General features: G+C 40.4%; 3 protein-coding genes across 3 annotated transcripts; 1 reads left to right on the plus strand and 2 right to left on the minus strand.

Moving 5' to 3' along the window:
• The first annotated feature begins 19683 nt into the window (after nucleotides 1–19683).
• LOC113070833 (uncharacterized) lies at nucleotides 19684–20971 on the plus strand. Its single transcript, XM_026244253.1, has 4 exons — nucleotides 19684–19772; nucleotides 19935–20045; nucleotides 20257–20524; nucleotides 20597–20971. The coding sequence occupies exons 1-4, from the start codon at nucleotides 19684–19686 to the stop codon at nucleotides 20810–20812; spliced, it is 684 nt and encodes a 227-aa protein (XP_026100038.1). The 3' UTR covers nucleotides 20813–20971.
• An 813-nt stretch (nucleotides 20972–21784) lies between these two features.
• LOC113070840 (uncharacterized) lies at nucleotides 21785–25632 on the minus strand. The gene is made up of 7 exons (XM_026244258.1): nucleotides 25426–25632; nucleotides 25218–25304; nucleotides 24313–24566; nucleotides 23554–23703; nucleotides 23209–23349; nucleotides 22879–22999; nucleotides 21785–22020 (listed from the first exon to the last, which is right to left on the minus strand). Exons 2-7 carry the CDS (start codon nucleotides 25297–25299, stop codon nucleotides 21803–21805), a joined length of 966 nt encoding a protein of 321 aa, XP_026100043.1. The 5' UTR covers nucleotides 25300–25304; nucleotides 25426–25632; the 3' UTR covers nucleotides 21785–21802.
• A 388-nt stretch (nucleotides 25633–26020) lies between these two features.
• LOC113070834 (uncharacterized) lies at nucleotides 26021–32242 on the minus strand. The gene is made up of 8 exons (XM_026244254.1): nucleotides 31761–32242; nucleotides 31032–31192; nucleotides 29720–29927; nucleotides 27937–28012; nucleotides 27476–27729; nucleotides 27264–27326; nucleotides 27024–27097; nucleotides 26021–26210 (listed from the first exon to the last, which is right to left on the minus strand). The coding sequence occupies exons 1-8, from the start codon at nucleotides 31785–31787 to the stop codon at nucleotides 26021–26023; spliced, it is 1053 nt and encodes a 350-aa protein (XP_026100039.1). The 5' UTR covers nucleotides 31788–32242.
• Nucleotides 32243–72089: the final 39847 nt, after the last annotated feature.

Consider the following 72089-nt stretch of genomic DNA (forward strand, 5'->3'; position numbering starts at 1 on the left):
CTAAACAATTTATTTTGGCCTTGAACAATCAATAAAAATATGAAACACAGTTTCTGAAATTCCACAAAAAGAGCACTCTTCCTCCTGCAAAGGGTTCAAACGTGCCTTATATCGATTCGTTGCTATTATCCAATGTGAAATTTCCATTGCAAATCTCCATTTTGTTTTTCAACTGGTTTCTTATATAAGAACCTCCAACTACCTTTTGGGGAAGTACCAGACTCAACAAATTCAGTCCACTTCGTTTCTGGAAGTTATTTTAATGCTCTTAAATTGAGATATTTTACACAATCACAATAAAGAGCTTTCTTAGAAGTAATATTAAAAAGACCAAGTTCAGGCGTACTAAAAGAGAGCAGACTTCCTTCAAATTCCTGCCAGTCTCTTACATCCACATTCACACTGATCTTGGGGAATACATTCTTCGACTTTACAGATTTTAGTGGCAGAACAGGAAAAAAGACTTTAATTTCACCTAGTAGCTTTGGACAATTCGAACAGAATGTATACCAGTCTTTATGGACAGTTTTTCTGCACTAATCCACTGGTCATTTGAACGAATGTGGCCGAATAAGTGATTTGGCCTGCAGATTGGTCCTTGTTGAGTGGGGCTTTGATACTCCAATAAGGGGGAAGTGCCCGTAATATTTAAAGACCCTTATTTTGACGGGTTTACGGGTCCTCGTAGGTCTGGATTTCTCACTTCCTGGCATTTTGTTTCGGTTCTCGGTTCCCTTAAGGTATGTTTACACTCTCCTTCGGCAGTATAAATACACGGATTACTTTAGTAATGTGCTTCATTTATAGCGGGGCTGGTGGCATTGTAACCGGTCTCTGGTGGAGTTGCTTTCAGGTATGTTGATATATAAATCTTAAGCTCTTTCGTTGTGTTTGGGGTAATTATTATGTCACATGTAGCAGTAAGGACGCGTTGGCAGATGCAGGTGAACGCTGGCCAGTAAACAGAGCTGCAGCACCGGTTGTGAGTAACCATACAACGCTGCGTTCGATCGTGATTCTACCTAAACTGTAAGTAACCTCTCTCTTGTTTACATTCGGGGTTCGGGACATTTAGGTTGACTTGTCTCGTCGTTGAAGGTGAATGGAGAATGGATCATCACTGTCTCTAATCCATGGTGAAGAACGCTGCACCTGACGCGCTGCAGTTTTGCTTCCCGGCAACGTTTCCTCAGTTTAATTTGTTACAGTGGGTGCTGCTAGACTAACACCTGGTGATTACATGGCAGATATGGTGGACGGCTAGTTCTCTAGCTTTGTGTCTGCCCGGCTGCCTACCAGGGTTATTTAGTTTTGATTAGTTAATTTTTATTTTTTTTTGCCAGGTTGTTTTCTATATTGTTTATTTTGAATTTTGGTTTTGTGGGTTTACTTTGTGGTAAACTCTGTTTCGTGAGATTACTTGTGGACATTTCCCGTTTATTATTATAATATAAGTTTGTGCTTGTTTCTCTTTCATCCCCGGTTCTGTTATTTTTGGGCCACTAGTCGCTGATTTTCAGCTGGCGCGACAGAAGGCACCGGTAGTGGGCTGGAGTTTTAAAGCTGCCATATCTGGTGGCTTTACTTTAGTTTCTTTTCATTATTTTGTGTATTTTTTTTGATCGTTAATACGAGTCCCTTTTTATTCTCCCTCTCCCCAGGAGCCACTGAGGATTTAGCGTGGAATGGGGGAAGCTAGCTGCCTCATTCAAGTGGTGTGCTACACCGTGTGCTATCCCGTGTGCTGACAAAACGTCCTTATGGTGTGGGTGTGCTGGTTTGATTTGCAGTGACTTGGGTTTGGACAACCATCTTGGAGTGCAGCCAGCCTGCCCTGTTCCTGCCAAGCTTGGCTCGGAGGAAGTATTTGTTACGTGTAAGAGTCCTGAGAGCGAGTTTTTATTGGTGGTGATCATTTTATAATAAAGTATTTTTGTATTGTCCCTCACGTCTCCTGTCATCTGCCTGTCCAAATGGTAACACTTACCTGTGTGTCTTTCTTGGGAGTTATTTCCCTGGTGCTCCCCAGGCTGGCGTAGTCGGATTAAAAATATAAATTAACTGTTCCCACAACTTGAGAGAACGCCACAATAAGATGCCAGATCTTATAAATTCCTGCTCTCACCAAACTTGTGCGTACAGTCTGAGAATCCAACATCGCACTGGGTAGGTGAGAGTAAAAAATTAAGGGTTCTTCAAGATCCCAAAGAGTCTGTGTTTCAGAAGTCTCCCTTTTAACAATAAAAATGTGCCATGCATTGAGTACTGAGGCATAAAAAGATGGGAGCCCACTAAGATCCATCTCCTTTAAATTCATTAAAAACAGATGCCGATCCAAATTCAACCGTCTTCCTCGATTCAGTAAGGTACAGGCCACTTTTATCCAGCTCTGAGACTGATGATAAAGTAGTTTCTGAGCAGTTTGCAGTCTAAAAGCAGCCACTTTGGACTTAATATCCATAAGACCTTGACCTCCTTCATGAACCTGCAGATACAAAACTGACTCTCGTAGCCAATGTTTGTCCAGACCAGAAATTTTTTTTGGATAACTCCAATAAAATCTTCTGGTGGATTCAATACAATTAATCGATGCCATAGGATAGAGGCGGCAAGATTATTTATGACCAGCACTCTTCCTCTATAGGAGAGTTTAGCCAAAATCCAGTTCCATTTTGACAATCTGGCACAAACTTTGTCCTTCAAACCTTCCCAGTTTTTTCTTTGGTAGTTTTGAGAACCCATAAAAATACCTAAAAACTTAAAACCAGTTTTTACCCACTTAACATTCTCAGGGATAACTGGTAAATGCATTTTTGTTTTATCATTACACCGAAATGCTTCTGTTTTACCCCAGTTGAGTTTTGCGGAAGATGCTCTCTCATACAATCCAATACTGTAATTAATAATATCAACATCATTTTGTTCTTTCACAATTACAGTAATGCCATCCGCATACGCAGTCAGTTTAACAGAATACATAACATTACTGTAAGGGTGGTTTGCCTACAGAGGTTCAGGCTGTAAGATTGCCGAAAGGACTAAAGAAACGTTATCAGCACGATGTTATAAAACTGTAATTTCTAGTCTATTACCACCCACTGCCACTTATACCAATGACGGAAAGAAGCGCAGTTACAATAGCTAAATATGTGGGAGAGTGTTGCTATTAAGTGACTATATTGTATTGCAATAGGTAGCACTTCAAAGTTAATATTGAGTCAAGACTAGTTGGCACATAATTAATAATTAAAATGGTTTAATAACAATATTTTGTTATGGTTACACTTGAATTGGTTACAAAATATATATAAGATGGTAAAACATATAGTTAATTGTACCCAACATGTATGTAAAATATTACCTGAGAAGGAAAGAGAGAGGGGGAGATAGAGAGAGGGAGAAATAGAGGGAGAGAGCTCTAGTAAAGGAAAGATTCAGCAAAGAAAAGCCAGAAGAGAGAAAAAAGCCTTGAGCAACATTCACAGTCTTCTTTTATTCATTCCTTGACCATGTGGCTGAAACCCAAATGTGGGACATTCAACCTGACCAATCAGCAGATTACAGCTTCACCCATTGTGCAAAAGGTGTGACAATTAGCAGACCCCCGATATAAACACATGCTGGCCTACAGGCCTTGATTGATATCATCACTTTAATGCCATCAGGAATGCTAAATGGGCCCTTTGTTACTCAAGATAGTTTGGAACAGGAAAAAACAGAAGTCTTTGATCATTTTGACCTTACATTACCAATCCTTAAACCAGACAGATTTTTTCTTAGTAGACATAAAAGTGGTTCCACTGCTAAAGCATAAAGCTGACCTGACAGTGGACACCCCTGCCTAATACCCTTCTGTATTCTTATTGGTTGGCTTAAACCACCACCAATCTTTAAAATAGAAGATACATTCATATACAAGAGTTTGATCCAAGATATAAAAACATTTCCAAACCCAAATGCATGCAATGTTTCGAACAGAAAACCATGGTCAACTCTGTCATAGGCTTTTTCCTGATCCAGGCACAAAAAACCTACATCCAGTTCATGAAGTTTAGAGTAGTCCATATCTCTGATCAGAAAAATGTTATCATGTATCGTTCTTTCTGGAATACAATAGGACTGTTCTTGATGTATTATATCCCCCAAAACAGATTTCATTCTACTGGCCAATAACTTAGCTATTATCTTATAGTCAGATGTTAGAATTGAAACAGGCCTCCAATTTTTTAGGAAACTCAAGTCTCCTTTCTTAGGTATCAGTGACAACACTGCCCGTTGACAACTTTTGGGAAGTAGTTTATCTTTAAAACATTCTTGAACCACCTCATAAAAGTCTCTTCCAATGATCTTCCAAAAAGTATTATAAAAGTCCACTGGTAGTCCATCAATTCCAGGTGCACGGCCAGCATTCATCTGCATTACTGCATCAGTTAACTCCTTAACAGAAACCGCACTGTCCAGAGACTGACTCCACTCTTTAGAGATGGTAGGAAGTTGTTGTAATAAATGCATCCAGTATCGGTGTCCTCCTTTTTAAATAGTTCTGAATAAAAATCCACTGCAATCTTCCGCATTTTTCTTGAATCAGAGGTCTTTAGTCCATCTGGTGTTGTTAAACAGTGCATTTCATTTTTTTTTCTTTAAGACCTTTTCTAAATTATAAAAATATGCAGTGGGAGCATCCATGTCATGTATAGACATAAAACGCACCCTTATCAGGGCACATTTAGCCCAAACTTGCAATAAAGTTTCAAGATCTTGCTTCTTTTCAGATAACTTTCCATCCAATGATGGATCTGACTGTTGGATCATTCCAGATGTAATCTGAAAAATCTCTATTTCTGATATTTTTTGTTTAGTTTTTCTGGTAGACAAGAAAGTAAATTGTTGACAAAAAACTTTTATTTGGGTCTTTCCTATCTCCCACCACTGTATTAAACTTTCAAAATCACCCTTTTGGGAAACCCACTCAGTCCAAAACAATTAAACATTTTCTAAAAAATCTTTTTCTTTTAACAACGCTACATTAAATACAGACTGCATACAGACCACTCATTAAAGTCGCCAAACCAGTTTACAAACAGATTAAAGTGTGGCCATAAGGATCATCAGAGATTCTTCAGGACTGCTTCAACACAACTGACTGGGACATGTTTAAACAGGCTGCCACACGCAATAACACCACTGACCTCCAGGAGTACTCAGAGACTGTTACTGCCTACATCAATAAGTGTATTGATGATGTAACGATCACAAAAACTATCACTGTCCGGGCCAACCAGAAGCCATGGATGATGGGGGAGGTCTACAGACTCCCGAAGACACGGAATGCTGCCTTCAGAGCTGGAGATGAGGTGGGCCTGAGAACAGCTAGGGCCAACCTGTCCCGTGGCATCAGAGAGGCTAAGAGACAGCACTCCAGGAGGATAGCTCATCAATTCAGTGACAGCAGAGACACTAGGAACCTGTGGCAGGGGATACAGACCATTACGGACTACAAGCCCCCACCACGGACCTGTGACAACAACATCTCTCTGCTGAACGAGCTGAACACCTTCTTCGCTCGCTTTGAGCAACAAAACAGCACCACTGCACAGAAGACTCCACCTCCTCCCGGCGACCAGGTGATGACTCTGACCCCAGACAGCGTGAGGAGATCCTTCAGCAGGATTAATGCCCGCAAAGCTCCGGGTCCTGACAACATCCCTGGGCGTGTACTGAAAGACTGTGCAGCAGAACTCACTGATGTCTTCACAGACATTTTTAACATCTCACTGAGTCAGGCTGTTGTTCCCACATGCTTTAAAACTACCACTATCATCCCAGTCCCGAAGAAGCCATCTCCATCCTGCTTCAATGACTACCGTCCTGTTGCACTTACCCCCATCCTCATGAAGTGCTTTGAACGGCTAGTCATGCACCACATCAAGTCTGCCCTCCCCCCTCCCTGGACCCCTTCCAGTTTGCATATCGGTCCAACCGGTCGACCGATGATGCCATCTCCACTGCCGTCCACTCAGCACTCACCCATCTGGAAAAAAAGGACTCTTATGTCAGAATGCTGTTCATAGACTTCAGTTCAGCATTCAACACAATCATCCCTCAACAGCTCATCTACAAGCTGAGTCAGCTGGGGCTCAACACTTCGCTGTGCAACTGGCTGTTGGACTTTCTGACTGGAAGACCTCAGGCAGTACAGGTCGGCAGCAACACATCCAGCACCATCACACTGAACACTGGGGCCCCCCAAGGATGTGTGCTGAGCCCCCTCCTCTTCACTCTGCTGACCCATGACTGCACACCGTCACACAGCTCCAACCTCTTCATTAAGTTTGCAGATGACACGACGGAGGTGGGTCTCATTAGCAACAAAGATGAGACAAATTACAGGAGTGAGGTGAGCCGCCTGGCTGGGTGGTGCAGTGACAACAATCTCTCTCTGAATGTGGAGAAGACGAAGGAGATTGTTGTAGACTTCAGGAGAGCACACACTCAGCACGTTCCTCTGACCATCAACGGTGCGACTGTGGAGAGAGTGAGCAAATCACACCCAGGAGGACCTCTCCTGGACTGAAAACACCGCAGCACTGGCCAAGAAATCACAACAGCGTCTCTACTTCCTCCGCAAACTGAGGAGAGCCAAAGCCCCACCCCCCATCATGTACACATTCTACAGAGGCACCATCGAGAGCATCCTGACTAGCTGCATCACTGTGTGGTATGGCGCCTGCAACGCGTCCTGCCGAAAGACTCTACAACGCATAGTGAGAGCAGCTGAGAAGATCATTGGTGTCTCTCTACCCTCCCTCCAGGACATTTATGGAACACGTCTCCGCCCGCAAAGCCCTCTGCATCACAGGTGATCCCACTCACCCCTCACACAGCTTCTTCAGCCTGCTGCCATCAGGGAGGAGACTGCGGAGTCTCCAGGCCAGGACCAGCAGACTGAAGTACAGCTTCATCCACCAGGCTGTCAGGAAGCTGAACTCCCTCCCGAACCTGCCCCCCCTCCCCTCTTCTTCCCCAGGCACCACTGAACTATGACCCCCCCCCCACACACACTAATTATCTGATGACATGCACGAGTCACTTGTGCAGCATTGGTCTGCTCACTCCCCGCTCACTACCTCATTCGGCATGGAACTACCTCATCAGTCAGTTAAATAACTGCTCTTGGTCACTTGTCACTTTAATCTGACTTTTTTTGTACTAAAAATCTTTTAACTGCACTGTTGTTCACTTCATTGATTTGCACTATATCTGTCATTTACCTTGCGCTGCTTTATTTAACTTTATTTTTAACTTTTATTTTATTATATGTCTTTTTTTATAATTCCCTTATTGTATAATTGTATCTACATTTTATATTTGATCTAGTTATTTTTTAAATTTTTTTATTCTTTTTATTTTTTTAGGCTTTAATGTTAATGTTATCTGTATGCACCGGGGTCTTAGAGTAACGCAATTTCGATTCTCTGTATGTATGTACTGTACATGTGGAAATTGACAATAAAGCAGACTTGAACTTGAACTTGAACTTGAACTTAAACTTCCAGTTAGTACTGTTATATTTCTGATTTGTGTAAGCAATATTCACGGTAATAAAATGATGATCTGATACACAACATGGAAAGATGTTACACTCCATTAATCTATTATTTTCTGTACGCTTGACATAGAACCGGTCAAGTCTAGCTGTGCTAATCCTCAAGTTGTGAAACTCTTGTCCATGTATATTGTTTTACTACATTATTCTTTTCTCTCCACACATCTATTAAATCGTGTTGAACAATAATACTTTTTAAGAAAGAAGCTGAAACAGTATCTGGTTCCTCATTATTTCTGTCTAAAAGAAAATCAAGAGTACAGTTCCAATCACCACCGACAATTATAAATTCATCCAGGGTAAAAGTTTTTAAAATATCTCCCAACTTTTTAAATAACAAAGTTCTTTCTGTACCTCTATTTGGAGCATAAATATTTATAAAAACAAATACTTGATTATGAATTTCAGCTTTCACAATCAAAAGCCGCCCTTTCTCCAATTCTATTTTTGATAAAATATTAACATCAATATTAGCTGAAAATAGGATCCCTACTCCAGCACTGATATTAGTGCCATGGCTTAAAATGTTTTCCCCCTCCCACCACAAATTCAACTCCGATTCATTATTGGGATCACTATGTGTTTCTTGTAAAACTATTACATTATTTTTTTTAAGCCTAAGAAATTCACATAGTAAAGCTCTTTTTCCACCATCCCTCAACCCATTAACATTTAAAGATCCCACTCTTAGAATATGCATAATAGGAGAGAGAAAAAAGAAACAGAAAAAGAAAAAGCAAAAATAGATCCCACACCCATGTGCTTTTTATTTTTTCCGCCTTGACATTTTACCTGATCATTTTGAGCATTACGTACAGCAGTCATGAATTTTTTCAGCCTAAATATTTTTTGTATCAAAATCACTTCATAACCAGCAGTCTTCTGAGCAATCATTACCGATTTAACAAATGTGTAACCATCAGCGAAGCATTTTAAGACATAATTTTTTTTTCCTTTAGTTTGATCGAGAAATTGATTTAATTCTTCCACAGAATAAACATCATTGATCGACTGACTGTAATCAAACTCAGACGACTCCGAGCCACTATCACGTTCCTCCATCTAAGCCTCATCGCTATCTTCATCTACTACCAAAGCAGACTGCACGGCACTACCACTTTCATCCTCAACACCAGTACTCCGTCCACTGTCCTTTACAGAATCAACTACATCTTTCGGCACAGTTGAACCTCCTTTGTTTTCAGCATCTTGTTTAGATAAATTAGAAGCACTCACCTCTGATTTTGAACTCGGTTCTGAAGAGCTTTTCTCAGTTGAGGATTTAACCTGGGTTGTTTCACTGGGTTGAGGAAATCCACAGGTAGAAACAGATGCCTCGATATCCTCACCTTGAGTTTCCTGCCTCTTTTTTTTTTTTTTTTTGTTGGAATCATTGTTTCTTTTACAATGTTAAGTCTTTTTTCCTATCATGATTTTCAGTATTCTCGGTTTGATCTACGTGCTGTTCAATACTTCCGTCTTCCACTTCATTCTCTGTCTGTTTATTGTGCGGGCAAGTAAATCTCTTATGCCCCAAAACTCCGCAATCAAAGCAGTGCATACTATCTGTTGCTGCGAATATCATGTATGAACTATCCCCATGTTGTATGTGAAAAGATATTTCCAAAGTCTTAGAGGGTGCATTTAAAAACATGTCTTCGAAAAGACAACACATGTTTCAATGCAGTATTTTTGCATCCAAGTGGAACTGCTTTGATGGAACTAGCAAACTTAACAAAACGACCAAGTTCTTTGATTGTAAACCCCACCATAAGAAAATGGGAAAATTTAAACAAATTCAAATGCACCGCTCTCACACCCACACCACACTCTCGCTTCCCAGCATGCAACACACCCGAGAGAGCAAGAAAGAGAGAGAGACTTTTGACTTTTAGGTCTTTAATGATTCAATAAAAATGTAAGAGACCGATTTTAAAAATGTAATAATTCTCGCACACATATTTGTTCACATACATGTATACATAGAGGGGAAAAAGGGGAAAAATATAAATAAATAAAATACTTAAATATCTTCCCCTTAACACTTAAATATAAAATAGCAAGCAATCATCAACATCACAAATACATTGGTTTACAGCCCATTTACCTTTAAACATCTTCATATCATTGACCAGTTTGTAATACATAAATTCAATTGTAATGCGAGATTTTAACAACCCTTTTAAAATCGACACAACATCAGTTGACCCAGAATCAATCAAAACATGCTTTCTTAATAGCCATATAGCCAATTTTGCCTGACCAAAAAGAAAATTAATCAGAACATGTACTTCCCTCCTAATTCTACTATACTTTGGTCCATAGATTAAAAGTGCTGGAGTAAATACTTCCCCTAATATATGAACCCACTCTTAATACAAAACAAAGGGTGAAGCCTTTCACAGTTTAAAAACAATACTGTTTGTAGCTATATTCTCCACTGAAGGTCCCCAGACCTTTTCTCAATGGGTGGTTTGTACAGGGACCTCCAGCAGCCTTTAGGGGAGGCACCTGGCCCCAGAACCTCCAGCCATTTGGACTCGCTGACACTCTTCAGTGTGTTAAGATGCCACACTTTCACACACATAATATACATCGCTTTCTTATCAGCATCACCAAAGCAGGCCAGTTGAGGTGTCTTAAATGTCAATAAGCAGCCTTCCTTTTCTTGCCATTCAGTGTCAGTCAGTGATAAGAAAAACAACTCTGGAAAGGTACGATTGTCTGTTTTTTCATCAGAAGTTTCCATTGTCAGTCTAAATTCCTGAGGCAGAGACTCTAAAATCCAAGTCAACATGTTTTGTGCCAGCCTGACTGATTTAATTCCCAGTTTCAGAGCTAGATTTTCAGGGATAATCCAAGTCTCTTTGTCTTTTAAGTGACCAATCATTGTCATGTTTGCAGCCCTCATAGCTTTTCTGAAAGTGTCCGATTTAAAAACATCAGAGTCCTAAGCAGAATTGAAAAACAGTGGTTTCAGCCATAAAATGTTTGTGCTATCTGGGTTCCGTGACAAATTAAAAAGTGACCATTACTTGAAAACCGATCTATAAAAGAGACTCAGTCCACTTAAATCCAGTCTGTTAATGTCCATCAAGAACAAGTGGCGGTCCAAACCCATGTCTCCAGCTCTTCTTAGGAGGGCACAGGCTACTTCAGCCCAGCACACATCCACTCCATAGAGCAGTCTTTGCACCGTCTGCATTCTGAAGGTCCTGAGTCTCGCTCTGATGTCAATCAACCCATGGCCTCCTTCATCTCTAGGTAGATACAGCACTGCTGCTTTACCCAGTGCTGTCCCGACCAAAAAAAATCCACTATTCGCTGCTGTATTCCTCGCACTAGATCCTCAGGAGGCTCAAGTATTATCATTCGGTGCCAAAGTGAAGAAGCCACCAAGTTGTTACATACCAGAACCCTCCCTCTATAGGACAACTGGGGCAGCAACCAATTCCAGCGAGACAACTTTGCACACACTTTCTCCAAGAGGCCTTTCCAGTTTTTCTTCTTAAACTCTTCTGTCCCTAAAAACACTCCTAAATACTTTAACCCTGCTCTTCCCCATTGCAACCCACCTGGAAGCATCGGACCTTTAAGAAACCTGCCACACCATAAAGCATCACTTTTTCCCCAATTAACTACTGCTGATGAAGCTTTCCCATAAAACTCTAAAGCCTGTTTAAGCACATGAATGTCACTCTGGTCTCTGATTAACTGTAATATCATCAGCATATGCAGAGAGTTTAATAGAACAGTTTGTGGTGTTGATCTATAGGCCCATTAACTCTCTTCTCAATTTGCACAAAAAGGGTTCAACTACGATGCTGTACAGTTGACCTGACAGTGGACAACCCTGTCTAATTCCTCTTTTCCCATTTATAGGGACACTTAACCCACCACCCATTTTTCAGCGAAAGCATACATTTCTGCTGACCCACTTTACGCTCTAGATTAAAAAAAATAATTAGAGAGATTCCCCGGTCTACAGTTTTGTTGTGGTTTGGATGTGTGGCTCCTTTGTGTAATCAAGGTATTTGTAGATCTCTATACAATGTAGCAGGCTAAGCATTTGGTATTGTTTATTTAATACTGGGTCATTGGAAAATAGGTGTTGGACCGATGTTGGCCAGACGCTTCCGGGTAGTCGTACGGTGTATTACTGAAAGTATTTGTGTGCATGTAACTGCTTTATTACATGGGTGTCATTGTTGGACATGCTTTGTGGTTTAAGCATATTTGCACACAGGTCTTGAGCAAGGCACCTGCCGGGTAGCTGTACCACAATTAAGTCCCAGCATCTAAAAGGTACAAATTTGTTATCGGTGAACCAGTGTGTTAGCCAGTATGCTACATTTGAACACGTGTAAATTGAGTTTGTGTTGTCCTGATAATTCCGGGGCTGTGTTAACAATTAACCCTTGATAGAAGTGTATTAAATCTACTATGTGTAACTTATGTAGGATCATGACGATTGGCACAAGGGCTCCTTTTCCACTGGTCATCTCATATATTACATGGAGACAGATTGCTCCTGCTGCTTTGCCTTGCCTAAATTAAGTGTATTAATAGCTGTGCCTTTTTATATTTTCTTTTCTTTCTTAGTTATTTTGTTGTGGCCATTGTCTAGTGCCCCTGTCAGACCATTGTGGTATTTGCTGTTCCAGAAGAATACATAGTCTTAAGTTTCTGTCTAGTTGCATACTTCATACATCTTGCTAGTGATAACGACCTCTTTGCCTTCCATCTTGTTTCAGAGTATTAAAGCAGCTGCTTATAGGAGAGGTTCCTGGGTCCATCTTCATGCACTGCACCTTGTATTGTAGTGGTTAACTGCACTTCACAATATTGATTGAATCACTTGTTTGCAGTGGTTGTGCCTATGTGTGCGTGGTGTGTGTATGCTTTTGACTCTAGGCACCAGAGTTTAGAACACGATTGGTGAACTTCACGTTTATCCCGGACAGGTAACCTATCCTGACAGTGAATTAATATGTCCCTGTTACACTGCTAATTATAGGTTCCTGGCAGAGATGTATAAAGTACTAGAGACCCATACTTGAGTAAAAGTACAAGTGCTCTATCAAAAAAAGTGACTTGAGTAGAAGTAGAAGTGCTCTTTAAGCACCACACTTAAGTAGAAGTACTAAAGTATTCAACATTTTTTGTACTTAAGTATTGCAAGTAGTCTATTTTAAAATGTACTACTCAAGTACTGAAAGTAAAAGTAGAAGTATTGTGTTATGTAGCTATTAAAGAAAGTAGTCAAAAGTTTTAACATACTGTTTTTACTATTTCAAATGATAAACCTAAAGGACAAATCACAATTCCTTTGACTGTAACTTCTTGTAAACAAAAAACGGTTACTAGGGTTAGTTAGCCCAATTTGCTAAATTATGTCATTAATAACTTACCCTCATGTTGTTTCAAACCCGTAAGACATCAGAGGGTCATTTAGAATTTTTTGAAGCATCAAAAATACATTTTGGTCCAAAAATAGCAAAAACTACGACTTTATTCAGCATTGTCTTCTCTTCCGTGTCTGTTGTAAGACAGTTAAAAACAAAGCAGTTTGTGATATCCGGTTCGCGAACGAATCATTCGATGTAACCGGATCTTTTTGAAACAGTTCACCAAATCGAACTGAATCATTTTAAACGGTTCGCGTCTCCAATACGCATTAATCCACAAATGACTTAAGCTGTTCACTTTTTCAATGTGGCTGACACTCCCTCTGAGTTAAAACAAACCAATATCCCGGAGTAATTCATTTACTCAAACAGTATCTGACTGAACTGCTGTGAAGAGAGAACTGAAGATGAACACCGAGCCGAGCCAGATAATGAACAAAAGACTGACTCGTTCACGAGTCAAGAACCGTTTACGAATTCGTGTCCGATTCGTGAACCGAGGAGCTGATGATACTGCGCATGTGTGATTTAGCGTGAAGCAAACCGACACACAGCGCTGGACTGAACTGATTCTTTTGGTGATTGATTCTGAACTGATTCTGTGTTAATGTTATGAGCCCAGGTGCAGTCAACGCCAATGACGCCATTGTATCGAGCGCAAAAGAATCGATTAACTGTTTTCTTCAACTGGTTTATTGAATCGAACTGTCAGAAAGAACTAACGTTACCGGTCATCCGAGAACTGATGCAACCGGTTCTTGACTCGTGAACGAGTCATTATCTGGCTCGGCTCGGTGTTCATCTCTCTCTTCACAGCAGTTCAGTCAGCACGCGCAGTCTTCTTAATCGCTTGATACGCTCAATGATGTGCCAGCGTCATCAAACCTGCCATCTACAGTTCTGGCAGTGGTAATGTGGGTAACGAGTAACGATGCAGCACATAAAAAAAATATCGGAGTAAAAGTATTAAACTCAGCGAAAATATGTACCGAAGTAAAAGTGGAAGTAGGAGAAAAAAATAATACTCTAGTAAAGTACAGATACCGTCTTTTAGTACTTAAGTACAGTAGTGAAGTAGTTCTACTTCGTTACTATACATCTCTGGTTCCTGGTAGCAGCCAATACCAGTCCTGGGCATCCTCTGTGAGCCAAGTCTTTTGGTTGCAACTACTGGGCCTTTACCATGACAGTGTGGCTCTTTTAATTGTACCATTTACTAATAAAGTGTCTTATTCTTTTACTGAAAGCACGTCTCTGTTTAGTTCATCTCTTGGTGTATTTCTATGAACCTGTTTGCCTTAGGTTAGGTGTTCAGCAGTAATAAAGTATATCTTGGTGTGAGAGGCACCAGGTGGCCTAGAACCGTTAAGCCTAGATCTGGTTAAAGTTCGCCAAGGTCACACTAGGATTGCAAAGTCCACTAAAGGAGGTAGAGCTTTTTCACATTTGGCTCCCAAACTCTGGAATAGCCTTCCTGATAATGTTCGGGGTTCAGACACACTCTCTCTGTTTAAATCTAGATTAAAAACGCATCTCTTTCGCCAAGCATTCGAATAATGTATCTTAAATTGTGAGTGTAGTTGCATCTGATCAAATGTGCTTTTTTATTCATTAGCTTGGGTTAAACTAATTTTACTTTGTTGGATCAGCAGCTATGCTAATGATGTCTCTATTTGTTTCTCTGTATCTGCTGGGATCTTCATCCCGTGGTAACTAGGATTTACACAAGCTCCAGTCTGGATCCAGAACACCTGAGAAGAGATGATGCTGACCCTCAGAGGACCTCAGATGATGCTGACCCTGAATCAACAAACAGAACTAACTAATATTGCTACAAGTGTGACTGCATCATATAATAACTATTTATTATTAATAATATTAATGTTCATCATCTGGCTGACTACGTCTTGTATTAATTTTTCTAAAAATCCTGTCAAACGTGCACAAACTGACAGTCACCACCATAAGCTATTACTAAATATTGTAGAAACAATTTTCTGTAAAGTTGCTTTGTAACGATTTGTATTGTAAAAAGCGCCATACAAATAAACTTGAATTGAAAAAGTCAACAGCAAGCTTTCTCATTTCCTGTGGGTCCGAGGTAACATTTCCATTATTGTCCTTCAGCGAAAGCATACATTTCTGCTGACCCACTTTACGCTCTAGATTAAAAAAAAATAAAAATTAGTAGGAGCATCCACATCCTTCAGAGTTAAATAACGGCTTCTTATAAGAGCTCCTTTGACCCTCTCATCCAGAATTGAGCTTAAATGGTTTTTCTTTTCAATCCACCATTCTTTTAACTGAACATCATCATTTACAGTCATATTCATTTCAATATTAACAATCTCTGTTTCCAGCCACTTTAATGTATTTTTTAAACATACAGAAGAATAAGCAGAGTACTTCTGAGAGAAATCTCTTATGTGCACTTTACCAACTTCCCACCACTGTATAATACTTTCAAAGAGACTCTTTTCTGCTTGCCATGTTTCCCAAAAAACCTTAAAAGCTTTACAAAACTCTTTATCTTCTAACAGTTTTGTATTAAAATGCCAGTAGCAAATCTTATGTGTGCTTTTAGACAGGGTAAAACCAACCCTAATAATATTTTGATCAGAAAGTATATTAGGAATAATTTCTGTACCAACAACTCTATTTTTCAGGTTAGAAGATATATAAAACCGGTCCAAACGAGCAGCAGAAATCCTATCATTACAGAGCTTTACCCATGTATATTGTTTTATGGAGGGATTGTGTTCTCTCCATACATCTGAGAGGTTCAGCTTCTTAATTACCCCAGCTAAAGAGGAGGCTGACTGTGCATGAGGTTCTTCTCCATTTCTATCAAATGTAAAATCAAGAGTGCAGTTCCAGTCACCCCCTACAACAATAAACACGTCTTCCTTTTCTTCTTTAACCATATTTTCAAACTTCTTGAAAAGTAAACTCCATTCTGCTCCAACATTAGGAGCATAAATATTTACAAACAAGAATTTAAAATTATTAATTTCAGCTTTAACAATTAAAAACCTTCCTGGCTCTACTTCATTTTTTAATAGCACTTCAACATTTACAGTAGGAGAAAAAAGAATAGCCACACCGGCACTTAAATTAGTCCCATGACTGAGAACATATTTATGAAGTTATTTTTGACTCAAAACAACTGAGCACCTGTGGCAGTGCGATTTGTAGTTGTAGAGAAAAGCCACACATGTGTATCAGTAAATTTGAAGTCACAGAGAGAAATGTTTTAAGAGTTGCAAACCTGTAGACTTTTTTTCTCTCCCACAAACACAACACAACAGTTACACCTTCTCAGATTCTTCATTGCAGGTGCACAAATCCTATTCTACAAATCACAAATTAAGAAACTCGTACGATCACATTTTTGATACAAATGCTGCAGTGAATGTGGTGCAAAACGCATTTACACACCCGCATCAAGAAATGTGAAGTCGTGGAGAAATGTTGAACATCCGCAAATCATTACGTGAATTCATTCAATGAGAGTTGCACACTTGTAGAATATTTTCTCAGAAATGTCTTGTATATTTTTCTAACACAAACACAAAGTACATAACTACAGTTGCTTGAATCTGCTGCGACGAATCTCAAACACTGTTTTTCGCTTTCAAGTGACAAGTTTCGCGCTCTCCCTTTTGCACCGAGATATTTGGTTCAAAAGTGAGTTGTGCATCTGTAGAGGTAGTGGGCGGGACTGTTTAGAGATTAGAGAATTTCAGCCAATCAGAAGAGCTATGGGTCGTTGCATGGCGCCCGAAGTAATGAGAAGGGGGAAAAACGAACTGCCATCTTCGTGATCTGCCAGTGTCAAACAGCAATAAACGTAAGTTCCTTCTTATTATATTTTTCTTCTCTAAAATCACGCACCTTTATACATTTATCTATATTTTAAATAAACGCGCTGATCGGCTACGTTGATGCAGTGTTTCTGAGTTCGGTTAGGCTTTCTTTTTTCATGAAAGGTAAAGTTAACTGTTAAGCTAGATGTCCAGTCCTGCACTGTTAACTTTGTTAACCTTCTCATATTAGTTGATACTTTCATTATAAACGATGTTATATTCTCTTCTGCTTTACCTTCTAGAAAAATGACAGAACAGCGTGGTTCTTCGCAGGTCAGTATCATATCAAGTGGTGTTTCATGTAATATAAAATAAATATTTACATAATTTAAGAATAGTTAGTTAGGTCACTGCACGGTGACGGTGCCCTGCAGTGTCCTACCAAATCACGTCTGCTGACTTGTAACAGACTATTTGGAAACAGGCGCTTCCTCATGAAACCAATGCTGTGTCTGAAATCGCTCACTCATTCACTAATCCCTATATACTGTATGACAGTTGAGTTCACTATATCAGGAAGGAGTGAACAAATAAATAAGTGAACGGATTCGGACAGTGAAGTATAGCCTACACTGTGCGTGAGACTTGGAGCTGTTGCAAAAACATTGCCATATGTACTTTTATATTACATGTTCCTAATTTTAGAAAATAATACTAATAGCAATAATACTCAAAATTACTTTATATTGCAATTATACATACCTCCGCGTCAGCTTTGTGGTTTCATCGATGGTGTATAATACTTTTTTTTGTAATGCTTTTATGTTCATAATCATTATACTATTAAAATAATGTACTGAGAACAAAAATAAACACATACAAACACGTTCAGAATTATGTATTTATTATTTTTGGTATCTTGACACTTGCTCAAGCAGAGTTTTGAGCTCAGATAACATGGTTGTAGAGCGTCATCAGGCGACCGTTAATTTTACATCGGAATACACTACCTGTTATTAACGGACAAATGTAAATTATCCACCAAATTATCATCATTTTTGTTAGTTAACAACGATGCCACCTCAGTAAATTAGTCATATATTAAACTGAGCAATTGCCTACATAAAATATAAATAATGTAGAAAAAACGTTAAAACAGAAATGACTGTAGGGAAGTCGTGGCCTAATGGTTAGAGAGTAGGACTCGAGTTCGAATCTCTGTCCGGCAGGAATTGTAGGTACAGCTCTCTCTCCACCTTCAATACCACGACTTAGGTGCCCTTGAGCAAGGCACTGAACCCCCAACTGCTCCCCGGGCGCCGCAGCATAAATGATGAACACTGCTCCGGGTGTGTGTTCACAGTGTGTGTGTGCACTTTGGATGGGTTAAAAGCAGAGCATTAATTCCGAGTATGGGTCACCATATGGCTGTGTGTCACGTCACTTTCACTTTAATAATAAAGATGTAAACATCATCTCTCATTCAAACTCGCTCGCTTGGTTTGTGGGAAATAGTGCTTCATTGGTTGCACACGGTTGTAGCGGCCCCTAAGTTAATAACTACGGTAATGATCTTCGCAAAGGGAGTGAATAAAAAAACTAACTTTAGCTGGACAATAACTTAATCCTAGTGCTTATGTAAAGCCAAAACTCTCTGTTGATGTAATTTTCTCTTATCCCTATAAATCTGCTTTGAAACTATTCATATTGTTAAAAGCGCTTTGTAAATTAAGGTGACTTGACCTGACTCATGTTTTATAATATTTTTTCTCATAGTCCAGTTAACATTGGAAGTATTTCTTTGAACTAGTTTTGTAACATTATATATGTGTTCTCTGTAGGAAATGCTGCTTGGTCATTTATTGGACAGGCTCTACATCAGACTATCAAGTTGCCTTGATCGTGCCCCTCTGGACCTAGACTATTTGGAGTTTGTATGTTCACAGGAGCTTGTTGTACTCAGTGCAGTGTCAACCCAGATTCAGATCCCTCAAGCAGTGTCTAATGCCCTTACTGAGGTGCATCGCCTGGTCTCTGTACAAAATGAACAGGAAACAAGTATAACAGTTACCCTGGAAAGGGGAAACAGTGGACGCCCCAGAGTTCTAATATCCCATGAATATGTGTCTGAGCTACGTAATATGGGCCTATCTGTGAGGTGCATTGCCAATTTTGTAGGGGTTTCTAGGTCGACACTGCAGAGACGTATGAATGATTGGGGATTTTCTGTGAGGAATCTGTACAGCGACTTAACAGATGATCAACTTGACATCCTGGTGTCAGACATTCACTCCAGCAACCCACACGCCGGGTACCGAATGATGTTGGGACTGCTGCGGGCACAGGGACATCGACTGCAGTGGCAGAGGGTTCGTGCATCAATGCACAGAGTTGACACTGTAGGGATTGTAACCAGAATGTCAGAGTTGCTGTGTGTGGTACGCAGGACATACTCTGTCCCAGGCCCCAGGTCGCTGATGCATATCGATACAAACCACAAACTTATTAGGTTAGTAGTGTTTTTCAAACAAATCTGTTGCTTGTTCACAATGTGTAAATTAAGGTGATAGATGGTTATACACATTTTTTTACTTGTTCAATCTAGGTACAATATGGTGATATTTGGCAGAATTGATGGCTTCTCCAGGAAGGTTATGATAATCAAACAAGTCTTTATTTAAAGTATTAACAATTAATTAAAAAGTGGTTTGTTAACGCTAAAACAAATTATTTTATTATTTCAATAGACACTTTTAGGTATTACTTAGAAATGTACTTATAGCTGAAAGTAATGTTATCATATTTACCTAAATTAAAATGTTTGATTTTGTGTATGATTTATTTTGTTTTATTACTGTAGATCATGTATCTTGGTGTGGCCAATAACAACAAGGCCTCCACAACCCTTGCCTTCTTCAATGAAGCTGTTGAGAGATTTGGCTTACCAGAAAGGTGATACTTATTGTTAAATTTATATTTTACTCTTAACTATACAACTAATTGTACTTTGTATGAATGGCATATTATCTTGTCTTATTAAAGAATATTAAAGTCGTCAATTATATGAATTGTAAAAAATTATGCAGTTTTAAATTCTGGCATATTTACTTCAAGGGTTCGTGGTGACCACGGGGTGGAAAATGTTGATGTCGCTCGACTTATGTTCTCCATCCGAGGACCCGGGAGAAACAGCTTCATTGCGGGCAAAAGTGTACATAATCAGAGGTATCCATTATTATGAGTACAGTATTTCTTTGTAATAAATATTTTAAATATATATTTAACTGTACTATTATAATGCAAACTATAGTTCTTCATTTATTGTTATTGTCTTGTTTTCTTTTATTGACATGCTAGTTATTATTCAGGTGGAGTAACTTGTTTCTGGACATATAATAATATTCTAAATGCTGAAATAAATTTGTGCTTTTAACAGAATTGAACGTCTCTGGCGAGATGTGTTCACGGCAGTCACATGCCGCTTCTACAGTGTTCTGCACCAGCTGGAGGGGGATGGTCTCCTTGACCTGTCCAGTAGTCTTCATCTCTTCTGCTGCCAGTATGTTTTTATTCCACGACTTCAAGCCCAGCTTGATGTATTCAGAGATGGCTGGGACAACCACCCCCTTTCAACTGAGAGAAATCACACTCCAAATCAACTTTGGCACATGGGTCTACAGCACAATTCCGAAGAGTACAATGAGGTCAATATTTGTGAATTATAATCAAAAACACCATGCATCTGTGTTAGTAGAAGTAATGACTTTATCTTACAGGATTTGCACATCCCTATGATTGACTGGGAAAGTAGTGGTCTTATACTCTGTGATCCCAACTGTGGTGTCCATGTCCCTGAGAGTGACTGTCCTTTGAGTCCTGATGACCTGACTGGACTTAGTGTTGCTGTGGACCCAATGGAACCCTCAACATGCATGGGGGTAGATAAATATTTAGCTGCACTGGACTATTTGCAAAACATTGGCTATGTGTAGGGCCATCATGAACTAATTCCCCATCTAATCAAATAAACACAACTGTATGATTTTTTTTTTCTCCAACGTTTATTGTGAACGCATTTGTACAATTGTCAAATACAACTCTTACTGCTTCAATAAAAGCAAACATTTCAACATCTCAGAACATTGATTACTATGTACAATATGTACTGATAAACAATGTTTAGATTTTTTCTTTTTAGAAAAGCTAAGTATTAGCTTTTTATTAAAGGGATGATTTGGATTAAAATCAACATAGGATCATTTGCACCATCACATTTAGCCATCCCCCCGCTGAAGCCTTTTTACCAGAATGGTACCAAACTTCTACAGTAGTACAAATAAGTTCTGTACTCATAAAACAAAGCATTGGAACATTTTTAAGTAAATTAGGAGTTTATTTAAATAACACTTGCCTGATGGCAAATGCTACTGCTAACGCAGATGTGGACGTCACTTTATTGAGTTGAGAAAAGAACGTTAACGTCCTGGCAGAAACCGATGCATAAGCTGGCAACACTTTGGAAAAAATAATTAGTCGTTACACCACATCCTTATGCATCGCTTTATGTCAGGACTTTTACGTCAACATCCGCGTTAGCAGTAGCATTCCCCGTCAGGCAGGTGTTATTTAAATAAACTCCTTATGTACTTACAAACTTTCCAATGGTTTGTTTAATGAGTACATAACCTATTTGTACAACTGTAGAAATTTGGTACCATTCTGGAAATTATTAGTGGAGTAATTTACGAGATGCAAACATGGAACTGTTAGCGCCTGCACACGGGGCTGATACTTCTAAATAAGTTCTAATTTTTATATTGTTCAACAAAGAGATAAAAAGGCTTCTGGGGGTTGTTTGGTTCGATGCCATGGTGCAAATGACCCTAGGTTGATTTTGTTCCAAACCATCCCTTTAAGCTAACATTTAATAGAAAACCAAATTAAATTCAGACCTGCAACTTGTGAATTCTTTCCACATTCGACTACAACAATCCAAATCCAGTGTCATTTGTGGCAATGCAGTTTTCTAAATGTATACTAAACTCACTGTAGCTGTTATAGTAACCAGGCAAGCGAAGGGTGCGGAAGCAGGTGGATGAGGTTGGGTACTCCGCTCTAACCACCTCCACTTTCATGTTGTCCATGGGTATCTCCCATCCTACCCAAAACTTGACCAGTTGTTTAAGTTGCTCTTGGGACACTGAAAATTCAAAGAGCCAAAGCATAAGACAAGGATTCTAAAAGGATTGAAAACTGATTCTCTAACCTTAAATGTTACTGGTATTCTTTTATTTTTTTGCAAGCATGTTAAAGGTGATATAAGTGGTTGCCGTAACCTCTTGTTTATGTTTGAATTATTATCAAACAAAACAGAGGCTAGCTAGACACTCGCTCCTCCTAATCTGCGCAATAACCCCCCAAACTTGACCCCTACATCATTCTTGTCGGTTATTGGCTGGAACAGTTTATGTTTCGTGCTGAGGGTCAATCTTTTTGTTGCTCATTTTGTTTTTGCTGCAGTTTGTGGAGCGTGTGCAGTCTACAGAGACGGTGTTTCTTTACAGTGTGTTCAGGGGACAGGCAGCTATCGGATAGCGAGGAGATGTTTGCGGTATGTGAAAAAAAAACCTTTAAGGTTAAAGGTCTATAGTGTCCATGTTTTCCTATGGTGTCTTGCCATGTTTGCATAAATAACTATAAATTATTTGTATAAATTGTGACTTAACAAGTAGGACAAAACATTTATGTCAGTTTATTACATCCTCTGCTCAAGTTCTCAGCATGGCACAGGGACCGAATTTATAATTATTTTATTTTTCTCCATGCGTTGTACAGAAAAAGGCAAAGCACCTTCTCAAAACGTGGCAATAAGCCACTGACAATGAGATATTGTTCATGACAAAGTTTATTCTAAATCACAATACAGATAATTTTTTTAATGAACCATGATAACTTAAGGTCCTCCATAAGGTACATTTAAAAAAAAGCCTAATTGTGTGTGTGGGGGGTGGGGAGTTGAGACTAAAATTGGAAACCAGTAGATGGACTTGCAATTTACCTGTTCTCATAAACTGACGCAGGTACCCCATTATTCTGCATTTGGATTCAACCGAGTACCCACTGTCGTCATCATCCGCCACCCCTCCATCCTCAGGCCATTTGATATTGTTTAGAATAACCTAAGCAAGAAAAAGAGACGATCATGACAACTAAACATTCTTTTACCACTTTCTTTTTTTGTAACTTATGTCTCACATTTATTTGGGCTTTCAGACTGCCGCAAGAACAACAACAAAAGTATTCATTGATTCCAATATACATACCACAGTTTCAAACTGTCAGATGGGACTTTTTAGATAGAAATTACTGTTGGGAAAAAAAGTAATACCTCAGCACTGCAGTCAGCCATTGACTGACGTGGAAAAACCGATGACACTGTGTCAGGTCGGGATTCAAAAAGTGGCAGGATCAAGGATTCCTTCAATCCCTGTTTGAACTGCTTTAGCTGCCGCGAGTTTCGTCCAAGCACCTAAAAATATGAGAATAGTCTTTTACCTACCAAGACAACGTACCACACCAACCATAACTATGACAAACTCCAATTACAACAAGATATGGAAAATTAACCAGGAGTGTACATTAAAATAAAAGAAAAAAGCATGTCTAAAATATACAACATGTCGACTGTTAGAAGGGACATGTTTTTTTGTTGTTGCTGGAATTTTAGGCTTACTGCATGTTGAAGCAGATTATGAAGAAGCCAAGTTCTGTTGGTTTCTGTTAACACAGGGAGATCCCATGCCAGTGCCAATTCATTTACAGCTGCCCTCTGATCCTCTGTGAGTCCACTGCATTGGTTCTTGGATTCTTCATCTTTATAAAGCTTTCAAATAAAGATAAGAGAACCATCACAATTACATCTTAATCGTACAGTATGTACCACTTCTAAATACAGTGCAGGTTAAATTATTTTCACAATGATACAACTTTTGTTTTGGCTTATGAAATACAGCATAGAGTATTTGACATTCTCAGTAGAAGAGACTGGTCAAGCTTTCATTTAAAAGTATTTACATTCATACCCGATGAACTGTGTCAAAAAAATTTAACCTTAAAACATTCACTCAGTTTACACTGTTCAAAAGTACCGGTAAGTGGACAATTTTCTGATGGCTGATGTTTAGCAAAGTTGTTTGTATGAAAAACAAAAATTTTCAATCCAATCTGAAGAAATTTCAAACCATTTTTAACTAGTTAGATTTAACTGTAGCATTTAAGATAGTAGTCATATTTAAATATTTAAACATGTTCACTTTTTATAAAATAAGATGCCAATCCTACACAGTTCACCTTATATGGATATTAGTAAAATTAAAGCTGACAATATACACTTTCACATACACTTTTTTACATTTAAATGCTATTCACTGGAGTACTGAGTAAACATCAGAAACTGTCCCTAATTGATTGCATTGCACTTATTGGTACATACCGGTCTGATGGTCTCCTTGATGTCCAAATCAGCCACATCATCTGGTGTGATTGTGGCTGTCTGGGGTGTTCCACCCAACAGCACATGAAGCACTGCTGGACTTAGACCAGCCAGACGAGGGCCCCCATGGAGAAAAGAATGGCCTACAATTCTCCCTGCCACAATAAAGAATTCGTTTTGTGCCAAAACCTGGGAGGTAGAAGGAATTAAATGGTCTGGTTGGCCCTCAAACAGCAAAGTGCCGCATGCATGTCCTAAAGGGAAACCGTGAAACACATTAACATTTGATTTATACAGCAAGATTTTTATTGATTTTATCATAGATTTTATTTGACAATCCCTAGTTTAAATGTATACAATGAATCTGGAATGAATAATATAAATATTATATACTGTAAAGATGATATAAAGTAAAAAAACTGCATCTAAAATATTGTCTTAATTGAAATGTATTTTTATCCATTAACATAAAGCAATGTAATGTTTTGATTTGCTCTGATGTTAAATCAAGGGTGTGTTTGCGCTTGTATTTCGGTATGCTTTGTCTGGACCAAAAAATAAAAAATGTACTTTTTAGGGTCACATCTTGTAACTTCTTTTGCATTCATATTTAATTCGAACCGCACCAAAATAGTTTGAAGTGGACCGAGACCATTTTTTCAGCGACTTGGTCTGCTTGTTTGGTTGCACCAGGGTTCACGTAGCAGCATTCACTTATTCAAATGAAACACACTAACAGACCAATTGTACCTGGGTTCATTTGAATTGAATCAAACGTGCCAAGTGTGAACACACAGAAAATAAATCTAATGTGCATCTCAATTTGTAAAAATATTTAATAACTTCATTTAGCCAAATTAATCATTTTTTTTATGCCAGATAGCAGAATTGTCCAGTGAACTTACCAAAATCAATAGTGAAACCATGTTGCAACTTCTGCATTACCATACTTAAAAAGTGTCGATTCACACCATCCCCAATAGCCATATCTCCTAAAAAAAGAAAAGTTTACACTACTATGCAGCACAAAAATTATGATCTATTTTTTATCAATGTTTTCTTTACATGTAATCAAAACAATAAGGTATACATCATATGTCTGTCAATTTGTACCCAGTAGTTTAGCTTGGAATGGTCTGGCCCAGTCAATGTATGGAGCCTTGTAAAAGTTGAGGATTGTGCCCTCTTGCTCCTCTGCATCTTCTCCGATGTCTATTTTAATTTTAAGGGTTGGCTCATCTTCTTTTTTTTGCAGCCACTGTCTTCTGTAATGATCTGCTGCCAGTTCTGGGCTGACAATGCTTTTCCAAGTTGGAAATGAAAACAGAAAAGTTGTTTAAAGTACAATCCATGATTTTAACTTATGCCCTACCTGTACCAAGTGGTCTGAATCAACGTGGTTTGCATTCCATGCACATTCGTTATACTTGAGTCAATAAAGTTGCATGAGTAAATGTACTGTAGACCACACAGACTCATACACTAAGCAACACAGTCTGTATGGCTACACGGTCCACTCTTGTCCATGTGCAACAGTCAAATAAAAGAGTACAGTATCTAAGAAATGTGGACCAGGCTGACACAAACATGTTGCAATGTCTTCATTGCAGATTTGGAATTTAAAATTAGATTTTCCAATAAAAGCATCTTTCACAATAATGAACAATTTTATTAAGTTAACTTATTTAAACAAATGAATAAATCAACACTAACCAAAATCATCAATTTCTGCAGGTCTGGACCCTAATGGCATATCCTCTGGTGGAAGTGTAAATGATGTACTAGGTCTCGTGTGAAGTGTTGAGCTGACAGAGAAAGAGGCACCAGCGCTGCTTTCAGAGACCACTTGCACAATTTCAGAGTCAGGCAGTGTGGATGTAGGGAAAATCTCTGCAAAACTTAACATGAATATAAACATGTACACACTATAACAAGAAAAGTTTATATACAGTACTCTTAGTATCACAGCTCATTGCAGTCTATAGTGTGGACTTTTACATTAAAGCAACACCAAGGAACTTTTCATCTGTGATCGCCCTACAGGTTATAAGCGGAGTTGTCCATTACAGCTGTATATAGTTTAGGCTACCGAAGCCTACCATCGCATGGCACGATCGCTGTTTATCCAGTACCGGCTTTGGAATGAAAGATGTCCACAGACAAGGTAGATTATGATGCATGATTTTAAGGAAAGTATGATGTATGACGACATCAGAAACGATGAAAAACTAAATAATGGCTATTATAACATTTGATGTAAAGCAAGTCAAATTTGTATTTTTTTTTTGTGTCTCATAACTACAGAAACGTGACCCGATCTGACAATCTTACATAATGCGATTATAGCAGATTAAGGACGGCAAAGTGGAGGCATAAGTTCCTTTCACCCTGTTACGACTTGATGAACCAGTGAAACGATTTTGGAAACGTTGTTTAAAAAATAATGTTTTTATTATTTTAAGATAAAAATCTTCCTTAGTGTTACTTTAATTTAGTATAAGCCTGACTTTACACAAGATTAAAGAATGATCTTATTTTAATCATTTGTAATATTGTGAGGTTTAAATTCTTTAATTTTTTCAACAAATTTTATCTATTTTTTTTGCTTTTCACTAAACAAACTAAAAGATCAAACTGATCATTTTAATCAATTGATCTAAAAGTATTGGCACTATTGTTGTTTTCTTTTTTTTTCATCATGCTTGCAATACCTTTCCCCACATGAACTTGCATGGGAGGCAACAATCTCTGCAGGAAACTGCTTTCCACAAATTGGACAGGAGTCCTAAGGGCCAAGTTGTAATAACGAGGCATATAAATAAACAAACCAGAAAATACTACAGTGGCATTTTAACTGAAGAATAAAATATACAGATTTCTGTGATATCAGTCTGAGTATTTGGTCTGAAATGCAGCTTTAATATTACCCTGAAGCATAATTGATGGCTTACCACACAAATAAGATCTGAATCCTGTTCAGCTGTCTGTTCTGTTTCTTCTTCAGTGTCATGTTTCTTTGAAAATAAAACAAATCAACACTAAATAACAATTCACTTGTCAGCTGAAAACTGAATTAAACTAAAATGATTCTATCAAATCATGGCTGAGGAAGTTTCTTTTTTATATGTCTTTTAAAACAACAACAATTTACAAGATAACTTACTTCATCTCCACAGGACTCAATGTGGAACTGGATCAGGGGCAGAGGAATCAGTTTGCCACAAGTCATGCATGTGTTTTTTGGCATTCTTTCAAACTCTTCAGCATCATATGGCAGTGGGGTAGTATCTATTTTTTCTTGAAGAGGTACAATATATATTACATTTTTCCCATTGTTTGATGAGGACTTCAGAACTTTTGCAGTGTACCCTTCAGTTTCCTGGGGCAATGGAGTAGTCTTTCTTCGCCCACTGCCCCCTTTAAAAAAACATAAATCATTTTAGTAGTTCATCAAATGGCTTTTTCTTCCTTTGAGTGATATAATATCTTATTACATAAGATAAAATTACCACCATACATTAAAATGTAACACAAAATGAAAAATTCTGTTATATATATCTCATATATAAAATGTTTAGATACTTAACAGGTCTGGATTTTTTTTTATAACAATGGAAAACTCACCAGAAGCTTTTGTAAGCAGCCAACCACCACGCAAATCTCTCATTTTGGGAAATTCTTCCAGCAGTACTCGACTTATCTGGAATAAATGTGCACTGCTGTCATTATGAAAATAAATTAAGGTCCTCAGCTGTGTGTTGGAAAATGTTAAAGTATATTAAACTAACCATTTTTCTAACATTTAACCTTATTTAACCTCTAACACTTTGAAACACCATGTACTACAACGTTCTTAGTCTGAAAGTATGTGTACCTTTCTATGTCAACTCATGACTTTGAGTGTGTGCATATTTGTGTATAAATAACATCATTTGGAAAAAGTTTCTGTTCGAATCTTGAGATTAACAAATTAAGTCATTATTAAAACAAAGTTTGCTTTACCCAGTAACAGAGGGATTTGCATATGAAAAACCAATCAAATAGTGGGGAGATTATGTAATGCAGGATGACATGTATGCCATACCTCAATACTATAAAAACTATTGTATTTTTGTGTATGGCGGGATGTTCAATGGAAATTGTCTGAGATCCTCCGGCCTTTCTTATTTTGGGAGATTCTCTGAGAACTGCTCTAGAACTCCTGGCCTTAAATTAAAGCATTTGGAAGGACATTTGTTTAAGTTTGTCCGTTACTTTCTGCTGTGCAGCAGGTCAGTTTTAGAGAAGCAAATAAATTAGTGGTAGGAGACTCGGCCGGTTGTTGACGGAAGACACAAAGAGCTTGAGTATAAAGGTTATTAAGTGTCGATTTGCAGACGCTAGAAAATAAGCTTTAGGGAAAAAAATCCACAACAGTTGTGTATGGTACATTATCTCATAGTCTAGTTATTATGTCAGACATATATGATTGACAGCAATATTGATAATTGGCAAGAAGATATAGTAGAAGTAGTTTTTAGTAAATGTAAATATTAGATTCTCAATGGATCTCCAGGATTTTCATACATATGGACTTGGTGACAACTCCTGCTGTTCCACCATCTTTTCAATCATATGAAACAACTGTGGCATCTGTTAGAATATAATCAATATCATCAATAGCATATAGTCCAGATTTACTATCTTTATGATGATGTTTTTATGTGTTAGCTAAATGATGACTGAGGAAGTAGTTGTAATGTATGCCACTGAAGGCAAATTGTAGAGAGAACCCAAGTGCAGTTTATGTACAAACATGACAAGATCAACAAGATCAAACATAGAACAAAAGCATGACATGGACATGGACACTTAACAACCGTGAAACAAAATTTGACAAAGACACATGGCAAACATGAGGGCTTAAATACACACAAGACTAATGACAAGACAAGGCAAACCTGTGAACAATGAAACAATGACAACATGACATCAAACAAGGGAACAAATGGCATTATATGATTTTATATGATCACATGACAGACATGAAACAGGAACATGAAACATCATGTTCACCTGCCAATCTGCACATCACTGCCTTACTAACTTTATGTACAGTGATATTTGCAACAATCGAAATGATTTCCAACCCTCTACACCAAGAATGACTGAAAGACTGTATTGAGGTACTAAAATAAGTGGATACCAGAATAACTCCATTCCTTTCATTCATTCCTGGTGATAGGGAATCAGTCCAACTGTTCCAGATATCCCTCTTCATGCTTACAGACATTTTAACACATTACATTACAAAGATGTCAAAAAAAGAATGGCAGTATAACGACCACAAAATAAATCACAGGATTTGATAAGTAAGCTGAAAAACCTCTGTTTTCACAGTGGATTTTTGCTTATATTTATGGCTTACCTCTGTATGATCCGCATTATCAGCCATGTTTATGTTCCTCCTTCCAAGACCTGCCTGTAAGAGCACTGCCTCATCCTTTGGGGTTTTGTCTGTGTTTTCAGATTGCAGGCAGAACTGCAGTTCCATAAACTTTGTCACTGATACACGTGGAGTATCAGCTGACTTCCTTTTTCTTTTCAGGCCTCCAGAATACATTGAGGGGAAACATCTTAGATGAAGCAAAGGCAGTTATTAGTGTAAATCTAAATCTAAATTTTTTTTTAATGATTAAAAAACAGTGTTGAGTGCTGTTGTATAAAACTGTTAGCACACTGTAACAGAGTATTTATTATTTTAAATAAGTAATAATTAATGACGAGCCATTTAATTATTAGAAAATAATGCATGGAATAATGCAATAATTCAACAGAATGGAGTCAAATATATCTACAGTTGCCACACATCATGACAGTGTTCAGAAGATGATGCATTTCAAGATTTTTGTCAGGTTTTTGTCCTTAAAACGCTCGTGTGTGGAACTAATTTCTTTATCTTATCTAATCCCATGCTTCCATTGCTTATTCTAAAACGACATTTTAGAGCTAACAGAGGCTTCAGCCACTGATAGCAGAGTAATGCAGTTATTAATGCAGTTATAAGAGAGGGAGATAGAGAGAGAAAGAAAGAAAGAGAGATCAAGCGTGTCTGAGCATCTCTCAACAGTGTTCGGCAGCAGCGGCTCTACTAATAGTGAAACTATAAGTTTAACTGCTTTAAGAACAGCTTTTATATTCCCTCGATAGTAAAAAACGTCATGTAGCTTTAAAGCCGCTGTATTATTTTACAGATAAAATCATCAAAGCAGCTCTGCGAATACGTTTCAGTGTGAGTGTGTGTCTGTACTGTATGTGTGTGCATTTGAGGGAGAGAGTATGTGCTTTATGTACAAAATCATACCTAATTTACTTCTGAATTCAGCTGTAAAGACCTTTGAAATAATTGAAATAATTTGGCAAAGTGACATGGAACTGTAATGCGGTCAAGACCTGCCTGGAACTACTTTAGCTGTGCGTTTCCCTGAAAGTAATTGCACACCTTAGAATGTTTTTCAACCAATCAGATTCAAGCATTAAACAGTCCCGTAGTAGTATGAATAAAGAGAATTCAGAACAGCACATTCTATTCTTATTTTTCTACAGGGCTGAGTGATTACTGGAATGTTTCCAAAGCAAATGGGTAATTGTGGTAAGGGTGACATACAATTATGACAAAAAAATTATTGTGGTTATATATTTTTCCAAAATCCAGCACCCCCACTGTTATGATCACTTACCTTTGCATCTCCTGCTGCACTGTGGCTGGTCTTACAGGTCTGCTGCTGGAAGGCCCAGTAGCAGTAGGCTGAGCAGTGGTGTTTTGAGGTGTGTGAGTTTCTTCCCTTTCACTTCTTATGCAGTTTAGAAGCACACGGACTGCTGACTCAATGTTTGTGTTCTGTTCATTTTGAAAGAAGTCGGGGTTTAGATGTAAGTGTTTTTTTTTATACATTTTCATAAAAATGTTAGCTTGTACATTTTGTGACAGCATGAATAACACAGTCTCAACTATATAGGCACATGATACATCTCTGATGCCTAAATCACATAATTACAGTTGTTGAGTGTATGATCAAATAACATAATCTTGATCCCATAGGTATCCAGGAATTGAGCGAAACTAAACTAACAAATAAACTAAGGGGGTGGACCGTCTGTTTCCAAATAGTCTGTTGCAAGACATGATTTAGTAGGACACTGCAGGGCACCGTAGGGTGACATAACTTACTATTCTTAAATTATGTAAATATTTATTTTATATTACATGAAACACATTTTTGCAGTAACCTACAATTGCAATGACATCTGACATCCCTTTAATTTACTATGGTATTCTCAAACTCACTACCCTCCAAAAAAAAAAAAAACATGATAACTGTTACCCATAGTTTTCTAACCATGGTAAATTCTCATAAAGGCAATCTTAGTTACATTAGGTAACGTTACATACTTGATATGATACTGACCTGCGAAGAACCACGCTGTTCTTTCATTTTTCTAGAAGGTAACAGAAGAGAATATAAGGATTACATAATGAAATATGTATAAGTACATAATGAAATATAATGAAAGTATCAACTAATATGAGAAGGTTAGCAAAGTTAACAGTGCAGGACTGGACATCTAGCTTAACAGTTAACGTTACCTTTCATGAAAAAAGAAAGCCTAACCGAACTCAGAAACACTGCATCAACGTAGCCGATCAGCGCGTTTATTTAAAATATAGACAAATGAATAAAGGTGCGTGATTTTAGAGAAGAAAAATATAATAAGAAGGAACTTACGTTTATTGCTGTTTGACACTGGCAGATCACGAAGATGGCAGTTCGTTTTTCCCCCTTCTCATTACTTCGGGCGCCATGCAACGACCCATAGCTCTTCTGATTGGCTGAAATTCTCTAATCTCTAAACAGTCCCGCCCACTACCTCTACAGATGCACAACTCACTTTTGAACCAAATATCTCGGTGCAAAAGGGAGAGCGCGAAACTTGTCACTTGAAAGCGAAAAACAGTGTTTGAGATTCGTCGCAGCAGATTCAAGCAACTGTAGTTATGTACTTTGTGTTTGTGTTAGAAAAATATACAAGACATTTCTGAGAAAATATTCTACAAGTGTGCAACTCTCATTGAATGAATTCACGTAATGATTTGCGGATGTTCAACATTTCTCCACGACTTCACATTTCTTGATGCAGGTGTGTAAATGCGTTTTGCACCATATTCACTGCAGCATTTGTATCAAAAATGTGATCGTACGAGTTTCTTAATTTGTGATTTGTAGAATAGGATTTGTGCACCTGCAATGAAGAATCTGAGAAGGTGTAACTGTTGTGTTGTGTTTGTGGGAGAGAAAAAAAGTCTACAGGTTTGCAACTCTTAAAACATTTCTCTCTGTGACTTCAAATTTACTGATACACATGTGTGGCTTTTCTCTACAACTACAAATCGCACTGCCACAGGTGTTCAGTTGTTTTGAATCAAAAATACCTCCATACATATTGTCCTCTCCACCATAAAACCCACTCAACTTCATTACTACAAGTACTATGAGTTTCTTGTAGAAATGTAACACTCAAATCTTTCAAACTAATGATTTCTGATAAAAACCTTATTCTTTTTCCCATCCCTCATCCCACTGACATTAAGAGAACCCACCCTTAAAATCTCCATAAGAAAGAAGGGGAAAAAGAAAAAACAGATCAGATTGAAAGAGAAATGTTCAGTCATTGAAGTTACTTAGATTTTCCCCTCGCTTTTCCCGTCCTTCTTCCTGATCTAACAACAGTTAAGAATTTTTTAAGACGAAATCTTTTTTGTTGTGACAGTTCATCATAGCTACTTTCTTTCCTAAACAACATTACTGAAGCAATAAACTTTTCAGCATCCAGGAAGTATTCTCTTATTTCAACACCCGCTTTTCCTTTTGTCTTATCAAGAAAAGAATTGATCTGCTCCAAAGGATACAGATCTTTCCCAATCTCCTTAGATGCATCAGACCACTGCTCTTCATCTCTCATCACGTCATCAATATACTGTGATAAACTCTCAGTCTCATCAGCCACATTTTCCTCAGAACCAAATTTCTGTACAGTACCATCTTCATCAGATCATTTTCATCACCAATACTCACAGCTTTATCAGGTAACGTTACTTGATTAGTTCCAGATTGCTCCACACAGCCAGCACTAACAACAGAATCACTCACCTAGTGCTGCTCGTTCCCCTCCTCTGAAACTCCTCTATCCTGCTCCTCAACTCTCTCAGGTTCGGTGTTATTTACTTCAGGCTAGATGTTTTTTTCATCACGAGATGTAGAAGCGTGCTGTTCATCTCTACGCTGACATGTGAAGCGTTTGTGGCCCAAATCAGCGCAAATAAAACACTTCAAATTCTCAGTGCTTGCGTACATCATGAAAGAATTCTCTCCGTGAGTAACACTGAGCGAAACTTCCAAAGTCCGCTCCGGCGAGTTCAGAAACATGTAGACGTGTCGTCTAAAAGAGAGAACATGTTTTAAAGCATCGTCTTTACACCCGAGGGGGACAGCTTTTACGGGGCTTGCGATCTTACCAAATCTTACTAGCTCTTTCACAAAAGCTTCATTAGAAATGAACGGCAAAGTAACTTTGAAACAGTTACTTTAGTTGCCGGGGCAGACAGCGGGGTAACCGGAACATAAGTTTCCTTTACCCATATTCTACTCACTGTCAGCTCATTTACGAGTAATTCAGATTTTAAGAACACTGCAACCGTTGTTCATCTGGGAAGCAGAGACAATGTTTTCAAAACCAATATTCTGACCGATACTCAAAAGCAATTCCTCCACTGTCACCCCGGCCTCAGGTACACACCTGCAGCCGTTACGAAGTGACAGAGTCGGCGTTCCCTGCACGTGAGCAGCCGCCATCCCGGTGACCACACACCGCGCGCACACACACAAACACGAAAAAACTTCTCTTCCTACACTGAACCCAAGGGGAAAAGAGGAAAGAACAGAAGAAAAATAACAATAAAAACACTGAAAGATTGTTCACAATCACTCTCAGCAACGCTCTCAAACGCGCTCAGCTCCCCACCATTCCCCAGCATGCACCAGAGAAAGAGAGACAGAGAGAGAGAGACAGAGAGAGAGACTTTTTGACTTTTAAACTTTTAATTTACACCATTTTTTCAAAACATTACAAAACTAATACAAAACCAAAAAATAAAACCAGAACAATTTTACCAATTAAAAACCATGTCTCCAAACTCACTCATTGTCACTAAAGCATCTCTCACACCCCACCTTGTTTTGAAAAAAAGTACATTATCAGTTTGTTTATAATACACAAATTCAACAGCAACCCTAAATTTTACCAATGATTTAAAAAAAGGCAACAAGTCAACATCTTGACCAGCGTTTTTACATTGATGTGTTTTCAGGATTGCCAACTTGGCATGTCCTATTAAAAAATTGGCAAGTACACACCTTTCATGACATGATTGGTTATACTTGCAACCAAAGATAAAAAGGGTATTTGTAAAAGAAAATCCCAATTTCGTAATTAGTGTTCCCATAAGTACAAAAAGTGGAGCCAGTCTTGAACATTCACAAAATAAATGAAACACTGTGTAGAGGCCTTACAACAAGAAATTCAAAATCACTCTCACGGACCTTTTCCTGGACTGTGCCCAGCTGGTGGAATGACCTCCCAATCTCAATTTGTACAGCTGAGTCTTTACTCATTTTCAAGAAACATCTAAAGACTCATCTTTTTCGCCTGCACTTAACCTACTAACACCAGTACTTTTCCTTTTCTTGTCTTTCATTTAATAAAAAAAATAATAATAAAATAAAATAAAAATTTTATACACCTGGCTATGCGTTCTATACTAGACTGAGACTTGTCATGGCACTTGTATTCTGTTGTTGTTCTCTTGTTGACCTGACTGCTTCTATTGTTCTCATTTGTAAGTCGCTTTGGAAAAAAGCGTCTGCTAAATGATTAAATGTAAATGTGAATTCAGGTAAAACCATTTCATTGAACTTGGAAACAAAGTTGTTTGTAGCCAAGATATTGTGAAGTATACTCCACTGTAGATCTCCACATCTTTTAGGAACTGGGGGTTTGTACAACAGCCTCCACGAGGGATTTACATCTCTGGGCACAGAAAGGTAAGCTCTCCACTTAGTGTCTATTCTTTCCTTCAGTTGTTCAAAGTGTGCGGATTTAGCACAAATATGGTAAATTATTTTCTTCCCCATTCCCCAAGTGACTGAAACGTTTGCCACTGACCTCTTGTTGTATCGAGCAGGTCCATAACTCTAGTTACAGGAGCATTCAGAAACATTTTAATTATAGAACCCGATAATGAAAACTGTATCTTAAAAAGAGGATTAAAAAACAGAGGTTCTGCACACCCATAATTTTCATCATCTACTCTTGAGAATTTTAACAAACTTCATGAATGAAAAATTGATTCATGAAATTTCAAAAGAGAGCAATTCGCATTTTCAACATAAGTCTTCTCAATTAAAAATAACTCTCTGTCAAGATCTGTTCTTCCAAGATCTTTAAGAATATACAATCAATAATCAATCCATTGCTTTCCATCTGAACAGTAGAGCAGTTTTTGCAATGTTTGCAATCTCATTGCTGCAATTTTGGATTCTACGTGTATAAGGCCTTGACCTCCCTCTGAAACAGGAAGATAGAGAACCCCAGGAGGAAGCCAATGATGGCCATTCCAAAAGAATTCAACAAATGCCCTTTGAACCTTTAGTAACAGTTCTTTAGGGGGATTTAGCACTGTAACCTTATGCCACAGCATTGAAGCTGCCAGGTTATTAATTATAAGGCATCTCCCTCTAAAGGACAGCTGTGAGAGAATCCACTTCCACTTCTGGATTTTGCCAATAACCCGGTCAACCACTCCTTCCCAATTCTTCTCCATGTACTGGTCAGTTCCAAAATAAATACCAAGAACTTTTAAGCAAAGATGAAATAATATTATCAACATCATTTGAATTCTTAATAATCAGAGTTACATAATCGGCATATGCTATCAGTTTTACTTGGGGAACTTTAAGGCAGACAGAACCACCAATACCACACAGTCTTTTTCTCAGCAGACTTAAAAAAGGCTCAATAGAAACAGCATAGAGTAAACCCGATAGAGGACACCCTTGTCTTATTCCTCTTGTCACTGAAAATGGTCTTGTTAATGTATCATTAACTCTTAACATGCTAAAAATATCATTATATATCAGCCTAATAGAGGATACAAAATTATGACCAAATCCAAAAGCCTCAAGTGTCTTAAATAGATAAGAGTGGTCCACCCTACAAAGGCCTTTTCTTGGTCCAGAGAATGAAGGCTGATGTCCAGGTTATGCCTTTTTGCCACTGTTATAATGTCTCTAACAAAGAAAACACTGTCAAATATTTTTCGGTTAGAAATACAATAAGACTGGTCATTGTAAATGACGGTTTCTATTCAGTTCTTCAATCTGTTGGTTAAGGCTTTTGAAAATATCTTAAGATCAACACACAGCAAGGGACAGGGCGCCAGTTCTTTAAACAACCAAGGTCTCCTTTTTTGGGGATCAAAGTTAAAACTGCTCTCCGACAGCTTAGGGGAAGGGTTTCTTTTTCAATACTTTCCACCAAAACATCATAGAAGTCCTGACCAATTAAGTTCCAAAAAGCCTTATAAAACTCGGCTGAGAGACCGTCCAATCCAGGTGACTTTCCAGGATTCAATTCCTGAACAGCTCTTGAAAGTTCAGCCATTGTTAAAAGACTCTCAAGATCCATCTTATCCTTGTTTGACAATTGTGGCAAGTCAGTCAGAAGTATGTCTGCTTCTACTCCATTACAAGGCTCTGCACGATACAACTCTACATAAAAAGACATAGCAAAATAATTAATTTCCTTTTGTGTTGTCAATACTCGTCGATCTGGGAGTTTCAGTTAATGAAGATGCTTATGTGCAGTCCGAAGAAAAAAGCAGTAGGAGAAAAAAAGTGATCCTGAAGTAACCTATTATCAAAGTGCCAGAGTGATGTATAAGATTTGGTGGACTCAACAGAAATAGCCATAGAAATATAATGATGATCTGACAGAAAAGTAGGCGAAATAGAATTTCTAAAAAATCTTCCCCTATTACGTGCTTCTGTATAAAACCGATCAAGCCTTGCTCCAGACATATTATTTGAGTTCACTTTCATCCAGGTATACTGTCTAAGCCCAGGAAATGTATCTCTCCACAAATTAACAAAATTATATTGATCAACTATTCTTTTAAGAGTATTAGCCGAAAGGGAATGTGGTTCATTATGATTCCGATCCAATTGCTGATTTAAAGTGCAATTAAAATCACCCCCCAGTATAATAATATTATCCTGGGGACAGTGGGATAACACATCTGATAACTTTTCAAAAAAAGTAATACGCTCCCGACTATCATTTGGAGCATATACATTAAACAGGGAAAAAACGTTGTCACCTAAAGTAACATCTACTCGTAAAATTCTCCCTGGTATTATCCCAAAATTACCACCAACCCGGGGTGAAAGCAAACCTGCAACCCCTGCACTAACATTTGTGTCATGGCTCAAGCACACATTACCCTTCCAATATCGCTAAGCCACTGTTACTGATTCTGCAATTTCATGTGTGTTTCCTGGAGCCAGATCACATCAGCCTTTCTAAGAATTAAATAAATAAAAAGATAATTTCTTTTAACTATACAACGACGACATTAATATTTAAAGACCCAATATTAAAAAAGGTCACGACAATAATCATAATGGGGTAAAAAGCAACCCACCACATCTGCCGTTTGACACTTTTCATAGAATTTGTGTTTTTTCAGACGTGAATTTAGGCTTCTTCTAACTACACTAACAAGTTTTTTAAGCCTGTAGCGTTTCGGTTGATCCAGTTCCTCTAACGTCGCCTTTATCACCAGATTCAACAAAAAGTTCCAAATCAGGAAAATATTTTTCCAGTTTGTGTTTTCTCTGATTCTTAGTAGCATCCAGAAAATTGTTCAACTGTTAAAATGTATAAAAAGGAAGCTTTGACTGGGAAATAAAATTCCCCGCAGAATTTCCTTGTGAATTTACATCATACTCTTCAAATTCAGAGTCATTCTCAGATAAATCATCAGTTCTCTGTGACAACAGATCTAGGTCTTCATCCTGTGACAAGCTGCTGCTTTGTACCTGTATGTTCTCAATCTCATTTTGATTTCCTTGGTATTTTATTAAATCACTAACTGCCCTGCCAACTTTGAGCTCCTCATCAACTTTAACACTTCCATGTGTAGTAATGATGGAAGCACTGTCTGTAACTTCAGTATCTTGTGCAAGCACATCAGAGCCCTCTCCACTGTAAAGTAACACAGCGGTTTCATCTTGCTGTATTATATCAGTATTCTCTGCAGTTTCATTTACCACAGCAGTATTCACCTGATCCACTACAGGATTACTTTCCTTCTCATTTTCAGCTTCCATATTTAAAGGACACAATTGCCTGACATGACCCGGTTTTGAGCAAGGAAAACACTTCATTGAATCAACAGTGATAAAGATCGTATAATCTTTCCCATTCAATGCCAGTTTCACAGCAACCTCCAGATTTTGAAATTCGGGATTTAAAATCATGTACGTTTGACGTCTAAATGACATTATGTGCTTTAATTGTGGGGCTTTTATACCAAGCGGTATCATTTTAATCAGTCCCATTACCTTGCCATAACGCGCAAGAATACGCTCAAGTGTATCCTTTGGAATAAACGGAGGAACATTGGAGAGGATAACTTTTTTCGAGGGGTTAGACAGCGGCAAAACTGGAATGAATGCATCTTTCACAGATAATCCATGTTCGACCAAATCATCTGAGTGAGGTGATGATAATCCGTGTGCGAAGGTAGTAATCCAGATTGAACCGAAACAGGAGACAAAGCAAGGCAGGAACACGAGAAACAGACGTCTAACACGGAGGACCTCAAACAACGATCTGACAAACAAGAGACGAAAGACAGGGTGTTAAATAGGCAGTTGGAATGAGATGCACCTGCCGCTGATCAGATGATCAGCGGCAATACCCACATGAAACAATCAACATGACGTAACATGAATACAGCTGGAGACGGTGCATTCATGGACTGCGACAGTACCCCTCCTCCTAAGGACGCCTCCTGGCATTCCCAGAACCTCTTACCTGTCGATTGTAATCATCGATAAGGGAGTGATCCAGGATGTCCCTAGCAGGTACCCAACTTCTCTGCTCTGGACCGTAACCCTCCCAGTCCACCAAGTACTGAAATCCGCGTCCCCTCCGTCTATAGTCCAGAATGCGATTAACCAAATAGGTGGTCTCCCCATATATGAGTCGTGGCGGGGCGGGGGACCAGGGTAGGCGGATTAATGGGAGAATGAAATATGGGCTTTATTTTTGATACGCGAAAGGCGGGATGAATTCTCCTGTACGCAGGAGGGAGTTTAAGGCGGACTGCCACCGGACTAATGATCTTGGTGACAGTAAACGGGCCAATAAATTTGGGAGCTAATTTATTAGATACGGAGCGGAGAGGAATATTCTTGGTAGAAAGCCACACTTTTTGACCCACGACGTATACGGGAGGCCTAGACCGGTGGCGATCGGCTTTGGCCTTGGTGCGCGCCCCCACTTGGAGTAGAGTCTCGCGGGCTCTAGTCCAAGTGCGGTGACACCTCTGGACGAAGGCTTGAACGGAGGGGACCGTGACTTCGGATTCCATACTGGGAAAAATAGGTGGCTGGTAACCTACACTACACTCAAAAGGAGATAGGCCCGTAGCTGATACTGGTAAGGTATTGTGGGCGTACTTCACCATAGACAATTGTTGGATCCAGGAGGAAGGATTCTTGGAGACTAAACATCGCAACACCCTTTCCAAATCTTGGTTGGCTCTCTCGGTTTGACCATTGCTCTGGGGGTGAAACCCTGAGGACAGACTTACAGTCGCTCCCAGTAGTCTACAGAATTCTTGCCAAAATTTTGACACAAATTGGGGTCCCCTGTCGGAAACCACGTCTATCGGGAGGCCATGTAAACGAAAGACGTGGTCTATGATGGTCAACGCTGTCTCCTTGGCTGAGGGTAATTTGGGCAAGGGAACAAAATGTGCTCTGCCTTCGAGAACCGGTCCACCACGGTTAAAACCACCGTGTTGCCCTGGGAGGGCGGGAGGGCGGTAATACAATCTAGAGCGATGTGGGACCAGGGTCTCGAAGGGACTGGCAGTGGTTGGAGTAACCCATCAGGGGGCCGATTGGAAGTCTTACCAGTGGCACAAACCGAGCAAGCCAAAACAAAACTGTGAATGTCGTGAGCCATAAGTGGCCACCAGAATCATTGCTTGACTAAAAATCTAGTACGATTAACCCCTGGATGGCAAGCTACATTAGAGCAATGTCCCCACTGGATAGCGTTGGACCTTAATCCCTCCGGCACAAATAAGCGGTTCGGTGGGCACCCGGGCGGAGGCGTTACCCCTTCTAAGGCCGTTCTGACCTTCGATTCGATCACCCATGTGAGAGTGGAGACCACTTATGTCTCAGGAAAAATACACTCTGGAGTGGACGGGCGTTCGGAATGGTCAAAAATATGTTACAAACAATCGGGTTTGATATTTTTGGAACCCGGGCGGTACGAGATAGTAAAGTCAAAACGTCCGAAAAAAAGTTCCCATCGAGCCTGCCTGGAGTTCAACCTTTTGGCGGTGCTAATGTACTCTAAATTCTTGTTGTCAGTCCATACTATAAAAGGAACCCCCGATCCTTCGAACCAATGTCGCCATTCCTTCAATGCCATCTTAACTGCCAACAATTCTCGGTTACCAATATCGTAATTACATTCTGCAGGAGATAAACGATATGAAAAATACGCGCAAGGATGGACCTTGTCGTCTAAGGGAGAACGTTGTGATAACACCGCTCCTACCCCCACCTCTGACGCATCGACCTCCACCACGAACTGACGTGTAGGGTCAGGGGTAATCAGAATAGGGGCTGAAATGAAATGGCTCTTCAGTTTGGCAACACAGCCTCAGCTGTGTCTGACCACCTGAACGCAGTCTTGGCGGAGGTCAAGGCAGTCAGAGGTGCGGCTAGTTGGCTGAAGTTGCGAATAAAACGCCGGTAGAAGTTAGCAAACCCCAGAAACCTCTGTAGGGCCTTACGGGAATCTGGACTTGGCCACTCTACCACAGCCTTAACTTTCTCGGGATCCATGCGTATTCCCTCAGTCGACACGATATACCCCAGAAATGGAATTGACTGTGCATGAAACTCGCATTTCTCCGCCTTGACAAAAAGCCCATTCTCTAGCAACCTCAGAAGCACTCGTCGGACGTGCTGCACATGTTCCTGGAGAGAAGAAGAAAAAAATCTATATGTCGTTCAGGTAGACATAAATGAACTGATCAATCATATCTCGCAGCACGTTGTTGACGAGTGCCTGGAAGACCGCTGGGGAGTTGGAAAGCCCGAAAGGGCATAACCAAATATTCAAAGTGCCCTCTGGGGGTGTTAAAAGTGGTCTTCCATTCATCCCCCTTCCTGATCCGAACCAAATGATACGCATTGTGTAAGTCCAGTTTTGTGAAAATTGACGCTCCCTGCAACCTCTCAAAGGCCGAAGACATTCACGGCAAAGGATAAGTATTCTTTACTGTGATGTTGTTCAGTCCCCGGTAATCAATACAAGGTCGCAGTGATCCATCCTTCTTTCCCACAAAAAAGAACCCCTCCCCCGAAGGAGAAGAGGAAGGGCAGATGAACTTAGAAGCTAGAGAATCAAAAATACATTTCTCCATAGCCTCCCTCTCCGGAACAGAAAGTGAATAAATTTTGCCTTTAGGCGGAGACTTACCTGACAATAAATCTATGGCACAATCGTAGGGACAATGGGGAGGAAGAGAAGCAGCATGAGACTTACTGAACACTTCCTTCAGATAGAGGTACTCTGTGGGCATGTTAGACAAATCCACCGCCGCCTCCTGTAACACAGGCATAGACACAGACGGATAGGCAGACATTAAACAAGACTCGACTCTTTTTACACCAGGACAGAATGGAATTTGAGGACCAGTCTATTTTGGGGTTATGGAGGAGGAGCCAAGGGTCCTCGAGGACAATGGGTGCCAGGGGAGAGTCAAGGATGTGAAAGGAAATGGTCTCAGAGTGATTGCCAGATGTGATGAGTGTGATGTATTCAGTGATGTATGAGATGGTAGGGAGTTGCTGTCCAGTGAGGGCGTGAACCGTGATGTGGTGCGGAAGGAGTCTGAGGAGAATGTGGAGCTTGTGTGCCAACGTGCTGTCCATGAAATTACCCTCTGCCCCTGAGTCCAGTAGTGCTTGACAGTGGTGGGTCTGTGCTGACCACCTCAGTCTTACCAGGAGGAGAGTAGAGGATGATGATGATGGTGATGAGGTCTGTACGTACTACTGGGCCTGGCCCTTTTACCGGACAGGTGTGGGCTTGATGTCTGGCTCCCCCGCAGTAGAGGCACAGGCCAAGGGACCTCCGCCTCTCCTTCTCCTCCCGGGACAGCCGAGCTCGCCCTACCTGCATGGGCTCGTGATCGTAGGAGGGGCTGGCCGCGTCCCCGCTGCTGAATCGCACGTCTGCCGGTCCCCTGGATGTGGTGCTGGGTAAGCTCCTCCTCTCCATCTGTGTCAGACGTGCGTCGACCCGCAAGGCCAGCTCGATGAGTCCGTTGAGGGATGTGGGGAGATCCAGGGCGTAGATCTCCTGCTGGACGCGGTCAGCCAGTCCATGCAGGAACATGTCCCACTGCGCCTCCTAGTTCCAATGACACTCCACCGCCAGGGTCCGGAACTCGATTGAATAGTCCGATACTGATCTCTTGTGCTGGTGTAACTCCGCCAGTCTCCTGGCCACCTCCCGTCCTGCGACTGCCCGATCGAATACCCGTCTCATCTCGGCGGAGAGTGCCTGAAACGAGGCACAGCATGGACCCTGGTTCTCCCACACCGCTGTCCCCCATAATGCCGCCCTCCCAGAGAGTAGCGTCAACACGAAGGCCACCTTGGCCCTTTTGTTAGCAAAGGTTCTGGGCTGTAGGGAAAATTGCATGTCACAGCGGGTTAGAAATGCTCTACAGAAGTTGGGCTCAGCCGAGTACGTCTCCGGGATCGGAAGACATGGTTCTGGCTGGGAGGGGGTCTCCGATGGTTCTGGGAGAACAGGCGGTGTGGCTGGCGCAGTGGGAGCTCATAGTAGCTGGAACTGTTGAGTGAGCTCGGACACCTGCGTCACCAAGGCTTGAACCGCGCGACCAGTGTCGTTAAGACTCCTCTCCTGGGAGTCCATCCTCCAAACACTGGCGCTGAGAAATTCTTCGAGGGTAAAATGTTGAATACTTGCTGCCTCCATAATGGTCAGATCGTTCTGTAACGCTTGGTAAGTGAGACAGGAGGCAAAAGCAAATAAACAGCGTTTATTGTAAATGATGTGATGATGGAAGGTTGGAGAGTGACGCAGGAACCTCGATGGCAGCACAGACTGGTGAGTAGGTGAGTTGAGTGCGCTGGTAAGGATGATTGTGGTGGTAAATCCGAGTGAGGTGACGATAATCCGTGTGCGAAGGTAACAATCCAGATTGAACCGAAACAGGAGACAAAGCAAGGCAGGAACACGAGAAACAGACATCTAACACGGAAGACCTCAAACAACGATCTGACAAACAAGAGACGAAAGACAGGGTGTTAAATAGGCAGTTGGAATGAGATGCACCTGCCGCTGATCAGACGATCAGCGGCAACACCCACATGAAACAATCAACATGACGTAACATGAATACAGCTGGAGACGGTAGTGATGGTTATTAACGGTTCATGAATGCACCGTCTCCAGGTGTATTCATGTTACGTCATGTTGATTGTTTCATGTGATGACGTAACATGAATACAGCTGGAGACGGTGCATTCATGAACCGTGACAAGGGCAGAACATTGAAGTTGAGTTTGGGCACAAAAACATTAGTGGCTATCAAACAATGTAATATTCTCCATTGCAAATCATCTGAACGTTTTGGAAGAGGACTTTTATAAAAAAGCCTCAAAGGAGGAGAAATATCGTCTGCAACTGTGAGCTTTTCTCTCCATTTTGTATCAATTCTGTCATGAAGATCCTTAAAATACACAGTTTTTACACAGGCCTGATACATGTCTTTTTTCTCCACAGAATGAAAAAGTAGCCCTTTTTATCTCTCAAAATTTAGCAGCTTTCCAACCTGGCTGATTTCAGGACGAACTCCAGGGCACACACCTAAATCAGGAAAATCAAGATGTGTAAGCCCACCCTCTAGAGAAAGCTCTACAAACTGCAAAAGAGGGAATGGAAGAGCAGCTTTCAACCCTGAAATCAGCCGCTCCACCACCCTCACAGACCTCAAATCAACCTGACTGGCAAAATCTTCTGCTGATCTCCACTCTTTGGATTCTACATTAATCAAGTGCCCCACTTTGGTAAAACCTTTCTTCATGCATAACTTAACTATACTATTAGACACACAAACATTTCCTAAAAAAGGATTAAAAAACAGTTGTTCATTCAAACCATAATGATCATTTTCAGACCTATGCAGCTTAAACATTTCCCAAGATTTCAAAACCGATGCATAAAAATTTGCACCAAATGTGACATTTTCAATAAACAGTGACATCAAAAACAGTTGCTTATCAAGATCACTACTACAAAGGGATCTTAGTAATGTTAGTCCAAAAGACACCCAAGGGATAAAATCTCTAGAAAAAAAGCAGCCTTTGTGCAGATTTTAGTCTCATGGCTCTGATTTTAGCTGATAGTTCAATCAGTCCTTGACCTCTTTCATTTACTGGCAAATATAGGATTCCTGAAGGAAGCAAGTGGAAACCACCCAAAAAAAATCCACAAAGTCATTCTGTAGTTTTTGTAGTAGTTCTTTCAGGGGGTCGATAACAGTTAAGTGATGCCACAGCATAGATGCTGCTAGATTGTTAAAAACAAGAACCCTTCCTCTGTATGACAATTGTGGGAGAATCCATCTCCATTTCTGTAAACGACCAGCCACCTTTTCATAAATGCCTTCCCAGTTTTTCTGCATTTATTGCTCTGTTCCAAGAAAAAAACCCAGCACTTTAAACCCCTCTGAACTCCAGGGGCAGCACTGACGAAGTTTAGGAACAGGCCTACCTTCTTCTTCCCACTGGCCTAATAACAACGATGCACTTTTTCCCCAGTTAACTCGAGCTGAGGAGGCTTTTTGATACATGTCAAGAGCCACTTCCAGCTTGCACACATCTTCATTGGATCTTATTATGACAGTGACATCGTCAGCATAAGCACTGAGTTTAACGGGTACCATCTCTGATTCAAAAAGGCTTTAATCTATTAGTTAATGCTTTTGACAGAATCGTATAATCCACTCCAAGCTAAGACACTAGACGCCAGTTTCTTATATGTGCCAGATCACCCTTCTTGGGTAGCAAGGTGATAAGTGCTCTTCATAAATTCAGCGGTAAGGTGCCTCTTTCAAAGCACTCTAAGAAAACTGAAAACAAGTCTTCTCCAATCACTGACCAAAAAAGTATATAAAATTCTGCCATTAAGCCATCCAATCCTGGAGCCTTTCCAGCATGTCTGTAATAGCAGCAGTCAATTCACTTAAGTGCAAAGTCTGATCAAGCTTGGCCTTATCACTCTCCATCAGATGAGGTAAGTCCTGGAGTGTTTCTGCTATTTCTCCATCACATGGCTCTGCTTTGTAAAGGTTTTCATAAAAAAGCAGTGCTTGAGCAATTATCTCATGTTCATCCGTTGTTTCACCTCCTTCAGGCAGTTTCAGACGACTTAAAGCTTTTTTATCAACAACTTTCTTCTCCAAATTGAAAAAAATGATGTTGGGGCATCCATGCAATAAAAGGATGTAAACCTTGCCCGAACCAGTCTCTTTTGCTTTCTCTTCCAGGAGATCGTGGAGAAGAATTTTCATAGTTTCCAACACTTCAAAAGTACTTCCATCATATTAAGCTACAAAATGTCCTGTTCAAATTGTCTCATTTTGCTTCCAAGAGTATTCTTATTATGTGCAGTATACTTCTGGCAAAACATCTTAACTTGAACTTTACTAATATCCCACCATTGACTCAGGGATTTATACTGAGACTTACTCTCTCTCTCCACATCTCCCAGAAAAGTGTAAAAGAGTGCACAAAGTTGTGATCCTGCAAAAGCCTATTGCTAAAGCGCCAGTAGGGGCATTTAAATGTGCTCTGTGCAGAAGTGATATTGACAGACACATAATGATGGTCTGAGAAAGGAGTAGGAATAATAGAACTATCAATAAACTTTTCACAACAACTTCTTTGAACATAAACTCTGTCAAGTCTTGCTGCAGAAACCCTATTTGAATTTACTTTTGTCCACATATATTGTTTTACATCAGGAAAGGCTTCTCTCAAAACATCCATGAGATCATGATAAATTATCAATTTTCTAAAAACCTATGAGGTTCTTCATGATTTCTGTCCACTGTGTGAACTAAAGCGCAGTTAAAATCTCCAGCCAAAACAATAATCCTACCCTGTGGGACACTGTTTAATGCTGTATGAAGTTTTTCAAAGAAAAGTATACGTTCGGGCATATACATTGAAAAGTGAAAAATCGAGCCCATGTAACACAACATATACTCTCTGCATTCTATCTGGTAGAACATCAAAAACGCTCACATTTTGTTCCTAAAGGTCAGCTCCAAGAAGAATAGCCACTGCTGCACTGTTCCTTGGACCATGACTCAAAACAAAACTTTCCATTCCACCCACTCTGCCACTGCATTTGATTTTTAACATCCGTGTGAGTTTCCTGTAGAAAAACAACACTTTTTCTACTCTTTTTCATAAAAATATAATCAAAAAGACTAGTCCTTTTCAAAGCCTCACGACACCCATTTATATTTACTGAGCTAAATTTCAAAGGTGCCATGAAAAAGAGTAAAAGATAAGCACACAATAAAAAGAATCCACAGGGATTATTTGAAAACCAAACTATACTCATTTTTAACTTTGCAATTTCAAAGAACTTCTTACGTTGCTAAGAAGTTTCTTGAGACGGTACCGTTTTGGTTTATCAAGCTCATACCAAAGAAGCTTTCTTCATGGCCAAGGAGCTGGACAATAAAAACAATTTTACATCAGGGAAAAATGAAACAATTCTCGGTTTACGTAGTCCTTCTCTAGTATCTAAAAAGTGATTAATCTCCTGAAGTGAATAAAGTTTGATCTTACCTCCAGAGATGAGCTCCGAATCCTCCCCATAATTACTCATTAAATCCATATCATCATGCTCATTTTCAGAGTCATCCATTAAACCAATGAGGCTTGAAATGAAATGTCATCTTTACCCTGTTTAAACAATTCCTCAGTATTAGTATCACTCTCCATTTTATCAGGCTGCGCCTGTCCTCCATCGCAAAAACAACTCAGTTTCGGGCATGGGCTGCAAACCCACCTGTCCTGAGCTTGTCTCCGGCTGCGTTTCAGCGGGAGCATGACTCAGACCGGCTTCCTCCATCGCAAAAACAACTCAGTTTCGGGCATGGGCTGCAAACCCACCTGTCCTGAGCTTGTCTCCTAGCATCCTCCTTCAGGCCGTCTCCAGAGGCCTCCAGCACCCCAGTCCCCTCGGGCAGATCACCGGGCGCAGATATGGCTTCGTCCGGCTGCGGTTCTGATGCCCCAGCGGTCGCTTATATGGCCGTCCCCCTCAGCACAGGGACTGATAGGGGGAAGCCGTTATCATGGCTCCTTCGGAAACTTTCATTTTCGTTGTTTTGTTTTATTTTCTTTACTAAGTTTATTCAACTATTAGCCTCTCCACACAAGGAAGACGAATTCTGGAACATTGTTTGTTGAACCTTTCAAATACCGCACGAAGACAGACCGAAGGCCCGCTCCCGCTGCTCCAAGCTCACGCCAAGATCCAGCACAGCTCACACGTGCGTCACACGGCCTCCGACACACTCTCGCTGTTTTCAAAGGACCAGCGCACGCACGCTGGGCCATGCAAGTATCACTTTTCTATGGAGATTTAAATGCTGCTTTAAAGTGTTGCTATTTGATCCGTTGTTGGCTGAGAAGGGTTACTGACTGTGATTTCCATTTCTGAGCTCATTCTATGACCTCATTCATTCTCTCTCTCTCTCTCTCTCTCCCTCATTTGGATTCCATTATGTCTTGTATAAAGTTTACTGTCTGTATTGTCGTACGCATATTTACTCTGTGTGATTTGTAGTTTCGATGTATTATTAATCAATTATTAAAAACCCATATATTTATGATTGTCTTGGCCTCCACCCCACTCACATTACGAGTCACTGAGATGTCTGATCTTTAGCTACAAGCTTTAAATTTAGGAACTAAATTTATCATAAGGATAGGATAATGTTTTCATGGCCAGAGAATATTTTTCCTTAAATTATAAGAAGTGATAACTTTATTGGAAATTCCCTGTATATCATTTGAGTTAATTATTCTCATTGTTGTTCCAGTATTGGTGGAGAAACGTGGCCATTTCAAACGTCGTTTTGTGAGCAATCAATCTGTGTATATGGTTTTTAATAATTTCTGCACGTGCGCTATGAAATTATGTAACGTTACTTGTGAGATAAGTCGCAAGACGCGAACTCACTCCTAACTGACTGAGGCAAAAAGGTGGTCAGTCAGCACGTTAGGTATTTATAGGAACTTAACAGTATAGTCACTGTTATTTTTAATGAAAGTAAACTACAGTATAATGTTAAAAAGTCTCTTGTTAAGAAAGCCCAAAATCTTTTTACAGTGAGAACATTTTAATATGAATAATTAAAAGATAAAGAAATCTTTTATTAGTTGCAACATGTAAATCTGAACTTGAGCGATGTTCCTCTGATTCAGTTAAAAAGGCCTTGCTTATTAAATATCGTTATTGAATTTGTGGTGAACCACAGTGATATTCAAAAATAAAACGATAAAAACTCCTGGTCTAAAATTGGCTCAGCTACGATTTTTAAACCTAAAACATTTAAATCATGAGTGCTATTTTGATAAATGTCTATTGGAGTCAACAGATGGAAAATTCCTGTTTTTTTTTTTTTTTTACATTTGTGTTTTGGAAGTGAATGGATCCTTCCTTCACCCTATGTTTAATATAGCACCACAGAATTAAAACTTTTTGTTTGTTACTTGTGATTTGATGCAGAAAATCAGCCTGACAAACGATCAGATTCTAAGTCCTATGTAAAGTCTGTAATTCCGCTATCTAAACACCAGAGGGAACTCGTGGTTCAGAAATTTCAGGTTACGCCCTGCTTTCTGATTCCAGCTTGCATGAGTGCAAAGTCACCATCCCGTGGCCATTTCAGATAATGTGCTCTAATTGCTAATCTAGTTCCCCTTGAGGTATTGAATTAGCGGTTTAAATTCTCGATAATTATTTGCATTTACAGCTTTGCTCGTGCTAATATTATTACATGGAAACAAAATAATTTTCCCCGCCTTTGACTGTTTACATTTACTTCGAGTTTGGTTCAAACATGATTTGAATTAAAATGTAATTGTTTAATAGTGGAAATCTAGATGTTTCAGGTCAACTACTGATTGACCCACTTAGAAGGTAAGCCATCTAGTGGCAGTCTCCTGTTAAATCGACTAACAGACCTCTGTCTTTTCCATTCTGTTTTGAATTGCATGTCCACTTTTACCCTTTTTGATTAATCTCACCCTGTTTGATTAATTTCATAATTATTAATGATAACTTACAAGCTATCATGGGTTATTATAGGATATTATTCAGATTGTCCTTTTAATTCTTACATGCTTATTTTAAATTTTGATATAAACCAGTTTTGAATTTTGAATTTGAATTAAGTTTTCTGCTCAGCAGGTTAAAGACAGAGAAGTCAGCTTGTCTCTGTTCGTTAGCGGCACACGGTGCAGACATCAGCAATTTGGCACTCCAAAGGTTGTGCTAAAAGTCACAAGCTGTTCGAGACCACGCCACGCCAGAGTAACAGAGGACCGGGGACACTGCGGTTGAGTTTTTGGGGAGCACCGGAGAGGTTAACCAAGCCACTGGTTTCCACCTGAATGACTTCAATTCACCCAGGTGATAAAACCCATCGACTTATTATAAGCCACAGAATATTAGATATTCCCCCCGGATATATTTTAAGTGTTTAACCCTTTTGCTTCTTTAAGCCACACCATATTTCTAGGTTTCCTACCCAGATAGCCCACTCACCTGTTGGTCCTATCTTAAAACCTAGCAGCAGGCTTAGGCCTCCTTATTCTCACTAACACATTGTGTTTCTATTGTTTTTATCTCATTTCAAGTGTTGTTTCACTTTGATCTTTTTCTATCCTCTGTTCTGTTGTGATTTGTTTCTTTCATTTCACATAGAGACAGTAACCTTGGGAGCCAACACGAAGTTAAATAGTAGAACAACCAGCAGCCGGTGTCATCACACGACCCGCTAGGCTACTGCCTGTCAAATCTCCATTTCAGGTCCTTCATTGACCCAAGTTAATTGGCTACTTAACTGTATGACTGTTTGCATCAGTTAGCCCCAAAATTCTCATAAATGGCACAGCCCGTATGAATATAGCTCGTTAAACGTAGAATGAACTTGCATTGGTCTTTTTGTGTGTGTGTGCTGTGCTTCTCTCACCAATAGAGAGTCAGGATGTTCCAGGCATTCAGTCCAGCAGTCCACGGGGGCCACCTCTCGACATGGTTGAAAGCAGTGATGACCCCCTTCCTGCCCAAGGATGCCAGTAACCTGCAGCACCCAGAGCAACTAGACACCGAGCTAGATGAACTGATGGCACGCAATCCAAACCAAAGCGACTACTACAAAGAACTCGCCAAGATCTTCGGAAGCCTAGTTCACATTCTCGTTGCCCAGGCATGGCTCAGTGAACGGAGCAACATCACGGAGGAGGCCTGGAAGGACCAGGCCCCAACCAAGAGTCAAATTGATCAGCTCCTCCTCGAGACCCAGAACCAGCGTGAGAAAGAGGACGACACAGATCCAGAGCTACAGAAAGGAGTTGAAAGACTTCACCAAGCCCTGCAAGACCTTCGCCTCGACACAGATCAAAGAGAACAGCTGGAGAGAGAAGCCAGAAAAGAACTCAACAAAAAACTCCAGTAAGGTGACGCTCTCCTAAAAAGAGCAGAGAGTGAACTGAAAGAAAGAGACTATAAAACCTGGGCCTGCAAAATACACTTGCAAGCGGCCCGAGCTAAATTCAACAAGCTTATTCTGCAGAGAGACAAGCTCCAAGATGAACTTGACACTGTTCACACAGAACTGAGACAATCTCACAGATTACAGAGTGACTGCATCGGAGAAACGCACACCACAAAGTTTCTCCCGGCCCGCCACTCCAACCCTTTCAGCCAAGAACCCAGAGCTGAAAAAGGGGGTGTAAGCTCACGGCTCAAGAAATCACCAGCCAGCTTACAAGAACACCTGTCAACAACAGAGGGGAGAGAACCCTTCCAGAGAACGCATGTCACTAAACCCTGCACTGCTCACAGAGAAATTCACAAGCTAGCCAGAAGCATCTCTACATTCAATCCAGATCCTGCAGGAGGACATGACATTCATGCTTCTTTACAAGCCATTGACTTTCATTTGCAAACTATCGCTAACGTGACAGATGTGAACACATTGTACCGGTTGAAAATCACGTCCAGCCGTGATGTTCATTGTTTTCTGGAACGTCAACCAGAGACTGTCAAAGTGTACTACCAGCAACTGCTACAGACTTTGATTCTTGAATTCTCTGATCCAAACTCAGACCATGGGCTCCTTATTGCTGTGGACCTCAAACAGGGCCGATTTGAAAACCCACAGACTTTCTGTAGTCAGCTACGAAAAGCCTACTTCGGAGCATGCAACGAACCAGGTATGGAACAGGATGTCAACTTAAAAACTCTGTTCCTCCTAAACCTACATGCCAGTTGGAGTTTTCATCTCAGAGTCCCAGCGTGTCCACGTAACAGGACTACACAAGAGTTACAGAACTTAGCCCACAAAGCTTGCACCAAGCAAAAGACTATTTGTGAAAAGACTGTGCAAAACCCCAAAGTCTCTGTCTCTGAGCACTGCTTGGAGTTAACCCTAGATGGCGCCCTACAACACCACAGTCACAGACATTTTTACAGAGAGTCAATACCGTTCCAAGCCAGCAGAAGGCAACATAATTGTGGTGGTGCTCGTCCAATGCACCAGAGCGAGCGATTCCCACCATCCAGGAAACAAAGCCCCGACAGCCGGCAGTGGAACCACTCTCGACACGACACTGGTAAGTTCAATCCTGAGCCCACGTCAGAAAAACACAGTGCAGCCACGTCTGAGACAGCAGAGATCCTGAGGGTGCTGAAAGATCTTCTTCACATGAAAACTTGCAAGGAAGATGAGCCAAGCACCCAGAACACTGCCCGTCATCCACAGACCACAGAGCTAACTGTCACAGCACAAAGTGACAACAACACCCAAGCTCCACAGCCAACAGCTGCACACCCTGAACAAGACAGCACAGGTCCTCACACCAGGTACCACAAACACAAGGTACCAGAAAATGCTGTTTTGACTACCTACCTTCGCAGCGAGCTACACAAGACCGGTCCTCACCACCCATCGATCGTCACACCTGCCCTGATGCCAACATTCCTGGGCAGCCTTGTCAAATAGGGGGTGGGCCGAAAAGGAGTCAGCATGGAATACCTGATCAACACAGGATTAAACCTGACGATGATCTCATCTCACCTTTTCAAAAGACTCCAATTTGAAGCTAAGAGACAAGATCAAACTCTTACACCTCAAACTTATGAACTGAATGTACAGGTGTACAGACAGAATGACATCCAGTTTGAACAGGTCGTTTCCATTCACCTGACAATCGTTCTGATGAGTCTAATATATTCCATGTATGTCCCACCAATGAACACTCATACATCTCTCATCGACAAAGACCTGCTAGAACACTTTGACCCTTTTCTGAACTTCAAACAGCCAAAAGACTTTGCTCAAGGGCGAGAGCTTCTTTCCCTCCAGCCACACAGGTTGCTAGAGCCAGACTGTCAGGTCACAGAGGTCACGGGAACTCCCACAGAGCCAGACTGTCAGGTCATAGAGGTCACAGGAACCCCAGCACCCAGCCGTGGCTCAAGTTCAAATTCATGCCTCTGTACCTTAGTCAACAAACAGGGTACGGTGGTACCAGCTTACACCAAAGTGGTTGCTGTTCGGCTCAACCTGCAATGTGGTCAAACCTTACACCACACGCTGGGTTTCTTCCAATCCTCACCTGAATGTGCAGAACTCGGACTCACACTTGCAAACAACAAGCATGTCAAACACCAACACCTGTTCCAGCAATGTGATAACATCACAAAAACACACAATGTGATCGTGTTCTGGAAGAAGGTAAAAAGACATTCGAAGCTACTAAGTCTAGACAAGGACTTAAAAGATCAAACTGACACCCTTGCCAAAACTGGCACACTAAACAACATTCTGTGGTCACTCCCAACCCACCCAAGACACTGAAGCAAGCGTCATGCCAGCAGCAAGATGTGGCAAAACATGGGCGAGGGCGAGCTAAACCCAGTCGCCGCCCACTAAGCAAAGAGGCTGCCCTGTCAAACCAAAGACAGCCCTCGTTTGTTTCTTTCTCCCCTTTCTCTCTCTCCCTATTATCTGTACCAGGATGCTGCAGTGGTTTGCCGTGCTGTGCTGTTAGCCAAAGAGAGGACAGCTGCCACCGAGAAAACCGCTGAGACTCCTGACCACCGATGACAGGGCACACTACCCCAGCACTGTAACCGAATACAGCTGTACAAGGTTCCGATGGAGAGAGGACTCCCTCACTCACACTGAGGCCGATGTCAAACACATGTAAAGTCAACATGAGAAAGTGACTGTTACACAAATGGAGTTAAGTGGACACCACCACCGCTCCAAACAGTTCCTGGGAACTTTGCTCAGAGCCGCTGCTGCCGCCAGAATGTTTAAAATTGCTATGTCCAGTGTCAACGCAGCGAACCAGACCGTAAACTCCTTGAAACCACTGTTTACTGTCTTCCAGAAGGACTTTACCCAGACTCAGCTGTTTACAGCATTAACAACAGACATGCTGTGGGAGTTTAGCTCCTCCAATGACAGCCTAACCACGAGTAAAACCCCACCATACATGATACCCTTAAGCCTTATGTGAACTGTGCTGTCTTACGCCATCACCATGCCAGCTGACCTGCTACAAATACACCTGGCCAACTCTCTGGATAGTGCCTTCCTATGGCATGTCAACCCCAAACAGAGAGAAGTGAATGTGCTCCTGAACCAACTCATCAGCGAGTCAAGCCAAGTCTACAGACCTAAAGACATTGTCAGTGTCAGGATGTGGAAAAGCAACACCCACACCAAGACACACATTCCAGATGTGGTGGCCTACCACGACAGCGACACACAGCTGTACCTGGCCCCAAACGTACTTTGACCAAAGACATTCATTATCTCTGCCTTAGCAAACCCTTCCTCAGACACAACGCTGAAGGAATCTGCGAGCTGCAACCCTGGGTCAGCGATACGCGCTGCCCTGCCAAAGCCAAGCCTCGTACACAAGTCACAGAAATGCAAGCAGAGATTGTGGGTAATAGACGGCTCGTCAACACTCCTGTGCGCTCAGCTACACTGACCTACGACCAGCATGACACCGCCACCCGTGCCAACCTGCTTGACCAAGTACTGAAAGGTAACACCCAACACATTGACATTACTCCTGTCGACACAGCCCTCCAAGCACTGTCTCAACAGCCCATTTCTGAACCCAACATCTGCGGTCCGACCCTGGACTGCTGCCGACACTGCACGGTGCATCTCCACCGTCATTGGTCCCGCCCTGACTCTTGGCGTGACCTTCATCCTATACAGGATACTCAATGAGATGTAAACCTCTACCGCCAAACTCACGACAACTGTGACTGGAGGTCTCCGATGGAATCCCCGGAAAGGGGGTGCCAAGTCAAAGACAACACCAATCCTCATCAAGCTGAATCCTCAGCTCCAGGAACCACCTGTCATCTTGAACCACCTGCCATCATGATCCACCTGCTACATGACCATCACGATTCACCTGTCATCTGCCCATCCTGATTATTGCCGTCCGATGATGTCCACACAGGGACTTCATCTGACGAAAGGGGAAGGTGTAACGCATATGCAGGTCATCGATTCATGGGTTAAATTCAGGCATACAAATGAAACCCTTTTTGCACTAAATGCAAAACTTTAAGACTTAAATTATTTTACGATACCCATGCGAGCCTCAAAGGAGACCTGAAACCCCCCAAATTCCTTAACACACACACACACACACATAAAGAAACCTTTCTTAAAGTTCCTTACTTTTGTAAGTCCTTATTAATATGTATTTTGAATGTTTGTGTAGGGCATAAAAATGGTTTATCCTGGGTAAATGGTTAAAGTGCTGACTTATAAGCAGAAATGTTTGATTTCATTCTAACTCTTTCTCAAATAGTCATGTTTATGTAACCCCCACTCCTTTGCAGCTCATTAAGCTTTATGACCCTACGGGGCAACAGGACAGGAGAGAAACCAAATCACTGGTACCTTTTTCTCGATGTATCCTGAACTATTACCTCAGACGTAGTCTAAAAGTATATAGTATTGTTTTTGTTGGTGCTTTGAGATGTTTCCCATATAAATTGGGACTATCTGCAATTCATTAGCGTGTGTTAATCTTTAAATGTGTGTAATTTTGCATTTGAATGTAACTTCGTGTTTCTATTAGTTATATATATATATATACTGTTTGGTGTTTTTGTAATCGTCATGCTTTGACAGACCCACTTATCTAAAGCAAAGTGATGAAAAATTTATTATTCTGAAATTACGAACTTGCTAGAATATCCCTAATGAAATCTGACAAGCCCTAAATCATTAGGGTGGGTGTTTCCACAGAGACAAAGAAACTTTTCCCCCGCTTCAGATCGCGGACGTTCATTGGTTGTTCACGCGAAAAGAGGCGTGAACCATCCCAAGCCATGAGAACCGAATGGACCAGATCCGCCCTCTCTTCTCTTCTTCTCCTCTTCGTTCTCTGACATGCTGCTCTCCTGTGCGACCAACATCGCTCCCGCTCGTGCCCATGTGCGGCCTTGGGCCGCGCTTATATGGCCGTCCCCCTCAGCACAGGGACTGAGAGGGGGAAGCCATTATCATGGCTCCTTCGGAAACTTTCATTTTCGTTGTTTTCTTTTCTTTACTAAGTTTATTCAACTATTCGCCTCTCCACACAAGGAAGACGAATTCTGGAACATTGTTTGTTGAACCTTTCAAATACCGCACGAAGACAGAACGAAGGCCCGCTCCCGCTGCTCCTCGCTCATGCCAAGATCCAGCACAGCTCACACGTGCGTCACACGGCCTCCGACACATGCTCTCTGTTTTGCATGGACCAGTGCACGCACGCTGGGCCATGCAAGTATCACTTTTCTATGGAGATTTAAATGCTGCTTTAAAGTGTTGCTATTTGATCCGTTGTTGGCTGACAAGGGTTACGGACTGTGATTTCCATATCTGAGCTCATTCTATGACCTCATTCATTCTCTCTCTCTCTCTATCTCTCCCTCATTTGGATTCCGTTATGTCTTGTATAAAGTTTACTGTCTGTATTGTCATACGCATATTTACTCTGTGTGATTTGTAGTTTCGATGTATTATTAGTCAATTATTAAAAACCCATATATTTATGATTGTCTTGGCCTCCACCCCACTCACATTACGAGTCACTGAGATGTCTGATCTTTAGCTACAAGCTTTAAATTTAGGAACTAAATTTATCATAAGGATAGGATAACGTTTTCATGGCCAGAGAATATTTTTCCTTGAATTATAAGAAGTGATAACTTTATTGGAAATTGATAGGTCAATCTGGTTTGCTGGACAAACCACTGTTTGATTTGCAGTAATTTACAGTAAGAGATATCACAATAATTGATATGAAGAATGGTATATTGACATGTTAATGAGTAAGTTATAGTGCCCTGTAATTAGTTATTGGTATAGACAATTGAGCTATTTTTCATAATCAATACAATTTATTGTAACTGTCATATGAGATATAAATATTAATCATATTCCTGATTAATTATTCAAATTCCCTATATATCATTTGAGTTAATTATTCTGTACAACTCATTGTTGTTACACCTCCCTGTATGCAAAAAGGAGGTAGGGGAGCCAGTGATCCCAGTTAGATCTAGTCTCCTTCACAAACTTACGGAGCATTTGCTTGAGCATCTGATTGAACCACTCTGTCAGCCCATCTGTTTGTGGGTGGTACTGTGGGTTTCAAAAGTTCAGACATGAAATTAGTGCCTTGGTCGGTTAAAATCTCAAAAGGGAAACCAATTCTTGAGAAAAATTGCACTAAGGAAAAAGCCACAGTTTTTGCTTTAAATGATTTTAATGGGAAGACTTCTGGATATTTGGTTGCATAGTCGGTTACTACCAACATGAAGCGATTTCCTGTTTTGCTTTTCTCCACCTGACCAACTATGTCCTTCACAAGACGCTCAAAGGGGATGATTGTAACTGGGAGAAGTTGAAGTGGAGCTTTGGAGGGACTTTTCATTGATGTCTTTTGGCACTGAGAGCAACTTTTACAGAACTGGGCGACATCAGTTTGCAAACCTGGCCAATAGAAATGGCGCTTAATACGAGCTGTGGTCTTATATTTCCCCAAGTGGCCTGCCCAGGGAATGGAGTGACCCAAGTTAAGTACTATTTCTTGGGCCACCTGTGGGACCACTAGCCGCTTCACCTGGCCATTCTGATGGTAAAGAACACCGTTGTGTAGGACGTACTCATTTTGCACACCATTAGTATTAGTCTCCTGCTTCCTTCCTCGTGCTCTCTGCAAAAGGGTAGACAAAGTGGGGTCATTTTCCTGCATTTGCCTTATATCTGTAGGTATTTGAAACCCCAGGGACATATCTGGAGTAGCCTCAGCTGATGGTTGTATAGGCGTGCCCTGAAACTTGTCTTGCCTCCTTTGACTACGAGTCTTGTGAGCTTTCCAGGGACCAGTCTCCAACACTTCATTATAGAAGGGCAAGGCACTGAGGGTTATGGAGTCTGCATCCGCCTGCTTAGCTTGTGCTCTAGTCACCAAATTACAGCTTTGCACCGGCTTTATCAACTCATAGAGTACTGGCAGATCTTCACCCAAAACTACAGGGAATGGTAAATTATCTGTGACTCCCACATTTAACAGATACATCTGTCCCTCTATCTCCACATAAATATCAGCAGTGGGATAATGCTTCTCATCACCATGTATACAGCAAATAGGGACAGTCTCTAGGGTACAGATAGCATCAGCTGGAACATATTTTCTCCGTACAAGGGTCTGAGTACTGCCAGTGTCAATCAATGCTCTGAGGCTTTCCCCATTCATTTTAACCCAAGTCATTTTCATAGTGTGATTATCTTTGGGTTCAGGGTTAGCACTCTGGCGTGGAATAAAACACATTTGGGTCAGCTTTCCTGGATTCTTTGGGCACATTGGTTTAACATGACCTTCCTGCCCACACAAGTAGCAAATGGGTGTTCTGTTAGGAGCTCTAGGTGGTGTATATTGGTTCTCCCTTGTAGGGGGCTTACCCACTCCTGGCGCCGGCCTCTGTTGGTACTGAGGGGGTATGGGCCTATGGCCATCCTTACCAGCCTTCCCACCCGGTGTTCTCTCTCTATATGGGTTGACTCAGTCTTCTTATTCCCCTTCTGGCCACCTCTTGTCACTCTTCCTCCTCGCATGCTTCACCAACTTCATAAAAGAAAAAAAAATTCTTGCACTCCTCAACTGGCTAATCCCACCGCTGCCACCATATGTCAGGGACCAAGCAGTTAAGCAAGAGGAGTCGCAAGGGAAATTCAAAAATAAGGATTTTTAATTCCCAAAAATCATGACAACAAAATGAATACAAAGGGTTGGGCCCAAAAACAAAAGTCAAATAAACAAACAGTAACTAAAGCTCTAAACAAAAAAATACAACTCTTACAAAGAAACAACGGGGACTTATATATTGGCTGATCAGACCAATTTTAACACGCAGGGGAAGACTAACAACAACACTACTACACAAGCTACAAATAACAGCAAAATCTACATAAAACTTATTCCAAAGGGAATAAACATTTAATTAATCTTAATTCAACAAAAGTACTCCATATAATATAAATCCAATATCTAAGCAGAGAATGAGCTATGCCCCCAGGACATAACAAACAATGGTAACGTCCAATTAGGCCACCTCCCCTATAAAGCTGCTCCTGCTCCAAACGCCACCCCTTTAAGCCAGCCAACTTCCTGTATCTCTCCCGGGTGTGGAATCCAACACTGGTAAGCTCAGAAACAAATACTTACACAAACAAAATGACAATCCAAAATTAACTAATGGTGAGTGCTCCCAAAACTATACTTCTGTATGGTCAACTAAATAAAATACAATGTATGTGAAATGACCTTTGTGTCCTGTGAGTTATTTGTAACTAAATAAATGTTTGCAACATGTGAATGAAATGTATACAAACTAATCCTAAAGAAAAACAGCATAAACTAAGTACATGAGGTTACCGCTCTCAAACTGGTTGTAAGGCCATGGCTGTGGCCTTTACACACCGTGCCAGCTGCCCTCTCAATGTTCTCAAGAGCCGGAACTGGTTTATCTCGCTTCGGGCAAGTTTGTCTGACATGCCCAAAATCACCGCACATAAAGCACTTCATTGACTCTGAACTTATAAATACAGTGTAATCCTTTCCCTCAATACTCAACTTTGCTAACAGATTTAATGGATCACTCTGAGAATTCAGAATCATTAAAGAGCCACTAAGATGAAAATTCTAAGCTTCCTATCACTGTTTATAAGTCCTGTACATTAGGTTTAAATCCATCCAAGGTTAAAAAACATTGTCAATTTGTCAAAATATCATTTTAAAATTACCTCAATTCTCAGAGATCCCCAAACGGTTCACGCGAAGCTGCTCAAAAGATTCAGTTTCCTTAAACCCCACCTTTCAGTAGCATACTGTGTTCTGATTGGTCTACTGATATAGTTTTGATTGGTTGTTCCGCACACAACTTCATGGTAAACAATCCGTTAGCATCTGTTTGGGGTGAATTATGTCTTATTCCTCTCACCGCGAAGCAAACAGTCAAATAAAAAAACTTGAACAGTCTCGCTGCTTTTTCTTCTGTGTGGGTGTATTCAAGCCGCGCGCTTCAGTTTGAATCTGAATAGCGCGTTCAACACACGGGGCGTGGTCACATTAGATATAACGAAGGGAGACATGAAAAACAGATATCGCGTTGTTTTCATATGGATTACTTTATCACAGAATATCTGTTTTCAGCAGCACTTGTTTAGTTTTAAAGTAGACATGTCAAGCTTTCTATAGATGTCTCTCTCATGTCTATTCGTTGAGTATTCACAGAGTTACACTTTATTTTAATTGTGTTTGTAAATGAAGATCAGCGCAGACAGGCTGCAGACAGCACACATACTGATAAGACGCTCGGGAGAAAACAAACACATAACTTCATAATCATACTTCGCGTTGTGATTCAGAGATATTCGTTGGTCTAAATAAAGTTGGTAATAAACCCTCTTTTATGGCCAAACGCTTTGAAAATCCCGCTGTACTCACCGAGATTAGAAAAGCAGTCATCAGTAAAATGTTGTGAACAGAACAAGGATTTGTTGTACTGCTCTGGTATTGTGGTAAAAATGAATTTTAGCCATTGGTTCTTCTGATCTTCATTCTTTGGCAGTGAAAATAAAACAAACTTGCCTTTACAATTAAAAACACACTGTCTCCTCGACATGATGCTATCACACCAACCAGAGCGTCTGTGTGAGGGGGGGGGGCAGGTCAGAGTTCCGTTCTCCCAACACGATAGGTGGAGATTATTATGCGAAGTGTTCCTAGTGACGTACATAGAGATGGGCAAAAGATTTGAAATCTATAACAACTCGTTTCAGCGATTCAGAGTCGACAACTTACTTTAGAAGCCAATAACTTTATAAATCGTGTACTTTTTGGTTTAATTACTTTGCACATTGTTTACACTGATGGACAGCTACATCATACACTGTAATACAGGTAATTTTTGATTTCCCATCTGTGTGGCTCTTTAAAGCCTGATGCTGAAACGACATGACGTGTCTAATCTCTGGACTTTTACATCCAAGAGGAATCATTTAATTGGATTTACTATTTTTCCATACCTCTGGAGTATTTTCTCTAGTTTTTCATTTTTTACAAACGGTGGTACGTTTGATAAAATTACTTTCTTGGCTGGACTTGACAAAGGCAAAACAACAACAAAGATGTCTTTGATTATCAACCCTGTTTCAATCAATTCGTTCACCATATGGCTTTCACTGAGAAAAAACACAATTGCTTTGTTCATATGGGAGGACGATTTGATATTTGCGCCACCGATCGCCGCACTCACAGCTATCAGACAATCCTCCACTGACACCGCGGCCTCAGGCATACACTTGCAACCATGTTTGATGGTTAACTGTGAGAGATCCGCCATCTCTGACCCCAAAATCCTCCCTCTCTGACCGAAGTCAGGGGGAGAAAAAACAAACGAAACAAAAAAACCTAACCCTTATAACTATAAATAAGTGAAAAGAAAAAAAAAGAAAGAAAAAAAGAAAGAAATCCCACTCAACCAATGAGACACTTTCACTCCCAAACAAACGGCTCCTTCCACAATTTACTCACACAAACCGCCCTGCTCCACGCACCCACACCCTCGAGCAACAGTCACACCGGAAGGCTTTTTTTAGGCTTAACATGACTGTATTATTACATTAACTTTTTCCAAACACCAGATTTCTTATCTAATCATATAATGCAAAAAATCACAAAAATAAATATACAATAAAAAATATACACATATAACAGTTATACTTCAAACATCTTTAAAAATTTTAATTTTGCCATCCTAACCCTCACACAAAACTCCTTCCGCAGACCATGTTTCGGCGAACCTTTAAATATCATTAATCAATTTAAAATATGTATATTAAATTTTAATTCTAGCAGTCACCATGCCTTTAAAAGCATTTTCTGCATCTACTGTACCTATACCCAATAACTTATTTTTTCGAGTCTTCCAAATTGCCATTTTGGCCATACCCAACAAAAAATTTAATATGCATATTTTTCTACTCTCATGAGATGTATATTTAGGACCACTTATAAAATCCTGGTTGGAAAATTCTTTCCCAAAACCTTCAAACAAACCTTATAAAATAATAAAAAGACTGCCTAACCTCACACAATGAATAAATAAGTGATCAAATGTCTCTTCGATCCCACAAAAAGGACATTCCCTCCCCACTGTTGGATTCAGGTGTGCCACGTGTCTGTTTGTAGCTATAGAACCATGAATGAGTCTCCACTGTAGGTCTGCTGTACACTTCTCTATGGGAGGTGTGTACAGAGACCTCCAGGATCCTTTAAAGTCTGGTCCAAACACTTCTGTCCACCTCCCCGCTCGTACTCGTTTTAAAACAGTCTGATGGGCAACTTTAACACAAGTAAAGTAGATTGATTTTTTACTCGTTACACGAAACTGTCCCATCTCCGGGGTCTTAAAAGTTAATATTGTGTCAGTATCTTCATAGTTTTCCTTTGCAGCTGCAGATACACTTATAGATGGAAACTGATAGTTTCTCCTCCAATCTTGAGCTGGTTGAGTTTCCAGTGCCTCCCTTCAGGCTCCAGACAATGCTCTCTGCACCTCCTCTAGCACCTGCTGCAGAAGACGGAGAGATCGTAGACCCGTCTCACGCTGTAGTGCTGCAGCCGTCTTCCATCCGTTGAGGACTCTCAGGTCTCCTATACTCTTGAATCCAGCTCTCGCTAGGCAGTTCATCAAGCTTCCCGATGACAGAGTTCTTGTTTGTATCAGTGGGTTATAAAACAATGGTTCTCCCATAATCCACTCCTTTGGTTCTGAAAGATCTCTGTTGATGTTAAAGTTATCAAGCCAGGCTCTTAGCATTGTCTGATAAAACCGGGTTACATTACTCAAGTCCAGCTCCTTAAGACTCAGTAAAAACAACTGTTTCTCGTAACCAAGACCAGATGCTGTCCTTAAAATAGCACCAGCAACACGAATCCATCCTAGATCTTCTTCATATATTATTCTTTGTGCTGTTTGCAGTCTAAAAGTCATGATCCTGCTTCTGATGTCTATCAAGGTGTATGTTGTCGTTAACTGAGAGGTAGAGATTAGGAGAAGAAAAGTCTTTGCAGCTGGTACACAGGAGGTGATTAAGTGCTGCATTTGAAATATTATAACTGCACAAAAGTGCTTTCAAATGTTTAAATGTTTACATTTTTCACATGCATTGTTGCAGTATGTTCATGAGTTTCAAAAGGGAGTTCATATTGATGTGGATTGAGAAGATATCTCTACAAACTCTGGTGAGTTTCTGTTAACAGAAACGTGAAGTTGTTGTGAACTGATTCATGATTGAAGGAAAAAATGTATATGTTATAGCTTACAAGAAAAAAAAAACAGGGTTAAAATGTTTACTGAATGTCTTTTTGTATTTCATTTTTGACACAATTTTTGCAAATGGATATCAGGGAAAACGGGTAGATTTTATTATTGTTAAATTTATTTCATGATGTCCCTGTATAAATGTATAGTGGAGAAAAAAAAAAAAGATTTATACATGAAGTGAGTATTTTGAGATGCAGGTAATCAACCTGTGTGTTATACTGAGATTTATTTAAGTGGTTAGTGTGCTCACTTTGATTTTTAGTTGATGTTAAATTGCTAAAAGAAAAACTAAAATTTGAGTGAAGCATGTGAGTGGTGCTTCTGACAATTTATTTACTCGTATGGAGTTTGTGACTAGTTAATGTGAATCTTAAGAGATGTTAACTCTGAATTGTGTTGTTCTGTGTAGACTGTTTTTTTTTGTTGCCTGAATACATCCTGTAACGGAAACAGGTCAATTTAGCTCAAAGGGAATCATTTAAGATTTTAAAGGGAATTTGAACAGAATCACTGTTTCACGGCTGTTCACGGAGACGCGCCTGCGGTTCAGTGAACGAGCCGTTTAACATCAAATCTGCGCTGGATACTAATATCCAAACTATAGTGAAAACACTATCAATTAGCACAGTAACAAGATCGGCAGTTTAAGACATTAACTTGTAAGCACAAAACACAAGATACTTCTCTTTTCAATATGAATAAGGCTTTATTAGATAAATCTAAGACATATAAACTAATCTAACATAAACGCAAGCACACATACATTCACACAAGTTGCAGGAAGGTCAAAAGTTAGGGAAAGATGAGTTTAAGAGAATGGAAATATGGAATCCCAAGTTAACAGCAATACGTTAAATTGCATAAACATGAACAACCATCAATCACGTAATTAGCGCTCGCATTGAGTTCCTCAATGAGGTTAAAATTATATTAGATACACCAGTAAAGGTCACAGTCTGGAGGTAAAGTTACTTGCATCTCATGTGAAGAAGGAGCCTCGGTGAAAGGGCTATCCCGAGGTCGTTGATTGGCTGGAAGTTCAGTCTCTGAAGTGACGTCTTGGGAAGCCCGTGGTTGTTGGGCGTTGGCTGGAAGTGCAGAGTCGTGTTCGCTGGTTGAAGTTGAATGGACGTTACAAAACTTAACTCAGAACACGAAACTCTCAAACGGAAAAGAAAAGAAATAAAGTTTGACGAGACTAGGTTGTGTTCCTTCTCATTGTGGCATAAGTAGCAGCAGGCAGGCACGCTGGAACCGCGCTCGAAGAACCATGATGACTAACCACATGGCTAGATGCTACAAGCTAAAGCTAGGTAGCAAAGCTACAAGCTAAGAGCAGGCATGACTGATAGCACGAGCAAGGCTGGAACTAAAAGCAGACTAAAAGCCGACATGGCTAATAGCAGCAGGCAGACTAGAACCAAGGCATGACTAAAAACTAAAAGCAAAGCATGACTAAAAGCCAAATTACATCGTGTCCAAAGTATTTAAAACTTCCTGTTGGCCACCCCTCAAATGTTGCCTTGACCAATCAGATATGTTCTTGAGGTGGGTATCATAAATCATTTGTTTATCTTACCAAGCATGTGGTTCTTGCCTCACAGGGTCTAATTTTGGACATGATTCCTATAACATGATTATGATATATTTTACAAATAAATGATTGTCAGGACAATATCAAGCAAGAAAATGCGATTATTTGAATACTAGACATGACTAGGTATCCTATAGTTATCAAAAGACATACACAATAAGTGATTATACATGATAGTCAAATGTGTGGGTTACACGTAAATGAATATGGAGTTAAGCAATGGAATGATTCATTCATAAGTCTTTTTTGAGTTCATTCTGGTCCATATATAATGTATAAAAAGGGTTTCTTTGCCATTCTCTGGCAAAGACTTTTCTGTGAAGACAAAGGTTTAAAGCCCTTCCCCCTTAGGAATTTCAGTCTGGTTTCACTGGCTGGGGGGGGGAAGTCAATGCAAGTATTTAACTTGATCTCCTGGGTTTACATGTGATGTCCAGCGTTGCATTCCAATCACGAACAATAAATTTGACAATCTCTTCTTCGAATTAAAATTGTCAATAATTGTTCTATTGGTGTTAATGTTGAAAGCTGTTGTGTGAACAAGTTGGTTGGTTGGTTATCTTGCCTGGTTCTTGTGGCACTAGAACTGATTTATGACTTCCTGAGGAATTCAGCTCATGTTTCAGTGCACACAGCTCTGATAGACTCTTTGATTTGTCTGATTTGACTCATTTCTGCTACATATATCCCCCTTTCGATCGGCGAGGTGTTTAGGTGAAGACATCGTCGATCGCTGGAGAAACAAAGGCAGAAGAAGCAGACAAACACAGCAAACAGCAAGACAACACCTCCATGACAGTTACTGTACTGGTGCAGGCATCAGGTTATTTAGGTACACGTGGTTAAGTTCAATTAGTCAATGTAGTTTAGCACATTGAGGATAGTTTAGATCGTCTTGGAAATTGTTTTTATTTTGATTCATCAATCAAATTTGTGGTTAACTTTGTTTGGTTCTTCTAGGTTGTCTTACTTTACATGTTTACCATTAGTTTTCTAGTAATTTCATTTTCAATTCAATGAATTGACCTATCATGCATGGAGCTCTCTGGCTTCCATTCAGTTTAGAGTGGCTGGCGTATATTAGGTGTTGCGAGTCAATCCTAATATCAGACCTTCGACCCTCGCAGGGTGTCTAGGCGTTTCACCTACTCAGGAAAGAGGGGAAGGAGAAGGATAGGTAAAAGAAGAACAAAACAAAACAAGGCTGCTGTGGGTTTTCCTAGCATGTGTTACAACTACTATTGAGCTAGGATGTCAGGTGCAGCTAGTGTGTCGTGAACCTTAACTTAGTGTCAGGTGTTCTACCTATTGTGAGGATGGCTGCACGTTTCTTCATGGTGGGTATGTGTAACTTTGTTACGCTAAAAGTTGGATATTCTACCTGTGGGAAGAATATGTTTGTTGACTGTGTTATCAGTAGATGTGTTTACCTCTGGGTGTAGGTAATGTTGTGTATTACTGGTGTAGTGCATGTGTGGTCAGATCTGTTCAAGTCTGTGTTGTCTCCCCCTTTTTCTAGCATGTCACTTAAGACTGGCTCTCAGCATCCTTGGCTTGGATGAGGGCGTGTCCATGGTCTAATGAGGGGTCAGTCCAGCAAGGCAGGAAGTTCTTTAGCAGACAGTCGGAGGCAGTTTGGCATGGCTGTGTGAAGCTGAGTTGCAAAACTTGTCTCCTATGTTGCATTCTTCTTGTGATGCCTTCTGGCTGTAGCAGACTTTCTGACCTTCTGTGCTCTGGTGGTTGCTGTTGCACAGACAGGGAATTTGGAACTTGGAGTTGGAGTTCATTTGACAGTTTGTTAGTGACTGAGGTGATGTCCTTTAGTACCTCAGATTTTTCATCAACAGTTGGCCGTGAAAGACTTGTTCATTCTGGGTTGTTGTTGAACAGGTGCTTGTCATCTCTGATGCGGTGCACCAGGTGATCACCGGCCTTCCGTTCTGTCGCTGGTCACAGCGAGCATGACTCAACTTTGTGGTCATATGCATGTAAATTGTCTTGAAGGAACTCTCTTAATTGTTCCATGACTTGTTCCGTGTCTTCTAATGGTAAGTGGTTATGTTCTTGTGCATACTCAGCACTGTGCATGTCTGAGTGGTGCTGAGGTGGGTTTTGTTGTCGCTTACCCACACGAGTTGCTCTTGGATGAGTCAGGTGATTACCTTTGGATATCTGGTTAGGTTTCCAGATGTTATCCTTTTGGTTTCTTGAGAAGCGTGGCTGGTCCCATGGATTTTTCCAGCAGTTGGGCTGAAAGCGGTCGTGGATATGGGCGTCACGTTCTCTGTGCTCTTGATGGAAGACTCTGGTGTTGTGATGCCACTGGGTGGCGTCCAGTGCAAGGCTTGAGTCTTTGTTGACAGAGTTCAAGAGTGTGGATGTTTTGTTACCTTTCTTTGAGGCCAACTTCTGCTTGTTATAGGCCTTCTGTGTTAGGTCACGCAACTGTTGGATGGTCATGGAGTTCGGACAGGCCATGACACCTAGATGGTGACTGACTCCAGGGTGCAGATTCTTTAGGAAGAGGGTTTTGAAGTTCACATCCTCTTCAAGGTCAGAGTTGTTGTGTGCACCAAAGTAGGCTTGTCGGAGTCGGTTGTAGTAAGCTTGTGGAGTCTCTTGACGACCTTGTTTGGTTTCCAAGGCAGTTAACAGTCCATGTTCAGACTCTGGGTCTGTAAACTCTTTAATCAGGACCTCACGAAGTCGCTGGTAGTTTGACTTGGTTTGACTGGGCTGTCGATCTAGAAAGTTTCGTACCTCGGAACTGGACGTGGCTCTAAGGAGGTATAACCAGTCTCTGTCAGTCACATGAGGTCTCACTTCCAGGTGAAATTCGATATCTCGCAGGTAAGCTTGGATGTCGGGGCTCTCTGTGGAGTTCGGGTTGAACCTGCTGATGTTTTTAGACAGCTTGTTGAGGTCTTTGATTGTCATCCCGTGTGCAGCTTCAAGGCCTTGGACGGGAGGTTTTCTTTCGTTGGCAGGAAAGGGTTGTGTGGCGAAGGCAGGTGAGGTTTTGGGTTGTGGCCCTTCGCTCCTTTCGTCATATGCCAGTTCTTGGACGTGGGACTCTGCTCTGCAGAGCAGTGATGAGGTTAAGAGATGTTTCTCTTTCCTTGGCTCTAGTTTGTGCTTGTAAGCATTTTGGAGTTCTATTCTGACCAGGTAGAGCTCATCGTTGGTATCATCTAGTTGTTGGGCCAGATTGTCCATTTCAGTTCTGTACCTTTCAAGGTGGTCTTTCAAAGCACTGATTTCAGAATTCTTGTTTCTGATGTCTATCTTGGCTTTCTCCAGTAGCTGTTCGGCATACTGGAGTCTGTTTACCAGGTCTTTCTGAGCAGCCGTTGTATGTTGCTGGTCGAGCTGAGCTGCTGCCAGGGCTGCTTGGAGCTTCATAACTTGTTCTGTTGTTTCCTGCTCCCTCTCGCTGGGTGCTTTGAGTTGATCTTGAACTTTCACTTCCAGCTTGTCTATGCGACGTTGAGCACGTGTCAGCTCCTCTTGAAGGTGGGTGATGTGCTTGTCGCTCAGTTTCAGCTGGGTTGTGAAGGCATAGCTTAGTGAGCTTGTGATCTTGACTAGCTCCTCGTGGTTGTTGTTCTGGCTTGAATCTTGTGTCAGGAATCTTCTCAGGATTAGGATTATTATTAAAAATAATAACAGTTCAAATGTCTTTGGAGTGAGGCTGTCTGTTATGCCTCTCAGCCAAATGTTCACATCTTCCCCATGGGAAATGGGGTCTGCAGTCTGCGGCATGTTGGCACGCTGGGAAGAAGAGAGACTGACACAGATCTGTGTGGAGTAAAAGCCTATGTGTGGTGGGACAACTAAGTGTTGTATCAGTGATTGTGAACCACTAGTGAAATGTGGTGATGACTGTGTTGGTCTCAGGGTGTCTAAGTAGACTAGAGATGCGAAGACTTTGTCACTCTAATGAGGAAGAGGAAAAGAGAGACAGAGGTGAAAAACAAATTCAAATGACAAGCAGAATTTCTGTTTTTCAAATGAGGAAAATTATTTTTTTCCAATTAAATGTTATCAAAAACATAAACAATATTATTATATTTCTTGCTTTGGACAAAAGAATACAATAATAATTCTGATATCTCTTTTCTTAGTCTGACAGGATTGACACCGTACACCTTTCAGTTGGACCGCTCACCAGGGAGTCAGCGAGGCGACAGTTGCTCAACACGTATCTCTATTAAATTGATCCCAACGTTGGATGAGATGCTAAAACTTGGATTGCGTTTCCAAATGTAGGGAGGTTAGGAAGAACAAATGAGAGGATGATTACAATCAAATTCATAAGGATGATTCGTCGTCTTTGGCACGATTGTGTATTTACTTCACTTAGAATTGATTGATGGTTCTTACATGTCCTACAAATGTAAAAAGAGAAGAGGAAAGTAAAGGAGAGAGAGGACGGAGATGGTAAGTCTCAGAAGCGGTTACCTCAACTACAAGGAGAGCGTTGTGTTAGTTGCTGCACAACTAATCAAACAAAATAAACTTTAAATGAAAGAGAGTTGTCTTTCTAATTTATTTGAACTCGTAGTGAGGGATAACAATGTCTCCTTTTAGGGCTCAGGTTTGTCGTTCCCAGGCTAGGATACACAAAGTAAAGAAATGGTAAGAAAAAGTAAAATTAAAAAAATTAATAAATGGGCAAAATATGCAAAAATGAAATAAAAAAAAAAAAGGAAATCAATAAGTAAAACAATAGTGGTTAAGTGTATAACCAAAATAGGAAGAGGGGTAAAACGCATTCAAATAATTAAAGGTCTGAATAGCATATATTCAGATGGGTAATAAATAAATTAGGAAGAATAAGTTTACTTAAACTTCCAAAGTTCAAGGCTTATTCATTCCTAAAATAATTAGACCAAAAAGAGAATACTAGAAATAAAAGATCATATGAAATAATCTGAAAGGGAAATTTTAAATGCTTCCAAATAAATTTAATGTTTCAATTAAATTTCAATTTGACAATTAATAATTGTGAGTCAGTATTTCCCTTTCTAGTAAAATGAAAATAAGTGGTTTAGTGAGAAAAGAGAGCGATAAAAAGAAAGAGACTAACAAGTGTTAGTTAAGATGTTTAAAATGGTTAAATCACGTCAGCGTTGCCCAAACACACATTATTCTACCACTGTATGGTAATGCTAACGGCTAACCTTTGAGGCTAGTGGCTTTAGTATAGACTTCAATGTAAATGCAATGGTTTCGTTAGCTTAGCGACACCGTGGAGTTTGTGCGCTGCTCGTGCACAGTTCGGAGTTGCTCCGGAAGTACGTTAGGCTTCCGGGTCACGGTCGTCACTATGGCAACCAAAACACATTCTAGTGGATCAGCACATGAATCGTTGCATTGTTGCAAATACAGTTAAGCATGTTACATGAAATGTCGGCTCATTTCAACACTGTACAAATAACAACACCGCCTTTCAGTTGGTTTTGCGATGTGGCACTTAAACTCTCAGTTTGTATAGAGTTAAATTTATCTTAATTCAAATAGCAGCTTCCTGCTGTAGTTATTATATCAATCTCAGCAATTTGATTCTCCGTGCCAGTTTTTCTGGACACAAACATAAAAGTTTTCCTTCGCTGTTGGTACACAGTTAAAATTTACTTGATCAAGCTTTTAAAACACTCCCATTCAAATTACTCTCGGACACACGCAGTGTTACGCGAGATTGCATTCACTTTGTGAACGGATACAAATGGGCAAACATTGTTCTCTAATGTTTAACGTTAACTTAGGGGAGTCGAATATCAAATTTGATTCGGCAGTGGAACACGCACTGGCAATCAAACTATATGAAATATGAATACGGGGACTTTGATAAATAGATTGAGGAACCCGCTCAAAACTATTCTTTATTCACCGATTTATATCCCTTTTGAAACACTAACAGTTTAGCTCCGTTCAGCAAACAGTGACCGAGATAGCGTTTGAGACACTGGAACACGCAGTGAAATCAAATCAGCTATAAAACAAGGCATTACACAAATGAGGAACACGCTCAATTTCTACCTTATTGTACGATCTCAGATGTTTACTTTTAAGTTCACTTACTGCTGTTAACAAAGGGGAGACGGACTCGAGTTAAAGTCTCCTCTAGCTCCTTTCATTCAAGCGGGAGGGCGCGCGCTGCTTACGTCACACAAACACAAACACACACTCCAGTCTCGCAAGCTTCTCACCTTTCATTCCTTTAGCAAAATCAAAGATTAAATAACTTGGTTTATGCTCACAATTTAGATTAAACTGCCCGCGCATTCTCCACCATAATAAATGTAACGGAAACAGGTCAATTTAGCTCAAAGGGAATCATTTAAGATTTTAAAGGGAATTTGAACAGAATCACTGTTTCACGGCTGTTCACGGAGACGCGCCTGCGGTTCAGTGAACGAGCCGTTTAACATCAAATCTGCGCTGGATACTAATATCCAAACTATAGTGAAAACACTATCAATTAGCACAGTAA

This window comes from Carassius auratus, unplaced genomic scaffold (genome assembly GCF_003368295.1).
Source record: "Carassius auratus strain Wakin unplaced genomic scaffold, ASM336829v1 scaf_tig00005328, whole genome shotgun sequence".
NCBI lineage: Eukaryota > Metazoa > Chordata > Actinopteri > Cypriniformes > Cyprinidae > Carassius > Carassius auratus.

Bases quoted from the DNA above. Each gene is read 5' to 3' on its own strand.
- LOC113070833 (XM_026244253.1), top strand. From the start codon at position 19,684: ATGTATCTTGGTGTGGCCAATAACAACAAGGCCTCCACAACCCTTGCC. The intron at 19,773-19,934 runs GTGATACTTATT...ATTTACTTCAAG, and splicing joins AGATTTGGCTTACCAGAAAG to GGTTCGTGGTGACCACGGGG. The intron at 20,525-20,596 runs GTCAATATTTGT...TTTATCTTACAG, and splicing joins ATTCCGAAGAGTACAATGAG to GATTTGCACATCCCTATGAT.
- LOC113070840 (XM_026244258.1), bottom strand. From the start codon at position 25,299: ATGGCTATTGGGGATGGTGTGAATCGACACTTTTTAAGTATGGTAATG. The intron at 24,567-25,217 runs GTAAGTTCACTG...GTTTCCCTTTAG, and splicing joins TGGTTTCACTATTGATTTTG to GACATGCATGCGGCACTTTG. The intron at 23,704-24,312 runs GTATGTACCAAT...TTTATTTGAAAG, and splicing joins TCAAGGAGACCATCAGACCG to CTTTATAAAGATGAAGAATC.
- LOC113070834 (XM_026244254.1), bottom strand. From the start codon at position 31,787: ATGAAAGAACAGCGTGGTTCTTCGCAG. The intron at 31,193-31,760 runs GTCAGTATCATA...CAAAATGAACAG, and splicing joins AACAGCGTGGTTCTTCGCAG to AACACAAACATTGAGTCAGC. The intron at 26,211-27,023 runs GTATTGCAAGCA...ATTCATGTTAAG, and splicing joins GCAAGTTCATGTGGGGAAAG to TTTTGCAGAGATTTTCCCTA.